This window comes from Populus nigra, chromosome 2 (assembly GCF_951802175.1).
Source record: "Populus nigra chromosome 2, ddPopNigr1.1, whole genome shotgun sequence".
NCBI lineage: Eukaryota > Viridiplantae > Streptophyta > Magnoliopsida > Malpighiales > Salicaceae > Populus > Populus nigra.
Window position 1 is genome coordinate 44,927,204 of NC_084853.1, and position 71,761 is coordinate 44,998,964.

Here is a 71,761-nt window from a genome sequence, read left to right on the forward strand (position 1 = left end):
TTTCCCATAAAGGGATCCTAGAAATGAATGTATTGCATGAATTTCAATGGTTGAGATTTTTTAAAATTGATTTTTTCGACAAAAAAAAGAAGAAATAAAAACAAAAAAGAAAGAGAATTTCCATATACCATTTTAGTCAAACCTAATGAACTTCTTAATGAAATAAGTAATAAATAAATATAAAAAAAAACAATGTCGAGATAGCATCATCGACGTGAATAAAAGTGTAATCACAAGTAACACAATTAAATAGATAATAAAACCCCCCAATCCCCGCCAAATATTACGTGCTGTTATTTTCGAATGATGTGGACGCTCACGTGGAAAGTATGTGGGTTCATCTCGACCATTCGATCAAGATTCAGGTATGTTTTTCAACGGCCTCGAACCCCCATTAACGGCAAAATCAAAGAACAATTTTCGCTTTCAAATTGCAACTGCAAAATCTTTACGAGGAAGAACCGTATCCCCTTGAAGACGGAACCTTGTCACATTGGAAGAAAACGTAGGAAACGTACACAAAACATGGTAGGACCCACTAACAAAACGGGTCCATGATAACGGCCTGGTGGGCCCATCGCACAGAATAACCGTCTCAACTAGCAACCGTCATGATTTATCAAGTTGTCGTTTGATTAAATTCTTACAGTAAAGAGATCCAATAAGAAAAGATTACGAGTCAAATTAAGAAGCCAGGTTAGGTTGACCATTAAGAGATATGACAGTGCTGAGAGTTAATTGAGGTTTCAGTGTTATTTTAAAATTTTCTTAAATGTAGGCAATGTGCTTTTATTAAATTCGCGTTAAAGAATAAAAAATAAATTAAAATATTCAATTGCAAGGAACATTTTCATATAAATGCATCCATTTAGGATTTTTTTTTATAATTTGATTAGATAGATATTTAGTATTAATATGTAAAAACTAGTTCCTAGATTTTTCTATTACAAAAATATGGTAAATGTTTTAACTTTATGTGATACATTAATAGGGTGTTTGGAAGTATAGTAATAGTTGTTTTTTAACATGTTTTTTACTTACAAATACATAAAAATAATTTTTTAATTTTTTTTTAATATTAACATATTAAAATAATTTAAAAATATAAAAAAATATATTTTAACCAACTTTCATTTAAGCCTTTATCTCAAAGGCTAAACCATTAATATAACAAGACAGGCATTTTTTAAAATTCTTTTCATTAAAAATAAAATTAAAAGAAAAGATTAACTAAATAATTTTAAAAACTAAAATTTTAAAATAATTCTCTTCATCCGTCTCATTCCATCTAATGATGTGCAATGGTACTAGAGCTATCTTTAGCATTATTACAAATTTAAGATGTTTTATTAAAAAAACAAAGAAAAGCAAGAAAGGAAATGAAAAGGAAAACTGCCTGCGAAAATAAGCAGAAAGGTCCTTTTAAATTTACATTAATGAAAGATTGAGAAAACTAAACTGAATTAAATTAGAAAACTTGCCCTGTATGGAAATTTAATTAGCACTGTGTCTCTGATAAACAATAAAGTAAATATAATTCATATTGAATATTACGTAATTAACAAACTTGAAAAATGAAACGAATTATTTTTTATAATATCATCAGAAGAAGGAATTAAAGGGCATTATAAGTTAACTCTCTCTTTTTTGTTCATTCTCAAATTTAATTTCAAATAGTCTGCTAGTGCATTGAAACAATTAATTAAGTAAAAACCAGCTAATTAAGCTTAATCCCAAAAAATTGGAAAAATTAAAACCCTTAAATTCAGGTATCATTTTCACAATTTACTCATACTTAGTTTTAGGTGGCATTTGACTCTAACAAGTTTCAAATATGAGGCCCTTTTTCATTGAAAAAGATATTGACCCATGCTGCGTTTTACTATTTTAATCTTTAATTCAAAACACATAGAAATTACTACACACACGACATATTATTTAATTCGTCTTGAATAAACTGATAATTGAAATCTGTCAAGGAAATATATATATATATATATATATATATATATATATATATATATATATATATATATATATCTGTTGTCCAGCTCCAAAACATTAATTAGCTCGATGGTTAAAAATATTTTTTTCTTTTTATTAATTTTATTAACTTAATCTTTAATGTCAACTTTCAAAGAAACATATTTTTCTAAATATATATTATCTATATGTGAGATCTATCTTGAAAATCTAAGATTGTTTCATATATATATATATATATATATATATATATATATATATATATATATATATATATATATATATATATATATATATATATATATATTGTTCCTTCTTAAGAGCGTGCGCTTTACGTATCTTACAATTTGTCTTGTACCTTGAAAAAATGGAACTCAATCTCATTATGCCACGTGCCCACTCATGCTTGTACTCATTTGAAACCATGCAGAGCTCTTTTTCTATAAATACGAGTCTATTTTTCCATTTAGACCCATCATCAAAACAACAACATTGCTATTGATTACAGTAGCAGTTCCTTGATACATCAATAATTCACTATGGCTATAATTTCCTTTCAAAATCCATTCCTTCTCCCCATTATTCTAGCTTTCTTTTTGGCGAACTCCTGCCACTGCTTCCATCCCAAGCTCTTCAATGTCTCAAAGATACAATCTAATTCTGACTGGTCGCCTGCTGGGGCTACTTGGTACGGCAGTCCCACTGGTGCTGGAAGTGATGGTAATTGAAATAGAGACTGAAACATCATGAATTAATGAATCCTTGCTGCCTTTTTTCCAATTTAAAAAGAGAGTCTGTGTTAGGTTCTTCATATTTTGTGTGTGCATGTGTAGGTGGAGCTTGTGGCTATGGGAATGCTGTGGAGCAAGCACCATTCTCTTCATTTATATCAGCTGGAGGCGATTCTATATACAAATCAGGCCAGGGATGTGGAGCTTGTTATCAGGTGAACCATGTTTGCTAATAATAACTTGCTAGTTTAATTTCTATGTATACCAAATACTTTTTAAACAAGTATTTGAATGAAGATTGATTCTTTAATTGTTAGCAATAAATATTATCTTTAATTTGTGCCTTATCTAATATGCTGGTCCAATTTTAATTAATTAGGTGAAATGCACGTCGAGTTCGAATGCTGCATGCTCAGGGAATCCAGTTACTGTGGTTATCACAGATCAGTGTCCTGGAAGTCCCTGTGCCCAGGAATCCTTTCATTTTGATTTAAGTGGCACTGCTTTTGGGGCCATGGCAATATCTGGCAAGGAAGATCAACTTCGTAATGCTGGAGTCTTGCAAATTCAACATCAAAGGTACTATAAATTTGTGAGAGAAATGGGGGAGGAGAAAAGAAGGGGGGGAAATATTTCCTACGCACATTTAGTCAATTTTTATAATTAGTATTGTAACCAAAGTCTTCTGTTTAATTTATTCAAGCATACATCCCGTCAAGCATATTTAACTTGAGTTTTTTATTATCATAATTTGCGGGCATAGACTTTTCATTATGATTACTAATCCCAGATAAATTTAAAAAGATTTTAATTAAAATCTCTATTAGAATATTATCAGAATCGAATCGATTTGTTTTAAGTGTCAAGTGTCAATTTTTGTCTAATAATGCATCGTTATTGGCTTGCAGGGTCCCATGCAACTGGCCTGGTAAGACGGTGACCTTCCATGTTGATTCTGGATCAAACCCTTACTACTTTGCAACTGTAGTTGAATACGAAGACGGAGATGGTGAGCTTAAATCCGTGGAATTAAAACAGGCATTGGATTCAGATTCATGGGTTCCCATGCAAAAATCATGGGGTGCTGTTTGGAAGCTCGACGCAGGCTCGTTGTTACGTGCCCCGCTTTCTATTAAGCTAACATCTCTGGAGTCCGGCAAGACCATTGTAGCTAGCGGTGTAATTCCGGCAGGATGGGCACCCGGACAAACTTATAGATCACTAGTTAATTTTAATTAGTAGTTGCTACATGAAAGCTATAGTTCCATATGGAGCAGATCATATGCATGTGCGTATGTATGTATGTTCCAAGGAACATGGAATCTTATTATAAAGGATGAATGATTAGCTTTACCACGTGGGCATTTCTTTCATCACTTTTTACCTTGTCTTTAAACTGAGAGGTACATAAGTAACTTGTCATCACGTCATGGCACTTCTTACTTTGTCTTTAAACTGAGAGCTATATAAGTAACTTGTCATCACGTCATGGTACCTTTTATTTTGTCCGTTTGTTTGGTAATATGGTATATAATATTTTTAAAAATTATTTTTATTTAAAAATATATTAAAATAATTAATTTTAAATTTTCATTTAATTTTTAACATAAATAAATTAAAATTATTAAAAAATATTAATTTGATTTTTTTTTAAGCTAAACATATTTTTAAAATACATCTAAATATATTTCCAAACACAAAATTAAATAGTTCAGAAAGCTTGTATAACACATTAGACTTTCATGGAGGATAATGTGCATTAAACTCTCTATTTTATGGGCTAATACGTAAGTAAGGTTTGACAATCAGATAACCTTGATTTTATTATGAAGGGTTTGGAAAAGACTATTTTCTATTTATTTTTTCTTAAATAAAGTTTGGGCAGAAACTGGGGTTGCCAGAATATGGGTCGCATCTGAATTTTGAGCCCATGTAATGGTAGGCTGGTCCACGAAGTCGCGGCCTTGTTTTAAGCGGCAAAGCCTGACAAAAAATTCTTCGTCCAGGCAATCACGCCACTGCTTATTCAACCTAGCCCGACCATTTCACAAAAAAAAAAAAAAAAAAAAAAAAATTGTAAATGTGTCGATTCTAAAGGACCCTCTCCCAAATCCAGTCCTTTTCTTCGTGCACATGGGAGAGACGACAGGTAGTTTTCACATGTCAGTTCAATAACACTGTGAGATAATAAGAAACAAGACACTGGATATATCAACTGGATTTTTAGTAGATAATGATATTTTGTCACATCAAGAGTGATTAATAGAATAAAAATATTTATTCAGATGTTTTCGAAAAAGTTTGTATGTTAACTTAAAATTCTTATAATCTATGTAAGATATCCTGAAATATTGGCTGACATGATAAGTTGTCATATTTAATCAAATCAAGAGTAGGTTATGTGGATTTTTTTTTATGTGAATAAATAAAATTTTAATTAGTAATAATCTATTTAAAATCTGATTATAAAACAATTTAACGGTGATAATAAGAAATAGTTCTATCTATAAAATTAGATTTATAATTTACCATACACTTCAAACACTAACAGAATGCAATATTGCACTTTATATATGAATTTTCATTGCATAAGCACTCTAGTGGAAAATAAGTAAAAATAAAGACTCTTTAGTAATATTTTGAGTATGAAAAGAAATAAAAAGTAAAATATATTGATTTAAGAGGCATAAAAATATTAATCATTAATATTTTGAATTAAACTCAATAAAACATTTATTAGAAGAGTTCTTTTATTGTAACTTTTATTTAATATACTACACAATAAAAACTCATATTTATAAACAAGTAGGAGGAAATGTTTTTTTTCAAAATAAAATAAAAAAATTTTTTATTTATAAATTATACTAACAATTCTCGATTAGTTTATAATGAATGTCTTTTTACTTGATAAAATTATATTTATAAAAATATATTTGGCAATTTAAACCATTATGTAACCAAAACCAAGAAAAAGTTGGACTACATTGGGGGGATTAGCTAGCAAAGATGAGGCAAATAATTTTTTTTTAAAAAAAAACATTGGCTAATTCACACTCTTTGGTGTAGTGGTTGGTAGTGCTAGTTCATCACCCAATTTAACTTCTTCAGTGAGAGGTCTCGATCATCTTAGGACTGTAAAGTGGACTGGTTGCTTCAAGGCCTACACTAACCAAGTAAGCTTCTTTACTTATCACTATCACTACTTAAGTAACCCAGTTATGGATGCTTTAAATCGAAGCAAAATTAATTATTGTAATTGATGGGTTAGAGACTAAACTCACTTCACTCATGGAAGCAATTAATAGCTTTGCTTAGCCAACAGTTCATTGACTAATTGAAATTGTCACGGCAACTTTTCTGACTATTTACATACGTTAATCCATGCCCATACATGACGTCTAAATTATTTCAAGTTTCCATTTAACATATGTTTTAATAATCTGTATGCCTGAATTGTCCTTTACAATGGCTCAAATGATCAGCCATTCACCAAAACCCTCGGAGACCATCATCTTTGCCCTTTACAACTCGTCTCTGTTTCTTCTGCAGAGATTACAAACAAAACCAACCATGATTTTTGCTGGATAAAATGAAGAAGAGCAGCAACAACAGCCATTGTGAAAACATCACCAAGAAAAGGTGAACAGATATTTGAATTACAATGTAAAAGAGGATAAGAATCAAAACAATTCAGAAAGTGATAAACACCATTGCATCAATCCCAACAATGACAAGTCTGAGCCTTCCTTCGATTCCAACACGCTAACTTCCCATCAATGTCGTGAAATAGTAAAATTGGTGGTGTTGGTGGCGGGTGAAGGAGATAGAGGGGGGTATGAGTGGTGACCGGATGGAAGAGAAATTGGATTTTTAAGGTTATTATTTATATAGGGTGTTTTCGTCTTTTAACAATTCTATCAACATAAATTAAGAAAACAAATCTGGTTGCTGTGGTAGTCGTTATTTTTTATTTGATTAGGAGGGTAATTATTTATTAACGGGACTATTTATTTGATTTATTTAATTATAAAGGTAATCGTTTTTTTTTATGACTGTTAATTTGATTATATAATTTTAATAAGTGATAGTGAGACAGTGAGGAATGGAAGGTAATATGGAAAGCGAGATCCGGGTATATATATATTATGGGTATTTGTACTACTTGTGCGTATTTTAATTAATTTTTTAAAATTATAAAGTTAATAATTACATAAATTTCTAATGACTCTGAAGTTTATAGCAGTTAAATTGATGATTTCTGGAAAGCAAACTCAGAGATTCATCAATTAAGCTAAATTCAAGAACTATTCTATATTTTTTTTTAGTTAAACATGGGTATCCGGGCCAACTTGCGCGCATCTCGACTAATCCCACAGGCCCTGAAATTAATGACCATGCAAGCCTACAGTGGTCATCATATTAGCAACCACAAGACTCGAACCTGAGATCATAGAGAAAACAATCCTCTTAATCTCAAGTTCTTACTACTGGACCACCACCTAAATGGATAGAACTACTTTATACTTACTCTTATAGGGGTGTTATAAAGTCTGATTTTGGGATTAAAATTCCAACCGAACTGATAAATACAGTTCTCTACAAAAAAAAAAATTAACTCAAAATCAGTTTTTGAAGTTGAAACTGAAAAATATATTACTGGTCTATTTTGAAGAGTGACGAGTGATATCTCTGTAAAAAACAAAAAAGTCAACTTTCTTCTTCTACCCATTTCGAAGCGTTCCATTAAACAACCCGTGGGAGCAGATCACTAATAAGAATTCAAATCATAGCTAAGCTATTGATTTTTTCTTTTATTTTACACAAATGCTAATGACGATTTAATTGTCTGTATCTCTATCAGATAAATAAGATTATTATCTCTATCAGATAACTAGAGAGAATGCAATGGAAGACGGGGAGACAGAGAGATGGCATAGGATGTGTTATGTAAGAACCTCTCAGGTTTCAACAGGAGAGAACATAACGATAAAAACTACTTGGAGAGAAACATAAAAAAATAACCTTAACAAAATAACAAAAAAATAAAAATTAAGTGATTTAATCATACTGAAAAGAATTGAATGATTAATAGATCGCAATTGAGTGTTTTTAAAAAGGGAAAAATCATAATTATAATATTATAGTGAAAGTGAATTATATATGTGTACAGTGAAAACCCCTTCAGCTTTACTTTTTTTTGTTATGACCTAATGGTGACACAAGTGCTTCCAAGTAAGAGGTTAATGACTCGACTGTTAACACAATGATACATTTTTCAATTATTTTCCCTTAAAGTAAATGACATGTCTGCTTGGGGGATGACTTGTCACTTATGTTTAAAAAAGTTAATGACACATCTTTGGTAGGGTTGGCTTGTAGGCTTGTCCGTTATGTTACATTCGTTCAAACTGATTAGATCATCGGTTCAAGTTGGTTTGATAAGGTTTGATCAAACTAATTTCTTAAAAGACCTAAGTTGAGAACCAAACCTGGATCAATTGCATAAACAACTCAATTTGAGAACCAAACCAATTTGGCAATTTAATTTACTGATTCACCGATGAGATATCTTTCATAGTCACAAAGATAACCAGCCTCGTGAAGCAGAAACACCAACCCAAACATATACCAACAAATCACAATATAGCAACAATTTAGCTTAGAGATAACTAGTTTATATGCTAGCATTTTGTTGCGGATCATATAAAAAAATTAATTGAACATAACAAAAAAAAAATATTTACGTCATTGTGAACTATTTGAAATTGTTATAAACTTGGCTCAACGAGTCAATCTTGAAATTTTCAATTCGACTTCTTACCTAACTTGGGTTTAAAATTAAATCATTTGGGAGTTGTCCCGACATGATCCAATCACCCTGGTCAGTTCAAAAACAACCAACCCAACTGGTAAAAAACGATGATGATGAAATTGAAAAAAAAATGATAGAAAAAAATCTCAAAACTTCTTACCTAACCCGAGTTTAAAATTAAACCATGTGGGGGTTGTCTTAATATGATCCAATCAACTTGACCGGTCTAAAAACAACCATGTTGACGGGTGAAAAAAGGTTTGAAGTCATAATTTAGAAAAGAAAATGATGGAATTGAAAGAAAAAAAAACCTCAAACTTGACTCTTTATCTAGCCCGAGTTTAAAATTAAATCATGTTAGAGATGTTATGATATGATCCGGTTGACTTGGTTAATTAGTTCTAGAACAATCCGGATGACTATTAAAAAAATATATGATGATAAAATTGAGAAAATAAAGGATGAAATTGAAATAAAAATGAGGGGAAAGGAAAAAAAAGGTTGAATTGAAAAAAAAAAAAAAAAGAGGTAGAGGAAGAGCCTTATTTCATCAAATTAGATTGTAAAAGGATTTAATCGGAAGAAAAACAGTTTAGAAACTAAAAAACAAAATTGAGTTCATATAGAAAGGGGAGAGTGGAAAAAAAAGAAAATGAAAAGCATAATTTCATCAAATTAGGTTAAATTCGGTTCTGAAGGGTCTAATTGAAAGAGAGAGAGAGTCTACAAAGTAAAAATAAATAAATAAAAAGATTGAGGTGATTTATTATCCATATATAAATAGCGAAGCACCATAATGTTTTCTAAATATTTTAGATGTCTTAGGTAATTATAGCATTACTGTATGAAGCTCCAATATAAACATCGACATGCATAGGAACAACAATGCCCAAATCTTCTGCTGAACCAGTAAAATAGCGCAAAATGATTCTCGATGACTACCCGATTGAATACTATAAATGGATTAATGTGCAAATTCAACCGAGCGAGAGCGAAGTAACGCTGCACAGAAATAATATTTTTTTTCCGTTTTTTGTTTATTGAATTAATCCGTTCGTCAATCTTTTCAATTTATTGCATAAATTAAATGGAGTAATTTTCAAATTCTCTTAATCATCCTTTTCATTCCAAGCTTCAGCGATTTCTGATACGTACAAACGATCGCGTGGGAAAGACGCAAGTTCTTTTAATTTATTTATTTTTCTTTGGAAGGTTTATTTGGGCTAGGCAAAATAAAATAGGAATAGCCCTTCCTTTTCTTCTTTCATGAGATATTTCCGTCTCTAATATGAGTAAAATTTTATCAAAACATTACCTAATATCGCGCTTTTTTTTTCTTTACAATTAGAGGTAGTTTGCTCTCAATTTGAGATAGAGATATCTTTTATGGAAATCTCAAATTTTATAGAAAGAGACATCCCACACACATTATATATATATATATATATATATATATATATATATAATTTGAATTTAAGAAATGTGTGTTTTATGTTTATGAAAAATAACACAACTTTTTAGGGAAAATTTATTTAAATCGTAGAAACGAAGATCACACTGAATTAGCTAGCTTCTCACATAGTACTGCTCTCGGTGGACTAAGATCAAGCAGACCCTAAAACTTATCCAAATTGATCCGCATTGTACTCGGAGATTTCATGAGTTGTTCCGAAACTAAAAAAGTGGAAACAAACACACATATGTTTTTATTAGACAAATGACATAATATTTGTGTGGAAAGGCAGCTTGAACCAACCGACAAACAGGGAGAAGCATGAGTTTTTAGTTTTCTTGGCTTGGAATTGAAGGGATATGAATAGGTATGGCAGTTAGAACCACTACTCTCTTCCCCTTTCACTCCCTCACTCACCACTCTCTCTTTCTCCCACAGACGTACGGACCTAAGCTCCTTTGGTTTGTTTGACCGGTGGCGCCACCACCACAATGTTATAGAAAAAGTCTCTAGCCCTCTTAACCTCCCACCACTTGGCACCATATTCTCAACTATTATTTACTCTTATCTCTCTCTAAACCATGGCTATATCTAGAAGCTAGGTCTGGTTAGCACTCTTAACCATACAACCCTACAGCAAGTTGCGCTACGAGAACAAACTTCGCCCCATTCGATCTCTTACATCATTAGTTAACCTCACTTCATTGATTAATATTCATTAATTCTTTCTCTCTTAGTTTTTCATTTCTTTCGTTTGTTGTTTTTTTTCCCACTTTATATGGCTTTGCTTGTGGATCAACAACCAAACTTCAAGCACTTTTGTAAAATATGCAAGAAAGGATTTATGTGTGGAAGAGCACTAGGAGGGCACATGAGAGCACACGGAATAGGTGATGAGAATGTCAACATGGAAGATGAAGATCCTGCTAGTGACTGGGAAGATAAATTGGGAGCCACCGTGCCCCCTGGAACCAGGCGTATGTATGCGTTAAGAACGAATCCAAATCGATTGAAGAGCTGTCGGGTTTGTGAAAATTGTGGCAAAGAATTCTTGTCATGGAAGTCTTTTCTTGAACATGGAAGATGCACGTCCGAGGAAGCAGATCAATTACTTGTTTCCTCTCCAGGATCGGACGAGGAGGGTGGAACTCCAAGAAGGGGTTGCTATTGGTCTAAAAGAAAACGATCATTGAGAGCTAAAGTTGGCAATTTTAACTCAAGTTGCCCGTCAAGCGAAGAGGAAGATCTTGCTAATTGCCTCATGATGCTATCTAATGCAACAGTTGATCCCTTTGAAACCGAGCCTGAGGAGTCTTGTGCATCTGCTAGTAAAGAAGAAGAGCGAAGAAATCCGTTGAATTTTATGGCTCACGTGGAATACAAGCCACCATTAGACAAGGCCAAGGGGATTGCTAAAGGAATGTTTGAATGCAAAGCATGCAAGAAAGTTTTCAATTCACATCAAGCATTGGGTGGACATAGAGCTAGCCACAAGAAGGTTAAAGGATGTTATGCAGCCCCGCTTGATCAAAGCATGGAAGATAGCCTAGCTGATCATGATGAAGATTTCATCACAAATGATGAATTCTTTTCAACAAAATCGACATCGACTTTGCAATTCGATCATGGTTCAACTCCTCCATTGGCTTCCACTTCGAAAAGGAAATCCAAAGTGCACGAATGTTCCATATGTCATCGTGTATTTTCATCCGGACAAGCATTAGGTGGCCATAAAAGGTGTCATTGGCTCACTTCAAATTCTCCAGACACTTCATCTTTCCCCAAGTTCCATCAATTTCAGGATCACTTGGACCAAATTCAACGACGACCAAAGTTTATCAACAATTCTGAGCCACTAGATCTCACACTTGATCTCAATCTTCCTGCTCATCCACCTGTTGCAAACCCTTCAAATATTGCGGTTTCTACTGAGATTTACTTACAACCTTGGACGAGAGTTGATGCAAAAGTAAAGGATGACAACAATCATCAGCACCAAAATGAAAAGGATCATCGTGACACCAAAGACAACAATAACGATGATATTAATAATTATTATAGTTCAGTCCAGAATGTGAATGATGAAGCAGATAGTAAGGTGAAGTTAGCAAAACTTGGTGAATTAAAAGACATGAGCACTAGTGGAAGTTCATCTCCATGGTTGCAGGTGGGAATTGGTTCAACTACTGATGTGAGAGCTGACCAGTTATAAAATCTTGAGACCCAACACGGGCCGGGTTTCAAGTTTTTCTTTTCTTCTTTTTTCATTTGTCCAATTTTGTATTTAAAAACTGTAATTACAAGAAAATTTTGTAACTATAATTGTTACACCAATCACTGCAATTATGTGTTCATTGGGCTGTAATGCGCGCCCTTCAAATAATTTTTGCCTTTTGTCGGTACATCGATGAATAGATGTGGAAATGAATTAAATTAACAATTTTAATTGTTTTGCCTTTACAAGAATCATTCTTTGCTCCAGTTAATTTCATGGCAGACCCTTTGTATTTCTTAGTTTTCTGTCTTGTATTGATGCTAGCTGCAACTGCCCATAATCTACAATCCAATGAAGAAGGATACATTTCTCTAGTATTATCCAGCAAAGGAGTTGACTTTGCTGAAAATGTACTGATAAACAAGGTATAGTATCCACCATAATCCCACTTCAATTACCTAATATTAAAAAGTTTGTCAAAATCCCATTGATTGGCAAATTACATTTTTAGCGTTGATATTTCTTCTTCGAATGTTGAAACTAGAAACCCGGGTTTTGTCCTTGTTGCTTGAGGTGCTACTGCCAGCCTGAGCATGAAATGGGCTTCCTCTTAGAGCACCTGGTTGATTGTCATTTCAGACAGCCGAGATGCTTTAGTTCAGCTACATATATATGGCACATAAGTTTATTTATTTACGTCTTTTTTCCCATTACATGTGTGTTTTTTTTCTAGTCAACACAAGAACTTGGATTCGGTAAAATATGAAATGGTGAAGAGAAGTTATAGGGGTTTTGACAGAAAAGAAAAGGGTATTTTTAGAATTTTTTATTTGAAAATTACCGTAATAAATTAGAGCATCTTCTTTCATATTTGCTTTACTATTTTTTATTATTTAAATTATATTTGAAGTTCAAATTAATATCTCCAAAAGAATTTTAAACACGGAAATGGGTTCAAACAGCTTATACAAGCAGCAATTGTTATATAGCCACATGCTATAACATTATTTATCATTTGTATGATACTTTTTGATGCCCTCCAGATTTATTTGAAAAAAAAATTAGACAAATGCATGTTAAAAATTATTTTTGTTGTGTGAAAAAAATGATCATATGATTATAAAAAAAAATTAAAGAAAGAAGAAACCTCAATTTAGTCTTAAACTTATATATTTATTTTTTATTGAGTCCAAAACTTATAAATTTTATCAATTAAGTCTTAAATGATTTTTTAAAAAAAAATCAATAAGTCTTTTTATTATTTTTTAAATTTTCTTCAAATAAATATCATTTTAATACATCAACATCGCTTATAAAATAACTAATATAATCCTATTAATTGCTCTCAATTCAATTTAAAGAAATAGAAAGATACAAGTAAGGAAATAAATATTCTAAATAGAGATATTTTTATTATTTTTGTGAGTCATAGATTTTTTTTTTCCTCTCAAACTAGTATGTGTCTCTTTCTTTGAAAAAATAGAAAGATACAAATTGAAAAGATAAATATTAAGTGAAGATATTTTTATTATATTTTATGAATTATAAATTATAAATTATAAATTATATATATTCTCTTTCATATTAATTAGTGTATGTCTTTTTTTAAAGTAGATTTTATAAGGTAATTAATAAGATGTCACTAGTTATTTCATGTGCATCATAATTTTTTAAAAAATATTAACATTCATTAGCTTTTTTATCAAATTTTCTTTAAATCAATGTCATTTTTAGAACATAAAATGTGCACATTAGACAAATTATTTAAAGAATTGGTAAATGCCAGAGTTGATAAATATGGGAAATATTTGAGATTTAATCTATAAAATTTATAAATTTGAGAAAATATATAAATCTAGTACTACACTGAGTTAATTTTCCGAAGCTAAAAGAAATTATCGGAATTAAGTTCATTTCCTTCAAAAGAAACCACCCTATTAATTAGATCTAGCATATTCTTGAGAATTTCATTTCTCACGACCGAATCTAAAGTTCGAAACATAAAAAAAAAAAAAAAAAGTAGCTCTTGTTTAAATTGATTTGTTGCTGGGATCAGAACATGATGGAAGGTATATCAATCTCGAGGGTTGGTGAGTCCTAAATCAAATTAATTTCTTAATCAATTTGTAAGAACTGTCCTATTAAAAATAAAATAAAACTAAAAATAGCAAGAAAGAAGACCTTAATTGCTTATATATATATATATATATATATATAAAAGAAGAAGAAGAAGAAGACCTGCAAATGAACGATGGAATCGTGTATAAAGACACAAATTAATTATTCCACCGCGCAACTTGTCCACCATCATATAATTTGAAGATATGCCGTGCTTAAAAAGTATTAGAATATATGATCATAAAGATTTGCGCAATATATCTTGACATAACAATCAAGATTATTTGCCAAGAATAATAGTGCATGGTATCTCTGACCTGGTAATAAGCTAGCTTAATTGAGGAAAACATGCTAGAACTCACTACGAACAGCCACCACTCCTCCACCTCAGGAGTAATCAGTCTGTTTCCGCCAATGGAATCGAATACTTTGTTGTATAAATGCTCTCTGCTAAGTTGACCGACATTTCAATCGCTTAAGGCTTAAGTTTTTAAAAGTCATCCAGGTATAATTTTTAAAATATATTTTTTAAAATGTATTAAAATAAAATATTTTTTTATTTTTTAAAAAATATTTTTTACATCATAACTTTCAAACAATAAAAAATTTATATAAAAATAAAATTTAAACAAAAATAAAATTCAAAATTTAAGTGTTCCAAACAAATTCTTACATAATGACTCGTGAGTAAGGGTATTCACGATCCGATTTGAACCAAAAAATCTAACTAGACCAGAATATACTATTTATTGAGAATATAACCTGGATCAAACCGAACACCTGTTCAATTTGATCAAAATTATTTTTTTAGAGTAAAATCCGCAACAAACTGGCAATCATGAAAAAATATATTCTCAAAGGACACCCATTTTCAAAGGGTGAATCTTAATGTAAAATCAGGAAAAACTGATTTGAAGTTTAGAACAAATACAAGATTAATGGATTCTTTGTCAACTCGTAGCCCTCCTTATCTTGGAGTTAGAATCTTCCAATAAAGTACATGCCACTAAAAACTTTGGCTATAAATACTCCATTGTGTTTCCAGCACTTGCAACCACGTTTTGGCATGTTGATTGGGCACCCTACCCTAGCTAGCTAGCTCTTCCTTCAACTATGCAGGGATCAGCTATTAAGATGTACCAAATAAAAATAAGGTATTTTTTTACTTAACAATTGATGCTCTTGATAGCAATAAAGTGTAGCCGTTTTGTGAGACTGGGGGAGTAGTGAATGATTCTCGATCTTGCTGTGGTAGGATTTAGCAACATTTTAGAGCTGCTGTATAGTAAGTATTTCCATCAGTTCAAATCACCTTGTAAATTGTAACCACGTATATATTATGTCAATTTATGGTAGGCGTGTTGAAAAAATGAACTTATTTGGAGTCCTTGCCCTCTCGGATACAACTCGACCCATAAAAATTGGACATTTTAGATATAGCATATAATAAAAGGTTAAAAACTCTAAAAAATGGATATCACAAATAAGGTTACGGGTCAATATTTTAGAATTTGTTAGCACGTAAGTCACAACCATGAGGTTGCGGGTTCAATTGCACTAGCACTGTTATTTTTAGATAGACGACTTGTCTTTTCAGTTTTTAACACATCCCCTTGATAAAAATATAAAGCAACGCTGCATGCGAGCGAGCTCGGCCTCCAAGCCTACTACTATTGCTAGGCTAATTGTGAGGCTTGGCCCTTTTCTTTTTCTCCTTTCTTCTTTTTTTTCTTAATTTATTTTGACACTTCAAAAAACATTTATTAGATTCACCTACTTTTTAATTTTGATATTATTCTTGAAAATATTATAATTTTTTATTTAAATTTTATTTTTTTTTCAATTATTTTTTTCTAATATGAAAATAATAATACAAATAATAAATTATTCATGAAGATTAGACTCTAATTATTTTTTATTCTTAAAGTTTTTAAATAGGTTTTGAACATATTTAAAAATTATTTCAATATATTAATATTAAAGATATTATTTTAAAAATAATATATTATTTTAATATATTTTTAAATAAAAAAAAACTTTAAAAAACCATCAATAATAAACTAAAAAACCAGGCTTTAGATCGGTGGACGTCTTGGTCCTCTCACTCCAGCAGAATTCTCAAATATTTGTTGGCCTTCTCATCAAGCGACAGTTGAAATTATGAATGACGCGGAATTCAAAACCGTGGTGCAAGGATACTATTTCCTGTTCAGCGAGGGCCCATCAATCCAATCACAGCCCCAGTCCATCATAACTAGCTTTTAAGCTCTCTAATTGCTTAATTGTTTTTTACACCAAGCTTGAATCAAATCCGATTTGTGGATACATAATTTGATTTAATCCTAGAAGGTTAGTGTGATTACTTAAATTTAAGAATGTATACTCTCTCCTTTGTTATTGAAATTCAAATTTAAAATGTGCAAAGTAGTTTTTTTATAAATTTTAAATCCAATACAACTATAAAATACTATATAGTAGTGTACTTTTTTCTAGACTTTAAAAATAAATTTAAAGTTTGTTCGGGAGTACAGGAAATATTGTATTTGAAAATACTTGTTTATTTGAATGTGTATCAAAATAATATTTTTATTTTATTTTTATAAATTTATTTTTAACATTAAAATATAAAAAAATTTAAAAACTAAAATATTATAAAAACACGATTGAACTACATTAACAAACATGGACTTTAATCTCAATAACGAAGGTAGTTCAACACACCGTTTAATAATAAAACGTCAAGAAAGAAATGGCTGCTTGGTTTAGTATTTTAAAGCAATTAGTTTATTATGTACAAATGATCCAGCTATATAGTCTATATGAATATTATCATATATCATGAAAACGAGCCTTTTGGAAATAAGTTTTGAAAAGTGCTTTCCGTTTCATGGCGGCAAGAGCAAGGCTTGCTTTTCGCAGTTTGCGTACCATTGCCACCGATAAAAAAGAAAAGCAAGAACAAATCCCCGGGCAGAGGTAACTTTACAGCCTTTATCTCATTCAGTCCCTCCACTCTTTAAATTCTCTTAATATGGTTTTTCTAGTTTTATTTTTATTATTTTCATCCCTGTACTTTTGGTCTGTTGAAATGTAGTCCCTCTGTCACTAATAATGTTATCTTACATTAATTCAAGTCAAATCCTCTTATTTTAATCTCGAATTATCTGGAAAGGAAAGGCATTAGATCGAGGTGGAGGGAGCACATGCTCGACGGGCCAAGAGTAGAAGGACATGTTTTAATAGCAGAACAGACGATTTACTCATTGACCCAATCTAATTGTATTTTTGTTTTATCGAATTTACCTGTCGTGGAATAATTTTTCAAGACAATAATCATGAAAGAAGTATTTTTTTTTTTTCGTGGAAGGACCCATGTTTTTTAATGCTTCATGGACTCCTGAAGTCTAATATCATATTAATTAATTTGTTAATTTAATAATATTATAGTTAAACCCTGTTTGGAATCATGGTGGTTGAGCATAATTTTCTTTTTTAAAAAAATAAGGGCCAATTAATAGCAACATGCTTTAGGAGGTTACCTAACCGATCCTCCAAACATATCTTTAGAAGCTTAAATAAATGAGTCTATCCCAAACAGTTGACCACAGGCTCTTCTCTTGAAATTGATCAAAAAACTTTTTGGCATTGGACTAGCGAGCAGACTTTCTTCAGAGTAATTATGAGGCCTTCTATTTAATCATATATGTTTAGATTGACCTAATTAATCCCTCAACAAAAAGAGGGACCTCACATAATCACAGTGAGATTTCGGAGATCTAAAGTTGTTAGTGTGCTACATAAAGTGTTCAAGGTTCCTAACAATGAAGAAAATTATCGTATTTATTTTCTGTTTAGAATTCTCTTTTTTTTTTTGTATCATGTGTTTAATTTTGATCGAATGCCATGGAAACTGGACCCAAAATGGGGTCCGAATATCCATCCCAGGTGATATCGTCAATTATCTATGGTGAAATTGTTCTTTTTTAAATAAAAAATAACATCAAGACCTATAAAAGGTTCAAAATTAGTCTTTTTAACAATTTGTGGTAGCTAAATCGGCTTTAGCAGTTAGGATGGATTCGATAATATTTTTCTCCTAAGAAAATGTAAATTCCATGAAATATTAATTATATGTATACATGCAATTTCAAATAATAAGTCTAGTGGTAAAAAAATAATGTTCATTTTCTTCCTTTCTATATTCAAGTTTTAAATTTATTTTTTTAATTTATTAATCAGAACGAGAACAAAAAATGTTTTAAAATAAAATTTATCATAATTAATATATAAATTGCTATAAAAAACAAGAACTAATATAAAATAGTAGGTATATAAGCATGGTATTGCACACTTACAATTTCACGAGAAAAAAAATCAATTAAATATCTCTTTAATATTTTAATTAATATGTGAATTTGGGTCAGTTTATGTACACATTGATAATCTCTTGAGTTATAAAGTCAATAACTATGTAAATTTTATAAAATTTAAATCAATAATTAAATTTAGAGTATAATTAATTAAATTATACCCTCGTATCCCCGCTTAATTTTTACTCGGTGGTAAATAGCTCCCACAGTCGAAATAATTCGAATGCCCAATCATTTGGAAATCCCGAAAGGTCACCCTGATCTCGACTTATAATCAAATTTAGAGTCTTAACAAGTGATCATAATATGTGATTAGACCAGCTCTTCTTGCTTAACCTTAGCTACTGAGGTGAAGGTTTGATGGGATTATCTCACCAGTTGGTGGGTCCTTCCTCCTTTGAGCACCCACCGTGTCCTTGTTAGATAGATAGAAGCTCGAGTGATAAAATACTGGTTCTGAAAATATTTTTTATCTGGTAAAATATTAAAAATTATAATTTAAAATAAAAAAATAATAATTTTTTTGAAAGATTATCATCTGACCGCATGTACATGGCCAGTTCATGTTGTGCCAAATCAACATGGTTCTATATATATGGTCTCTGCTCAGGTTAAGCCAAATAACCATGATGGATATGTACAACAGATATACATTTTGTACTTGAAAGCTTACTCAATCTGTCTCTACTGCTAACGTGCACTGTGGTGAGCTTCAGTTCACTCCAAATTGAGTGGCTGTGCAAAACAATTGGTACTATACCTTCTTTTTTTTACTGTATTTCCGTCAAACTCTTTTGTTTGGTTCGTAATTTTATGAGAATATATCAATAAAATATAGGGTAATTTAAATTAATTCTTTTATTTTTTCCATTGTTTATTTTATGGAAATTAAGAATGTATTTGTGCTCGAGGGTAGTTGAAAGTTAGGTTTTTAGTGTGTGTTCTCCCTAAAAATAAAATACACAACAGCAAAAACATGATTTCTATTTTTTTTATCTTGCTTTTGCGCACTGTTAAAGTTGTGGAGTTTTGAAATGTTGAGAGAAAAAAAAAACTATTTGGTTGAATATATATATATATATATATATATTTATTTATTTATTTATTTATTTGATGAAAACATTATTTGCTATTTTTTAATTACATACTTCTCGTATATCAGTAAATGTAAAAAGTTAAAATTGTAGGTTGTTAAACGTAAAAATGAAGATTTTCTCCTTTCTATTACGGGGCTAATTTTATGTGCCCCCACGCTAAAATTTTACACAAGTAGAATTCAACGATGGCATTGATGTAAAAGCCCCACATTCTATCCCAAACGTGGTCCCAACATAGTGAAGTCTAATTCTATCCCAATTTTTTTTTGTAATTATAATTACATGATTTATTAAAAAAAAATAACTTGGTTTGGAATTTGAATAATGATAATTAAAAAGAAAGAAAGAATGTGTATCCTTGACCATTAGATCCAACAGGATTCACAAAGTGACTAATGAACAATTATTTCTTGTGATATATTTCACGGAAATCTTTAAAGCACCTGTTGTGCAACACGAGAATTTTATTTTATTTTTTATATTAATTCAAGGTCTTGGTGGAGTTGACTCGGTGTGTTTTAGCATTGCGTGTTATTACAGCTGTCTTTTTGTAATGATAGAATTTGCTCGCTTTTACTATTATTAATAATAATTTTCTCGACCTGGTAAAAAAATTAATCAGGAGCATTGATTTGGTGTTTTCGATTAAAATACGTTATGATTTTATCTGCCAATTAAACCATTCATTGGCCCTATATTATTTATGGTTAATTTTCGGCTTCACAAAGCTGTTACATCATATACATATACAGACCAAAAAAAAAAGCAATCAATCAGCAGTACCTGATCTTTAATTCAGAACAATATATATATATATATAGTTAGTCAGGCGCTAAATTCAAATAATCTGTAAAGTAACCCCCTTGAAATAATTAAAAGATTAATATTGTTTATTATTTTATAAGATTGAATAGTAATATTTTACATCATTGAAAAACTATATCTTATAATCACGAGATATTTTGAGTCAAGTATTGAATTATTCAAATTAATCTATGAAAATCATAGATATTTTCAAATATCTTGATAAATTTATTTGTCTAGTTAACAAGAGTAGTTAATTTTTACATTTCAAAAATATTTTTTATTTTTTTATTTTAAAATGATTTTTTTTGTGTTTTCATATCGTAATATAGTAATGTTAAAAATAAATTTTAAAAAACAAAAAATAATTCAATATATATATTTTTAAATAAAAAAATACACTTTAAAAAACATTCGCTAAACTTTAAACTTGAAGAGCTAGCTTCTTAGTAGACCAACTTGATTTGTTGCATGAACAGTTGATAGGAGACCAAACTGTAAATCTCCAACATTTTTAGGGAATGTTTGATATTGTGTTTGTACCTGCGTTTCGTTAAAATTTAAATTTTTTTTTACTAAAATTGAGTGCGGTTTGTACTTTTTGGATTGTTTTGATGTGCTGATGTCAAAAATAATTTTTAAAAAATAAAAAAACATCGTTGGCATGCATTTCAGCACGAAAAACTATTTGAAAAGCACCCGCAACCACACTGTCAAAGACGCTCTTAGTGTTTCCTAAACAAGAAAAACTTTTTTTTTAGTTTGGACACATGATCCCTCAATATATGGACATTCGACAAGTCAATTTATCAACATCAATGAGTTTGTTTATATATTAATCAACATATTAATTAATATATACACTGATATCATAGTCGTATTAGTGTATCCATATACACAACAAGTAATATATTTATCTATGGTTGTCACTTTAATAAAATTATTAATATGGATATGCTAATATGTCCCGGTCTTGGACTCTCGTAATAATGACATAGTTAAGCATTGAACTGGTATTTCAATTTGTGATTAAATTCATAATTATGTTTTACTGATTAATTAATCCTTCTCTACGGCGTTGAATAAAGTAAAGAATCCTCTCCTCTGTGCCTCCCTGTTAAAATTTCTTGCTGGTTCGACGTGATCTCGAGCAGAAGTAAAAATCGAAGGTACTGACGATGCTCCGATATATAAAAATATATTAATTTTTTTAAAATGGTTAAACTATATTTTTAGTTAGTTTTCAAAAATTAAAACTAGATTTATCGAGTTTAAAAGGATCATTCACATCTCGTGTGATATATTTCTTTCAGTTGCTACTTTTACTACAACAGCTGTAGTTGTGGATTGCATTGTACAGTGCAATCTTCAAGATTTCAATTTGGTCCCTTATGTTTTCAAAATAATTCAATTCAATCACTAAAAGTTTTAGATTTCTTATTTTTCATCATTTTAGTTTTAAACATTTACATTTCGGTCCTGAAGCTACACGAAAGTGCAACCCCTAGAAGTTTAACATGGTCTCTAAAGTCTACGAAAATCAAATTTGGTCTCTGGAATTTTTAAGCTCTATATTTCCATCCTTGTAATTATAGGTATTTATATCGTGGTCCTGAAACTTTATTCTTCATGTTTCATCCGTGGATGTCGAAAAAAGATCAATTGAGTCCTTGAAGTTTTGCAATAATTTAATTTAATTTAATTTCATTCATTTTTTATTTTACATTTTGATTCATGTAATTTAGTGTTCATAATCTGATCTTAATCTTCTTCTTTTTTTAATTTGTTCTTTTTTTTTTATTTTTCCATGATATTTTTTAAAAGTTCAATTTAGTCCCTAAACTTTTAGAATTTTGCATTTTCTTTCCTATGATACTAGGTATTTATGTTTCAGTCGTGAATGTTGAGAGAGTTCAATTTAGTATTTGAAGCTCTCACAAAAGTTCAATTTCATTCCTAAAGTTATATATTTCTATATTTTTCATTCTTGTTGTTTTAGGTTTTAATTTTTTATCACAAAACCTCATTTCTCTGGCGTTTCATACTCTGGTCCTTGAATGTTGACAAAGAAGAGAGGAATTCATCATAGAAATGAAGGGGAAAGTTCTTTGTTCATCGCATTTCAACAATAAAAAAGGCTGACATTGATACCAATTGGTTCATCTTGTACATGAGACTTAGTAAATGTGGCTTTGTCTTCCAACCATGTTAAAAAAAGAAGATGAAGGATTGTAAAGTAATTTTTTTTCTATTTTTAATTTTTAGACTGATTAAATATCATTTTTTGGGTTATAAATGAGGTTTTTCAAAAAAAATTGGAATTCTTTTTTTGTTAAAACAAGTTGAAATTTAGGTTTTGGGCATTAAAAAAATCATGTTGTTAGCAAAAAATAAGAAAAAGAAAAAAAGGATATTCTGTCAAAATTGAAAAAAAATGCATAAATGAAAAGAAATGAAGATTTTGACTAAATAAATACATCTTTTCCATAATTTTAATGTTTCAATCTCTTTGGAATATTTATTTTAATCGCTATAGAATTAAATAAATATAGGATTTGAAAGTGGTCCCGCTCCTTTCTGTATTTCAAAGTTAATTTATTATACATATATTATCATTAATTAGCATGACTTTTTATAACCAAAATTTATAAAATAAGTACATACACATCTACCGTTTGTTTCTTGATAAAAAGATCAACTTCAAGCTTTAGCCTTTAATTACTATTCATAATTCATGATTTATCAAATTAAATGTTTTTGAATTTATTTTATTAGGTGCATGCTTCGTCTTTTCATTCATTAAATAATTAATTTTATGATATCAAAAAATGCTTTTATAATATCAACATCTTCTTTTTCCACGCTAGAAATTAACTTTGAATCCCAATAGCAGAGCTGCATGCATGCAATAACAACTGTTCAAAGATTGTTTGTCTCCGGGTCCAACCGCACTTTTCACAAGGTTTGAATTTTACTTGTTTTAAATTATTTTATATCAATATGTTAATTTTAAAAATTAAAAAAATTCTATTTTAATATAATTTAAAATTAAAAAAAATATTTTTTTAAAAAAGATCACTGCACTGAGCAATCACCGCCTCAATGTACTATACGAAGAGACACCTTTTTCTCATACAAAAAGAACGTATAAATTGGAAGGAATCCACATGGACCGCGTTTTGTTAGAATAAACGGGCGGTACCAAGGGTTAGAAGGACTGGGTCTACCATCCCCTAACAAAACGGCATTTACTGCTCTCCCATGGAAAACTCCTTTCTCAAAGGAAGCGACGACGTATTTTTTTCCCATCAAGACGTTTCAACAAAAGATCCAAATTTAAAGGAAACTTTCCTAAGAAAAGCTAAAACCCGATTTTAATCAATACACATGTATATTACCCATTTAATTAATTTACTTCAGGAAAATCAATTCAAGAAAATAATAACAATAACAACAATAATAATAGGAGGAGGGAGCTCATTAATAAGGTATGAAACGTAATTTCCAATTCAGTATTTAATTACCAAAATCGGTGATAAATAATAACTCCACTATTTGGATTATTAAATATGAGATTTGATTGGATCTTATTTGCCTGTTACATCCTAAATATCACAGCTCGAGGGTGTTAAGAGAGTGGAGTCGTATAGCATGTCTCATCGTTACAACAAACCCATCAGTTTTCTTGACTGGTACAAGTAAGCAACCGGTTTATTTTGGTAACCTTCTTCTTCTTTTTTTAATCCTAAATTGCCTTTATTTTTTACTAAATTAAATCACGGGATTTCATTTCTCACACTTGAAAGTAACATGATTAAAATCAAATACATGAATTCTTAAACAATACAAATGTTCCGGACAATTTTTTTTCACGTTGAATTTTAAATTCTTAAATAATTCATTAAAATAAATTATTTTTCATGATATTCTGGACAAACTATATATACTCTGCTTTTTATATCCCTAAAACCCACATTGAAATATTTAAAATCTTAAATCTTAAACCATGTCAATGAAAATGCGAAGATGTTGTAGCTTCGTGCTTGGGAAATACTTTATGAAAATATATTTTTTTTCGTTCATTTCCATTGTAGGTTGTAGCATACTGTTTTTTTTTTTTTTTTAATTTTGAATATCACTAGGTAGAAAGGGCAAGTTGGGAAACAAAAGAGAGGTAAAGGTTGAAAGAAGAATGGCTGGGAATAAATTCAGAAACGGGCAAGCCTCGCATGTTACATGTCCCTCTTTCTCCCTTCATGCAAGAGCTTTAATTAAATTTTATTTAATGTTTTAATATATACCGTTTTAAGGAAAATCAATTAATCCTCTCAAAAAATCAAAATCAAAGCTATTTTTTTAAAAAAAATATTTATTTATTTATTTTGTATCCTTGTATACATCTCTCTTGGTGGAGGAATGCTTGTCACCTACTCCTTTTAGTTTCCACTCTTTTCCTCAACTTCTTCACAACTCTTTCCAGTTTCCCCTATAGAAAAAGAAAAATCCACAAGTCACAATCTTTTTTCACAAAGAAGGAAAAATCCCTCTGTTTCTTTTGCTCTGTTTTCAAGTTAATGGAGAAGCACAAGTGCAAATTGTGCTTCAAAAGCTTCTCTAACGGTAGAGCTTTGGGCGGCCACATGAGGTCTCATTTGTTGAAGCTTCCAGTTCCTCCAAAACTAGAAGATCAATCCCCACATATTGAAGTTAGTGAAGACACTGAATCAATTTCATCTTCAGAAGAAGAAGCAGAAGAAGGACAAGGTGAGGAAGAAGAGGAGGAGGAGGAAGAGGAAGAAGAAAAGGGTGTTCTTTATGGGCTCAGAGAGAACCCCAAAAGAAGTGTTCGATTGGTTGATCCTGAGTTCTGTTTTGCTGCGGCTGATGCTGGTTCTGTTGTTCTTCAAGATAGAGAAAGTGAGACCGAGTCATCAAAGAACCTAACAAGAAGACGATCCAAGAGAACTTACAGATTGTTAGAGAATCATCACCATCAATATCATCAGCAAAGACCAACGCAAGAGCAAGAGAACAACAACATAGTAAAGAAGCTTGAACTCAAGAAAATGGGTACTTTTAAGGCAGCAGCTGAGTCATCATCGGGTCAAGAACCTGAACCGGTGAGTTCAATTTCTGACACTACAACAGAAGAAGATGTCGCTTTCTGTCTTATGATGCTTTCAAGAGACAGATGGAAGAGAAAAGAACAAGAGAATCAAGAAGAAGATCGGGAACTTGAAGAGGAAGTAGAAACTGAAACAGATGATTCTGGTGAGTTCAAATCTTGCAAGACAAAAGTAAGAGGGAAGTACAAATGTGAAACATGCAACAAAGTGTTTAAATCTTATCAAGCTTTAGGTGGGCATAGAGCAAGTCACAAGAAACTCAAAGTTTATACACCAAGTAAAGAACCAAACTTGGAGCCAACAGAAAATGCAGGTGCTTCTACTTCTCTGCCAGAGAAGAAAATCCATGGATGTCCATTTTGTTTTAGAGTATTTTCATCTGGGCAAGCTCTTGGTGGCCACAAAAGATCTCATGTAATTGGTGTAGCAGCTTCTTCAAGTACTCCTGCAAGAAGTTCCACAAAGTTTGGAGACAATAACTTGGGTTTGATAGATCTTAATCTTCCTGCTCCAGTTGATGATGATGATATTAGCCAAGCTGATAAGCTCTCTGCTGTGTCTGATGCAGAATTTGTTAGCTACATCAAACGGTGAATATTTTGCTTAATTTTAGTATGCTCTACACGAGTAACGGGTTTGATCCATAAAGTAAGAAATTTTCGACTACTTTTGCGTTTTTGCAGGATCTGAAACTATGCAAATTTGTTTTGGTCAACTGAGTTACATGCTTCTTATTTATCTCATCACTATTTCCTAGTTCAAAATTTCGAACTGCAATTCATTTCTTTTAGTACTGTTTCCTGTTCTGTTTATGTAACAAACTGATGATGAGTTAGATCAGCATCCATGAATGGAGGAAACTGAATAATTTTTACTTCAATTATTCTTTTTTTACATATATCTTAGCGCTATAAATTCTGGGTTTTGTTTATTTTTAGTGATTAATTTTTGTTGATAAAGTGGTAAGCATTGCTGTAACTACTAATGGCTGTTTCTGTTCAAAGTTCCAGTTGTCCCACGGGTCATTTTCTTAAAAATAGTTATTTTGTAGTTAAGTTTGATCAAAGACCTGTTAATCTTCTTCTCCTTTTATTAATGGAAAAGTAACTTCCACCAACTGTCAATGCTGCCATTGAACAGTTCACGAGAGAGGGAGAAGCTTAGCCTGAGCCCTGATGGAAGCCAACTAGGCTTAAATTCTGCCTCATGGAACTGTTTCATTTCATGATAAATTGATAATATAGTATCTTGTTCCTTTCTTTTCTCTCTTTCTCTCAGCATTTTCTTGCCGCTTCTCTGTCTCTGTCTGTCTGAAACAGTTTCAACCTTTTTCACTTAACAGATCTGCTAAGCTATTCCAGAGAGGGTGGGACTGAGGAGGGAGATAGCACTTAGTTAATGACTTGAATAGCCTTGAACCTGCATCTGATTTACATTTAATAACTCTCCTAATGTTGGTCCTTGGAAATCTGAAAAGCTGATTGAGAAAAAAAAAAAAAGTTAAAAAATCCCTCTGTTTTTTTTTTCTTTTTCTTACGCAAGGAATAAATAACTTGTTTTGTTTAGGGTCGGCCTGGCCACAGTGTCGAGCCGGCTCACGAATTTCTTTTATTACAAATTCATTGAATTTGTAATAAATGAAAAATTAAGTATAATATTTATTCTTTTTAGTTTTTTTTTCCTGCCAGTTATCATAAGTTATTTTTTACTGTTAGGTTGTCCCAGTGGGTTTTAGGGAGATCACCTGTCTCCAAACCAGTACATTAAAAAAGAAGAAGAAGAAGGAATTATTTAAGAATCCATTTTAGATTTAAATTAAAAAAGATAAAATTCGGAGAACAAAACCAAACTTGACCCATCTAGTTAGGGTCAAAAAGTTGAAAGGAGAAGAGATGATTTTTTTTTTTGGGGGGGGGGGGGGATATATATTTTTCAACTTGCAAAAAATAGGTGACGTAATTAAGCTCATGGAGCATGAAAATAGGTGTTTAGCCTTGAATGGCTAAATAACCAACCAGCCTTCGGAAGTGGCAGGGGGGCATTCAGAATGAGTCCATGACCATGAGACAGGGTGGTGTTCTGACAAGGGACTGCTAAACCAGGGGTCATAAATCCTGCCAAAAAGCATGCACTCGGGCCCGATCACTTGACACATACGAAGTGAATGGCTGTACTTTCCTTGTAAGTTACATAATCCATGATGCAGTTCAGTAGGCGCTGTCGTTTCTTCTGGATGCTAAACTAAACTATCATCTTGTCTAAGGGTTGGTATGAGATTTCAGTTAAAACCGAGTTTGGTTAAAAATAAAAATTTATAATCTTTTTTCATTTTTTTTATAGTTTTGTTATACAAAATATTATTTTCATTTATTTTTTAATAAAAAATATTTTAAACCCATTTTTAAAATGATTTATTTTCCTTTTTAAGGAAGATTGCTTTTCCTTATCGATATTAATGGAGAGGATCACATTGATTTGCCAATTTACGATGATTCAATGAATAACATGATGTTGGGGACAATGCGGACTTGGAGTTAAAAGCTAAGTCGTTTATGTTTAATATGGTGTTAGAAATTGTTTTTTTAATATATTAAAATATTTTTTTTAAATTTTTTACACCAATATATCAAAACTATAAAAAAACATTAAGTATTGATTTGATATTTTTTTAAATGAAATATTTTTAAAAAACATACTTTAAAATAAAAGCTATAATACTCCTAAACACTCACTATTAATTTTTTTAACATGATACTCTTTTTTTAAATTAAAGGAATTAGTGCATGGTAATTTTTTTCAGCAGGTTATCAAGAATTGGTAGATGAGAAGTTTTTGTCCTTGTAAACTTTCCATGACAATACACACACGCATATGCCCACAACCCAAGATTAGGTCTAATGTTTTATTTCTTCGACGGGAAGGGCCAAGATTGGCTAAGCAGACATGTTGGTTATATGGCTAATCACTCTGACTTGTTTAATTTAATTTTAAATGCTATTATCATTTCAAGTTACTCATCATAATTAATATTTTGTTTTCAAGCGATTTGATTTCCTAGCTGGGCAAGCAAGCCCCGATCCCAAGGAAAACCATGCGGGAGTGTATTTTAGAATTCCATCGCATGGCTTCATATGCACGGGTCCTACTCAGCCATCGAAGTCGAGAGCTTGGGTGGAGTGTAGAATGTCGTCGCTAAAATTTAGATATTGGTCAAATGGCTATAAGTATCTAGATAATGTTTGATTAATATTTTGTAACAGAACAAACAAAAATAATTGAAATAGAGATAGATATTTATATACATATATTTTATGTAAATATATTTTATATCTTTATTTTTATCTCAAGAACTAAAAACATACATACCACTTTCATATTTATTTATTATGTTTTAGGGACAATAATCAAATATAATTTAATATTTTAGTACTGCCCTCGAAATGCTGTGTTGGTGATATGTCAAATTTTTCTTTTTAATTTCATAAAATTTACAGTGGTTATTATATATATATATATATATATATATATATATATATAAATAAACTCTAGTTTGTATAGCAGTTTTTAATGTTTTATGATGAAGTAAAACTGAATGTAACCCGTGTCTTTCAGTCTCCCATTCAAACTTGTCTCAAACAAAATTATTTATAATTAAACTACACCTTACAATCTTAACAAGAATTAGCTTTCTTTTTTTATATATATATATAAATAATTTCTTATATTTTTTTTATTAACATGGATGTCCAGATCAGCTTGCACGCACCTCGACTAATCCTATAAATATTTAAATTAACGATTATATAAATCTCCAATAACTATTATATTAGTAACTATAAAATTTAAACTTAAAACTATAATAAAAATAACCTCTTTAATTTCAAACTTTGTACTTAAATAACATTATTTTAGATTCTTGTTAGGACACGTTGATGTACTTGCTCATCCAAAAAGAAAAAAAAGTTGATGTGCTTGATTTTTAGAGACCGGGGGTATTACTATTATTTCTTAAAAGTTATTAAAACAAATTTCACACCCTGTCAAGCACTAATAGCACGATTAGAGTTCATTTTATTTCCGTACTTTGTATGTTGATGCATTTATTTATTATTTAGCCACCACCGATCACGTTACAAATCCCTGGTCAAATATGTCTAATATCATTAATTACCCTCATCAAAAAAAAAAATCATCACCAAAAAAACTGTATGTTCATGTGAATGAATTAGTCACTTCGACAAAGGACGAGTTTAAGGAGGGCCCGGGATCCCCCCCTTCTTAAAAATGTTCAAAATCTCCCCTAATTTTGCAAGAGTTTTTAAATTAACTATACGAAATGACCCCTTCTAGATTAATAAATAAATAAATACCACATCTTGGTTTCGTGCCTAACCATCGTATGGTAAACATGAGTTTTGGACAAGAAACAGGGTGCGTGGAATCAGTGGCCTGAAAATAGGCTCTCATTGTGGAGTGCGTGCACATAGGAATTTTATCATGTATCACATGTCGTTGTGTATTATTTACTTCTAATTAAAAAAAAATAAACGTAAAAACATAATGGTGCTTGTCTGGGAATGAACTGGGTATATACTGTTGCGTACATCTTGCAAGGCATGTATTCTGCTTCTTTGTATCTCCACGGTTTAGCTAGGAATTTTTGGTGATTAGGTCAACATTATCAGACTGATATCCTTGGTATGACGCTTTAAAAATATTCCCGTATATATACCTTTATCATAGTCCTCCCACTTCCCAAAAAGGAAAAAGAAAAAAAAAAGTATGCTCTTAATAATTAATTAACATCGTGAGAAAAAGGCCCTTGGCCTATAATTCAACTGATATTCTTCTTCTTCTTCTTTTAAGAAAAAAGGGGATGAATTAGGTAAATTGAATGGATGGATAGGGGGAGAATGCATGATTTACTATCATTCTACTAGTTAATTGACTAAGCAAGAAGAAGAAGGATGAGAATCAATCCATCCAAATTGAAAACATTAAAAAATTATGAAGAAAAGGTAGGATATGAGACAATCCACGGGTTGAAATGATAAATGAGAAGTATTGGAGGGATCTCTCCAATCTTTCATTGAATCCTCATTCAATCAAAACATGTAGCAAGAAGAATAAGGATTCAATGAGGGATTGAAGGGATCCCTCCAATGTGTAGCAAGAAGAACAAAAAATATTTTATCAAATCCCTTCGTTGAATCCTTATTTTTCTTTCAAGAGATAGAGGGATATGAGTCGATATCCACTCAGTTTTGTGTACAAATATAAACATATTTTTTTAATTACCCCTCATGTTTATACAACAATTTCTTTCAAAACTTATCTCTAGTTCCATCAAAACGATTTCGGTGTAGAGAAATACGAGAGAGAATAAACAAATATTTGTGTTTCTTAGGTTTAAATTAACCGTAATTTTCCCCCCAATTTTTATCTTTAAATATTTGTTTGCAGAGAAACATGGGAGAGAATTACTTAGAGATAGATATATCTAGTTATTTCACTTGTGTTTTGTCGCGAGTTGAATAATTATTTTTGGTAAAAAAAATAATTATACAAACTTTTTAAATGTGTGTTTTTAATCTAATTATAAATCAAAAAGTCTATACATGCATTTAATTAACTACATAAAAAATTATTTTTGTCAATAAATGCACAAAACAAAGTGTTCACGTGTCTATTCAACTTGTCTCGCTGCAAATTGAATAATTATTTTTTTAACATAAAAAAATTAATGTATAAGTGTTATTAATGTATTTTTTTTGACTTCGAGTAAAAAATATAACCGTGAATAAAAATTTGATAATATAACTGTGAATAAAAAAGTCAAAGCTTGCATATAATAAAATATAGTAAAGATCATATGTGTTAATAAAAACATGTAAAATCTCAAGTTAATTTTTAACATAGTAGAAAAATAAAATGATATTACAATTTCTACAATGAAACACTATTTTCTCAGTATTTAAATAATAATTTCTCATAAAAAAAGTACAAAGAAAATTTTTTATAAAAAATAAAGATAAAAACAAAAAAAATGGTATAAATAGGCTAGTGATAAATATTCAAAATATAAAAAATAATATTTTTTCTCTAAAAAAAGAGTAAAGAAAAAAAGAAAAATTTATTAAAAAATAAAGATAAAAAAATAATAAATAGATCAAGTGTAAAATGATAAAAATTATCAAGTATAAAAAAATATAATAAAAACTTTTTTTCTATAAAAAAAATTATAATTTTGTTATCGTGAAAAAATCAGCAAAATTTATAATTATATAATTTTTACATGAAAACATTATTTACTTTTATTATATGTATATATATATATATAAATATTTTTTAAATTCTTTTAATTCTCTCTTTCATGTTTTTCTCTACTCTATATATATATGTAAGTGTCTTTATTCAAAATAAGCTTATTAAATAAATATTGATATTTACTAATTGATTATTTTAAAATCTGAAGTTCAAGTAACCTTGAACCCCCCACCTATTAGGATATGTCCACTTCAAGTGTAACTTTTCACCAGGGCTTTCCATAGCCATTCTTGGGAAAAGGAACGAGTTCCCATGTCGCATGACGTACCTTTCTTCTTCATTTCACTATTTCACGATGCTTCTTATCTCTAATGCTGATCTCATTAGCCAAACTATTTCAGAACTGTAGGCATTACAATGGCCAAGATAGATTGGGTTGGTTGGCTGGCTAGCTTTTATTATTGAGAAAATGAGAATTGGCCATATGAGTGATTGGGTCAGTCATTTTGGTTCCATCTGAATAAATAAATAAAAAAAGGAACCAAAAAGGCTAGCAGAAGAAAGTAAAAAGGGTGAAGATTATATGAATGAGTGCCACTTTATATTAACTTCCACTCTCTTTTTTAGTGGTGGGGATTGTAGACGTTTGAGCGATGGGATAGAGAAGAAAAACAAACAAGATCCCCTTAATTTGCCGGCTTATGGCCTCCAAAAAGGACGAGTCAACATTGTGATTTTTTTTCCATTTTTCTTTATTTCTTCGAACTTACAACAAGCACCACACCATCATCCTCGTCATCATTCACATTGTTGAAAAAGGACTCTCCCCTCCAACTCAATTCACTTTATAGTAATTACAGTGAGTAATTTCTTGCTGTGTGTTAATGGCAGAAAGCTAGTCCATTTGACGCGGCATGGTGGAACAGTCTAACTTCCAAGCCACTAGCTAGATAAAGCATTTGTGATAGGACTTGGCAGGACTTTCTCCTTGTGCATCTGTTGGTATTCTAGGGTGTACCCACATTTGACATTCCACCATGTTGTGAAGCTTGCTTAAGTATACCATGTGCTATTTTTCTAGGCTATGGCATTTATTGATGTAGTAGCCAGTGGATGTTCTTTTTACCGAACTATTTTACAGATAGAAATTGTACGAGAAGGAATAAGATGCAATCCCGGTTAATGCAATATTTGGAATAAATTAAGCATAGTTAATGTAGCAAAATACCAAAAATCAAAATTCTCGAAATACATATGTCAATTTTATACCTCTAATTACGATAGTGTTTAATTATTATATATCTTGAGATGAAAGCAACAAAATAAAATGTATATGACTCGTTTTTATCTTTGTTTCTTCAATTAAAGTTTTTTTTATTTTATATTCACAATTTTTATTTCTTATTGCGTTGTCAAACAGTAACTAAACACTGCCTTAACAGCAATGATTTTTTTTGTTTTTAGTTTTCTACAATGCCATACATCAAAACGAACATTGTTCAGGAAAAATACATAAAACAAACTGAGAAGATAAAAAGATTAAATCAAAGGTAGTAATTCCTTGGTAACGTGTAGCAATAATTAACAATATTTAGCTTGACAAACAAGTAGCGCAAAATCTAGGAATGATCATGCTGTCCAATTCCTGGCCACTACCAAAGTGCACGACAAGGCAAGAAAAAAGTCAAACAGGTTTCACTTACATTTGTGGTGGTGTATGCTACTTCATACCCTAAGAAGCACTTAATTACAACCTAATTGCCAATAAGCCGATCGAAAGACCTTGCATGAATTTATGACACCATGATTTCCATTACCTAACATGTGGTTGAGCAAGTCCCCAACTGCCGAGCCTTAGAAAATTGACACAACCTTGCAACCTCGGCTTGGATTTATCCAAGGTTGAGTGACATAAGAGGACAATGTCCATAAACATATGACAAGAAGAGGTATCTAAATTTTCACCTATATTCCTTGTTTAATTATCAGCAAGCAAACAAAGGATTCTAACTTAAAGACTAGGTTAGTGTTTAATCATAAAAACGACTCTTTAACCACCTGTGAAATTATTGAAGGTATAGCTACGACGTTATAAATCCTTTCCTTTTGGGTTGCGTTGTTTCTTCCACGCATTTCCTTTAGCCCCTTTCCTTCTTTCTGGGCTCTTTGTCTGTGAACTTTAACTCTCTCTCTTTTTTTTTTTGGCAGAGGCATCGTTCTTTATGCATGCTCTATGTAACATTGCCTTTGATTCACGCCACAAACACCATGAACTTTTTTTTTATTGCATTAGCATCCTTCTTTATGCATGCTCTGTGTAGGTATGTAACATTGCCTTTGGTTCACGCCACAAACACCATGATTCCATGCCCCTCCCTCAAGTCATACACACAAATGCCTCCCACACTACCAAGTACTGCTGTTGTGTCTCACATCTTTGTAAACCATGGCGACGGCAACAACCGGCCATGTAGCTACCGGTAAATGGCCCTATATAATTAATTACATCAGTTTTTAATGTATTTTTAATAGAACAACTCATGCACCTTCAATATCGTTTTTATATAACCATTGGAATTTTAAGAATAAATATTTTTTTATTTTAATATAATTATTTTCTTGTGTAGTTTTATGGGTATTTTCTGAATAAAAATATAATCATGTCAAATTGGATGAAAGAGCTTGATAAAAGAATGTATTGCAAAATTGAACATATATATCCTTTAACTAAAATGGATATAAGTGAGTTTGATTAATTTGACATTAATTACTATCTCAATTAGTTAAAGAAACTTATGATCCGCTTTCGATGTAAATGGTCCCTTATAATTTTAGGATTTCTAACTGGTTTCACTACTTCACTCTTCCATTTCCGCGAAAACACAGGAGGGAAAATTCTCAACTCTTAATTATTTTCCTTTGGTTTTCTTCATGGCAAATCATTTGATATTTTGTAAGAAACAAAATTTATGGTAAAAACAATGGTTTTAGTTCACATGTCATATGATATCAATCCTCAATAGTTAACTTCTAATGATGTCAACGAACGAACCTGATCCGAAGGATTGATATTAAATGAAATTATATTAACAGAGAAAAAAATTAATAAAGATTTTCTATTATCAGAGAATCAATTATATCTAAAGCCAATTTATGGCAACACAGTACTTTTATATATGAATATCTTAAATTCTGGTTTAGTACAAATTTAGTTTTATTGTGTGGAAATTAACAGTTGATTCGAAATACCCAGATCAATATATGTGAGGCAACGAGAGATTTCCCTTTCTTCTCTTATACTTAGCTTGGTATATAAATTATAATCCACCACTATTCCTCTCACTCTAACGAGATGATGTTTGAAATTATCTGGTTGTGGTTGTTTTTTATTTTTTATTTAAAAATATATTAAAATAATATTTTTTATTTTTTAAAAGTGTATCAAAATAATATAAAAATATATAAAAATATTAATTTAAAATAAAAATAAAAAAAATTTAAAATATTTTTAAAATACAAAAATAAATACCGCTTAATCTAGCACAAGAATTGTGAAATTTATGACGATAGTAGTTTGGTGCTGTTTTATAGACCTTGTTAAATTCCTTGGGATCTGGTCTCAACTTCTATTGTTAATTAGTCAGTGTTTGTGATAATACAGTACTCATTGTTTATTAAAGTACTTTTATTTGTAAATTTATTAAAAATATTTTTTTTTATTTTTTAAAATTTATATTTAATATTAATACATCAAAATATTTAAAAACATTAAAAAAAATTTATATAAAAAAATTAAAATTTATAGAAAACGCGATTAGACACAAACCTTCTTTCCATTAATGCACTCAAAAACAAAACCTTGGCCAGTGGACCTGTCCTTGTTCTTTTCGATATACTGTGATAAATAAAGTAACAATAGTTTTTGTTTTTCAAAAAAAATAAGTAAATTTTAGTCAAGTAATAGTAAAATGGTGGCAGTGTGCTTTAAAACAGCGTATTATAGAAGACGGGGCTGTTTAAAAAGTAAATTTCTTAAAATATTTTTTTATTTGAAAATATATTAAAATAATATTTTTTAAAAAAATTAATTTTTGACATTAAAATATTAAAAAGATAAAAAATAATAATTTAAATCAACAAAAAAAATTCAAATGTTTTTAAAAATATAATTATACCATAGTTTTTTAAAATGTTTTTTATTTGAAAGTTATTAAAATAATATATTTTTTATTTTTTAAAATTTATTTTTTACTTCAAAACAATTTAAATGATAAAAAAACTAATTTGAATCAATAAAAAAAATTAAATTTTTTAAAAATATAATTAAATCACAATATAATATTAAACATGTGCTACGATAAAGTTAAGTATGCTTGGGAGCTTAGGATTATTGGCTGAGTGAGCTTTTAGAAATGTGATTATATTCGTATTTTTAAAAAGTTTAAATTTTTTGATTTTGTTAAAAAATAATTTTTTTATATATATATTGATTTTGTTAAAAAATAAATTTTTTATATATATATTAGATTGTTTTGATGTACTGATCTTAAAAATAATTTTAAAAAAATATTATTTTAATACAAAAAATATTTTAAAAAACAATCAAAACAACACAATCAAACACACCTGCTCACAAACCATCTTTCTACCTGCAGGACGCGTAGTCAATTGGTTCGAATTGATACACAGAATAATTAATATTTTTCAATTAAATGGAATAGAACAAATCGATTTATATGATTGTAACCGCACCGAACCATTTATTTATAGACATGATAAACCGTGTTTCACAAAGGAAAGACCTAAATCCTTGATAGAGGAAGTATGGAATGCCTATGCTTTGAACATTGTAATGTGAAAGTTTTTTTTTTTTTTAATTATTGAATTTAAATAAAATAGCAAACCAATAAATTTGTGTAACACGTTAATATTAAAATATAAATATTGATACAGCTCTATATAGAGATATACAGATTCTAAATTAAAAATATAGAAATAAATCTAGAAATTAACAACAAAACACCAAATAATGGATTCATGGTATTACTCATACTGTTAAAGTTAAAATGATCATTCTATTACGTAATTTATAATTATTATAATTCTGAATTCGATTTTTGATGAGGACACCATAACTTAAATGCGAGCAAGTTTGCTAAATGATAATTACTTCAGCATACCAAAAAATAAAATAAAAAATGGTCAGATGACCACGCATAATATTATATTACCAAGATTTTCTTAAATAAAATAATTAATGCACTCCTCTCTCCCTCTCCCTTGAAATATAGAATTCATAAATTATTTTTAAAATAATTTTTATATTTTTATGAGATAACATAGTATATATCTAATAATTTTTCGGTTACTTTAATTCCTTGTTGGGATGTCGGCCGCAGCTACCAAGAGTCATGCTCTTTCAAATGGATTGGACATTTGACTTCTTGTTCAAAATGATCATACTAAGAAGAAGAAAAACTCATTGGCAGGTGACTTTCCTTGCTGCTACTCATTGGCAAGTAAATTATGTCTTAGCTTTGGATTTTTACCCTCTTACAACTTAGTCCTTCATGTTTAAAAATTTATAGCTTGAATTACAAACTCTTGTTGGTCAATGTCTTATCAAAACATTTTATTTTTTTTAATTCCAAGCCTGTCCTTTGGCGATCTAAATTCACATCTAATGATCAGCATAATGGGTTTCAGGAAAAAAAAATTGTTTTAATAACACAATAATCAACAAGAATTAAGAAATTAAGTTATAGATTTTCAAATATGAAGGATTAAGCAATAACCAAAATTTAAAACCCAGTGATTAACTAAAAAGCTATTCCGTTTCTTTTGTTTGTGAGAGTGCACGTTTATGGTTATACTAATACTTGAGAATGGATCCGCGGAATTCTTCGCCCGTGGATGAGTCACACCCCGTTTTTTTTTTTTAAATAATGTTTACCTCTCGTCTTGATTTTCATGATTATGGACACTTATTTTTAACATGAAAAGACTTTTAATTAGGGTTGAGTAAAAAATTAAAAAAATAAATAAATTGAAAAAATCAGAAAAAAAATAATTGGAAAAATCAAACCGTGAAAAGAAATTATTATAATTTTTAAAAAACTGACTGGTTTGGTTTTGCCTTTATAAGCCTGAAATTGAAAAAACCGAACCGAATCCAAACCAAAAACAACCCGAGCTAAACCCAAAAAACCTTGTCAAACCCGAAAAAAACTCGAACCAAACCGAAAAACCAGTTTTTGTTCTAAAATAACCAAACTGAAACCGATCAATTTGAACGGATTTTATTTTTTTTATAAAAATAAAGTATATATTTGTTATTGTAATGGTTAAACTCAGTTGATCCAGTAAATTAACACAGGAATATGTCAATTCAAACTTGGTTTAAGCTAGTTTTTTTCTTTAAATTTAAACATTGACCCAATAAATTTAAATATATTGAATGGTTAATCTATACCTAACAAGTTAATTTATAACCGAGTTAACTTAATCGATCAACTCCAATAAATTTTTTTAAAAAATCTTGTCCAAAACTATATTATTATTATTTTTAAAAATAATATTATTTTTATTTTTAAAAAATTTATTAAAGCAACATCGTTTTAGAATTGATCTACTAACTGAGCTTAGTCAATAGGTTATGAGAATTATATTTGCTTTTATAGGTTTATAAATAAAGTTGTCACTAGATTCCAAGAGTTTCAATATTAATGTTACTCTTAAATAACTAATAAAATTCAATGGAAATTTCATCCTTTTTTTTTATCATGTTCTTTATATTTTCTTGATTTTATCATCGTTTTCTCTTAAATTCAGCATGTGATCATGTGTACATGAATCTGAAATTTTTTAAAAAATAAATAAATAGAAGAAAGACCTCGCCTTTTGGAAGAATTTTAATAATCTAATGCTAAGGATTTGAGTCGAAATGCGAGAAAAATTAGGGCAATATAATCAACCCAAAATTTGCAAGATTGAAAAGAATGTGCTCATCAAATATCAATAATGTACATTTACTTTCGTTCAAGTTTCATTCAGTTAATCTTCAACATGGAAATTCTCGGTCCAACGTAATCTCCTCCTCCATTGATTTATATTATTGTATTAGCACAGAGAAAGTTACAGAAACAAGATTAAAACTCCATTGTATCTTCAAGATTCCACGATAATTCAAAGTATATCGTCTCTAACAATGAACAGTTATGGACTACTTTTGTTACAATTAATGATTTTTGAATCAGAAATGGTCAATTGGGTCGGCATTGCTCAACATTGTAGTTAAAGGTGCATTGCACAGTTTCAGTGCTTAAGTTTTTATCTCCCCTCAACTTTACAAGAGCATGCCGTGAAGAAAGGGGTGAAGATTCCAAGATAAACATCTATCTTTATGCACGATTGGTCGTGAAGTTAGGCGAACTTGCCTGAAATTATCATAAGTTCTCTCCTATGTTAGTGCCACTAATTTGCTCCCCCGTCAAAATTTCAACTAGTCAATTGACCATAAATGTACAAGGCACCGCTCATTGTGTTTAACTAATGATTAAAGATTTTGAGGAATGTTTATGAACTTTCTTAGATAACAGTACTACTTGAGCACTGATAATTCTATAATACTTTGGCGGGGTCTAATTTGCAATTCTCCTGTAAAGAAGGATTTCCCAACGCCACCGGACTTGCCTTTTTGGTGCTGTGTTTTTCAAACTGTGTTTGGAAGTCTGTTAAAAATGTATTATATGTCTTAATCCAATGGTGAAACTAGGGTTTGGCTAGGGTAGGGCCCCCCAAAGTTCAAGAAGGTCCCTAAGTTTAATAATGTTTTAAGTTTTGTTAATTTTTAATATAAAATGACCCTTCAAAATGAATTTTTAATACGTATGAATGACCTCTTCATCCTGGTAGATTGATCCCACCTCCACCATGAAATCCCTAACTCTTCCACTGATCCAGATCTTTAGGTCAAGCGAAACACGCTAAATTTAATATATTTTTATTCTGGAGATGGTGGTGTTTATGATTTTAATTTTACAATTCCAGATAACAGCAGCAAAGGGCAAAATAAAGAGTTAAGTGTATAGTGTATGTTGTCAATATCTAAGAATCTAAATATATGTATAATTGAAGCTTTTTTTTTTTTTGTCTTGTTGGGAAAAAGTTATGGGTGCTTGATTACAATTCCCTAACAGTGTAATTGATTCAGAGCGACAAATGTATGGCAATCAAAGAAATTTAGTCGACAACACCCGTGCAGAATCTATGCCTCAAGAACATGGCTAGCTTCAATGCACGCTGGAATAGATCAATCGCCAATATTTTACCTTGATCTTTGAATATTGTTATTGGCTTCAACTTAGCAAGCATGTATCCTTTATCCAGAGAATTTTGTAAACTCCTGAAATGCAACCAGCTGTTTCATTTGTTTTTTCCTCGAGAAAGCATGCGAGGCTGCCATTATTTGTCAACAACTGTTTAAGTTTTAGTGGCATTTTCTGCTGAATTTTCAAACGTCTTGGTTTGGGATTTTGCTCAAGGACTTTATACTCAATTCCCAATCCTGCTTCCAGATGGAGTTGGGAGAAGGGCAACGGGCATTGAATTTGAAGAGGACTTGCCTCCAAATTTCCAGTGTCTTTAAGTCTTGTATGGTTGTCAGTTTGTAGACTTTAATTAAAGTGAAACCATAAGTAGGGATGTCACTTGCTAGGCAGACACTGGACCAAGAAGTGACATCCCCGAGCAAGAAAAGCAAAGAAAGAGGACAAATTTGTGAAAACTTCAGATATCGGGCCTCCTACGGAATTTCTCGCTTAGTAAATGGTGAGCCTGCAAGGGGTTTGTTCATGGGCTTAAACCCTGGCCTATCCATCGAGGCACATGCAATAAAAATATGTTGGAAATTATGTTACCGGTAGTGGATCAAAATATTTTTCATGTAAAAATATATTAAAATTATTATTTTTATTTTTTAAAATTATTTTTAATATCAACATATTAAAATAATTTAAAATCATAAAAAAACATTATTTTTAATAAAAAAATTAATTTTAAAAAATATCATTTACATCGTGTTTCTAAACACATCCTATGAAATTCCAGCAATCCGCGTTGAAGCCACCTTGGCCGAAGGGGGACTTTGCTGTTTCTGACAGGCTTCTTAATTTTCGTAGTTTCATGATACTAAATTTCTTCTACACGAGTAGTATTTGATTATTCATTTATTTTTGGAGGAGGGAGGTGGGTTGTTTTCCTTCTTTAGATTTTACTTTGAATTTGAATTAGGGTGAGAGGGGATGATTTCGCTTGTATTTGTTGGAAGAATTAATTGCGGCCCACTTGAGCAGAAAGGGAGGCCCATCAACCCAGTCTTGAGGATAGATAAGGCATAGATATGCTCCATATACCGATACTTGGGCTCAAAGGCTCAGATACTCACCGAATTGGTAAGTTTTTGGGTATGGAAACATGGACCTACACCGCGGCCCATATTTTGTTAGCCTAACGGGCTACAGGGTATAGCTAGTGGCTTTTGCCGTGGGTGTCCATGAAAACATTTTGATGCGAAACCAGCAGCCTCGGCTTAGAGTTTAGGACCATGGTAGGTGGTGCCCACCTAAAGCTCAAAAGTCGACGCTATAAAGATTTTATTTTTAGAGTAAAATGAATCAGACTATCAAACAAACATACAGTATAAAAACTTAAAAAGTCAATCATCTAGATGGTGATGAATAATAAAAGTTTAGTATTAAAAGATTTATTCTTTTTATGATTTCAGATTCAAACTCTATGGTTGTTCATACGATGACCACTAGAGGCTTATATGGTTGTTAACTTTATGGCCCATGGAATTAGTCGAGGTGCGCGCAAACTGACCCGGACACCCACATTAAACTAAAAAAACTTAAAAAGTCTTTATATTTATATCGCATCATGTTTTATTTAAAAGGATTTTCATCGTCTTTATGTCAGGAACAAAACTTAAAAGTCTCTTTAAGGAAAGCTATTATCAGTGTCACTTGCTTGCACCTACGTGGTATGTGAGATTCAAATTCTCAAACTTGTGGAGATAGTTTTTTTTAAGGGTTCGTCGTTGTCAAAACAATTAAACGCTCTTCGAATAAAAAGTAAATTAGGTTGAAATATTTGTCCAGTTATTTATAGCTCAGGTGACATATGATCCCATCTTTTTTTTTTTGGGAGAATTATATAAAAAGAAGGAACAAGGGCCCAGCTTTGTGGGCCTTACTTTAGCCCACACACTTTGGTTGTTTTATAATAGTGCCGTGGCTTATCTTAATTGGGCATTTTTTTTTCTATATATATATATATAATATTTTTGATGTATTTTTTCGAATTGAAATGTGGGTTTTTATTTTTTTATTTTTATCATTTATTATTTCTAGTTTTTCTTTAATGTCATGCACATGAATTTATTTAACTGGTCCTGCATTTTTTTTCTAAATTTTATTCTATAATATTAAGTTTTTATTAAGTGTTTTTTTATCTAAAACTAGAGCGATGATAAATCAATTTTTATGTTTTTTTATCATTTAATAAAAAAAAATTATTTTTTTATTTTATCATTTAATATAAATTTTTATTTATTTTAATTTTTAGTGTTGGATTATTTTTTTTTCTTTGACATGCCCAATGAATAAGCTTATATCAAAGTAATTTTTATTTGATTTAATTTAAAACCAAGCTAAAAAAATAGCCGGGATCATAATTTTTATAATTTGAACCTTTATACTAAAATTCATAACAATGCAAAAAAGTTTTTATGGTTCAAATATTTTTTTTTAGGTTCTAAAAAATTTAGATCCCACCACAGTGAAAATGCTAGCGATAAAACAGCACACTAATACATGAAATTTCAAACCCAGTTCTTTAAATTTTTTATAAACACAAGCATGGTTCAAGTTTATGCTAATCCTGATTCATCTAAATCAATTAATAAATATAGAGAAGAGTTTAAATTAAACCTCCACGTGGCTGTAACATGACAGACCAATCACTGGAATGAAAAAGAATTGAATGCAATTCGTGTAGTTCAATAAGTCTTGTCATCGTGAACTTAGCTAGCGAGTTAATAATTTTGTAGGTTGATGGATAGAATAAATAAAAACTTTTGATCTCGACAGACCATCCTCAAACGTCAAAGATTCTTATCTTATCTGCCCCCCCACCCTCCCAAAAAAAAAAAAGAGATTTAAATAAATAAAAAAATTATTAGATTAATTTACGTGCTTGCCCATCACTTTTTATTATTTATTAGAGATGATTATTTTCGATTTGATTAGATTTTTATAAAAAATAATAACTAAACAGAATTAAAAAGTCAAAACCGGTTCAAACTGACCGGTTTCGGTTCAGTTTGTTTTTAAAATAAAAACTGGTTCAAACTAGGTTGACTCGGTTTGACTCGGATTTTTCAAGTTTTTTTTCGGTTTAGGTTAGGTTTTTTCGATTTCAAGCTTATAAAACCAAACTGGTCAGTTTTTTCAAAATTTTAATCAGTTTAATTAGTCTTTTTACAATTTGATTTTTCTCTTATTTTTTTTAAATTTTTTAAATTTAATTGATTTTTTCATTTTTTTCTCACTCCTATTATTTATGCTCTTTTGTAAACTGTTATATTAATTTACATCCTTGCCCATCACTATTTGTTATCTATGCTCTTTTGTAACGTGGTTCATTTCGTGTTTTTTAAGTGTTTTACTGCTTAAAAAATATTTTTTATATGTTTTTAATAATTTAAATATACTAATGTTTTAAAAAAATTATTTTAATTAAAACTAAAAAATTATCTAACACACATTTATAAGCTTAGCCCGAGTGGTACACATCATGTTAATTTAATATTGAATATCAGAGTAGAGTTGTTTTTTAAATATATATTTTTTAAAATAATATTTTATTATTATTTTAAAATAATTTATTTTCAATATCAATTCATCAAAATAATAAAAAAATTAATTTAAAAAATTTAAATATTATAAAAAACACAGCTGAACCACAAAAACAAACCATAACTAAATATATCATGACAGTGATTGAGTTTCTAATTAAATTAGATTTTTAACGAATCAATCAAACTCACTAATTCCATCCAAATTGAACCCGAGAATAAAAAAAAGAACAAAATGTCGATATTTAAATAAAAACAATTTACATGAATTAATTTAATAATCCGGGAGTTGAAGCGAAATAATCCCCTCATCAAGAGTGACAACTATGATGTTATACACAGTCAATTACTCAGACAAGCACCAACAATTTCTCCACGAGCCAATCGCGTAGAAGGATGTTAGGCCTTGGAAGGTAGATTTTGGCGCTTATCACTCACTTGTCATGCTTCTTTTTCAAACTTCTCTCCACAATCCACATCATCTCCTTCTCCCTTCCTCTTCTCCCTCCCTCCCTCCCATATTCATGCTCCTTGATCCCTGCAACAAAAATGTCCGTACCAAACCCCAATAATAATTTTTCAAAGCACCAAAATATCCCTAACGCGCTCATGACTCAGAACCACCTTATCGGCTCACTCACTTCTCACATCTCTCTCTACCACTCCCAATCCAACCCCCCCTCCTCTCCAAACCCTAACCCTAGATCGTCAATCTTAAAATGGTTTAAATCTCTCTCCGTTCATCAACGCCAATCCCACTTAACTACCGTTGATTTCAAATTCACTCAAATCCTCCTTCAAATGCTAGCCAAATTACACTCTCACGGTCACTGCCGTTTCATTATCCTCCCCGATCTCCTCTCACGCGACCTCCCTAGCCTCTGCTTTAAGAAATCACGTGGGCTGCTGTCCAGAGTCGCTGAGTCTAACGAGTCGGAACGACTGATTTTTGAGTCGACTCGGTTGTTTAGTTCTAGAGAAGGGGAGAAAGTGGACGATTGTAGGAGTGGAGCTGAGTGTCTGGATTCGGTTACGGTTAGCGAGGATTTAATTGAAAATGTTGAAAAGTTTGTCGAGTTGATGGATGACATTTCGAATGGGGGGTTTTTGAGAGGGGAAGAGAGCGAGTTAGGGACGGATTGGGTGGAATTGGAGTGGTTAAAAGCGAGAGGTTATTATTGTATCGAGGCGTTTTTAGCGAACAAGCTAGAAGTGGCGTTGAGGCTGGCGTGGTTGAATTGTGGGAATGGGAAGAAAAGAGGGGTGAAGTTGAAAGAGAAATTGAGTGCCGCAGGTGTGGCAGCTAACGTGTTTTGGAGGAGGAAAGGGTGTGTTGATTGGTGGAGGAATTTGGATGCGGAAGTAAGGAGGAAGGTTTTAAATTTTGCGCTTGGGAAGGCGGCAAAATCATTGGTACGTTTACTCTTGCAAATTTTATTGTTTTGTTTCATTGTCAAAATATACTAGTGGTATTTAATTCTTTGAATTTGATTGACAAAGTAGTGACTGTTTCAAGTGAGTGACTGATTATGCTCCTGTACATTATTGTTCAATGCTGTAGTAAATTGCATAACGTAGTTATATGGGACATAGGGATTTGCCCATTGTGTACTGCTTTTACTCAATATGTGAATCCCATTAATAAAAAGCTTGCCTTGGAAACTTTGTTAGTTGCTATAACTCTCCAAGATTGTGGAAATGCAATGTTTGAGAATGAAATTAATGTTTTGATGACATTTTGCCTTTTGAGCTCTTTCCATAAAATAATATATATTGTGGCCTAATTTTTGGTCGTTACAAGTTCTCAGACTCGTGAAATTCTGAAGGATGTGAGTGGTGTATCGGGGGATGAGCTGTCACTGTTTAGAGCAGGAGTGCAGCGACCTTGGAGGGACTTGCATGCTGAATCACGGCAAAGGATTTTCCTAAAACTTCCAGCTGATGCGGAAATTGGTTTGGCCCCAAAGCCTTCTTTTTCTGGGAAAGATGCTTCTTTTGCAAATATATTTAATAGTTTATTCGTGCTTCAGGATATTGTTAGTTTGGTGTTGCCAGATCAGGGTAGTGAGTATGATACATCACATATATTTTTTAGCATGCTGGGTTCTCTTGGCACCCTTTCTGATTGTATATTAAGAAAACTACGAGGACTTGTGATGGTTATTTCACTTGATTGCACAAGGCTTGAACTTCTCGAAGAGGGAACATCAAACTCTTCAGCCAATAAACCTAGCGAAAAGCTCGGTGCAGGTAGTCGTAGAAAAAAGGGGAAGACTCACAATATGAAAAAGCTGATGAACCCCACACCAGTGAAAAGTGTTGACGAGTCTTCCTTTAAGAAACTTGCCGAGGTATCATTTCCCCTACTGTTAAGTTTCTAGAAGTACTTTTGCTTTTAAACATGTGTTAAGATCAGTTAGTTATGAATGGTACGGATATTTCTTAGGATATCAAATGTGCGCCAGCCTGTATTAAGAAGACAGAGTTGATGGAGTCCAATGAGATGCCTGGCATTCCTCGTGAGAATGAAAATCACAGAGACATATCATCTCCAACAGTTGAAATGGTTACATATCTTTTCATTTGGATAATCTTTCTATTTCATCATTTGAATGGTTTATAACTGGTGGCCTATCCTCAGGAACACACACAAGGATTGGTTCACGAAAAAAAACGAACTGCTGGAAGGAAGAACAGGAAAGGAAGAAACAAAAAGAAAAAATCTAGCTTTAGCAATCCAGTTGAAGTAAGAAAACCTGAAATTGCCGTTTCAGAGGCTCCCTCCTTCTCTGTTTGCTCATCAGATGAGGAAGCAAAGCTTTGTAGGTTATCTGATAATTTGACTACACAGAAAGCATCAAATGATAGTTTAATTGATCCTTCAATTAATGAGCCCACCAGTAAGGAGATAGATGCCCTTGGCATTCCAGAGGATCATGCTGTTGGTTGCACTGAAGGCATCTCTGATGCAGGTCTGGAGCATTACCGATCTTCAAATGGTTTTGTTGACAATAAAAGTATGCCATCCAGAAGAGAGACACGTTGTGGGGTAGGCCAGAATATAATATATCAAGTTGCAACCACAAAGGAGCTAGTAACTGTTTCTAGCAATGAAGGCACCAGCTTTTTGAACAAAAAAACTGAGGTTAAATTAGATGTTGGCAACAAATTAGTCAGAACCCTTGAAGTGAAAGAGGTACCCATCTTAAATCGGGGAGAAGAGAGTGAAAATTTTCATGAAAGTGGATCTAAAGGCCTTTCAGATTGCCTTTCATATGAGTGGCCTAGTTTAGGCCCCGTCTACTTTCCATCTATAAATTCACATCTTCCACCTGCTACATATAGATTGCATCTGGATGTTGGTCACAACTGGCATAATCACATTCATCAACCTTTTTTACCTACGGTGCATCAGGCTAGAAATTCTCCTATTGAAGGTGGATCCAATAGGATGTTGTCTCAACCATTGCCAATGAGTTTAGATTGGCCTCCAATGGTTAGGAGCAACTGTGGATTAGCTCCGACTATGACATGCAATTATGATTCAGGATTTATCTCGAGGCGGCAATCTACTTTTCAGAAAAGTTACACCGCTAAGAACATGCAGTACATCTCAAAAACCTTTGAAGACGAGAGGAGGTGTTCTGGGGATGCAATTGACTTTACTGAAGCAACAAGTTCACAGGAACTAATGGATGAATACGAAAACCATTGGATATCAGAGGAAGAATATGAGGTGCATGCAGTTTCTGGGATAGACTATAATCAGCACTTCGGTGGCGGTGTGATGTACTGGGATCCTTCTGATCATCCAGGTACTGGTTTCTCTCGACCACCTTCCCTTAGTTCTGATGATAGTGGATGGCCTTGGCATGAAGCAGAGCTGAATAGGGCAGTTGATGATATGGTTGCCTTCTCGTCTTCTTATAGTACAACTGGATTGACTTCCCCAACTGCTGCTTCATTCTGTTCTGCTTTTGATCCTTTGGTCCCTGGACACCAGGCACTTGGTTATGTTATGTCAGGAAATGAAGTACCTGGTAAAGCTATGCTTTCATCAACCGTGACAGATGCTGCTGCAGAGGAGGATGTCTCTGGATCTTTGGCCAGTTTATCTAGTGATGTTGAAGGCAAGGCAGGAGATTCACTTCCTTACCCAATTTTGCGGCCTATTATCATTCCAAATATGTCAAGGGAAAGATCAAGATCTGATTTCAAGCGTAGTCTTGATCACAAAAGCCCTTGTGTTCCTCCTACTAGACGGGAACATCCCCGGATAAAGCGGCCACCATCACCTGTAGTGCTTTGTGTTCCACGGGCTCCCCGTCCTCCACCACCCTCTCCTGTGAGTGACTCTAGAAAGCACAGGGGTTTTCCAACTGTTAGGTCTGGTAGCTCCAGCCCAAGACAGTGGGGTGTGAGAGGTTGGTACCATGATGGAACTAATTTGGAGGAAGCTTGTGGACGTATGGATGGTGCTGAAGTTGTTTGGCCTTCTTGGAGAAATAAAAAACTTTCAACCCATCCAATGGTGCAGCCACTCCCTGGGGCTTTGCTGCAAGATCGTCTAATTGCAATGTCCCACCTAGCCCGTGATCAGGATCATGTGAGTGTGCTTCTGTACTGTGCTATTGTAAGTGTATCACTAGATGTGTTTTGAGTTGATTATTTGATACAATTTTGATGCAGCCAGATGTTTTGTTTCCTCTTCAACGAGCTGAGATACAGAATTGCCCTACACGAAAGGCTTCTCTTTGCTTAGTACAGAGCCTTCTTCATGATGAAATTGACTCTTTTTGTAAGCAGGTATCAGGCTTAAATTTGTTCATGTTTTTCCTGGAATTACCTTAACTTTTTCATAGAATTTTGTAGTATCATGTTTTGAGCTTTTATTTCCTTTCATTAATGGTATGCCCCTGTCATTGATTACTTGTTTGACATGATGGTACCCAAGGTTGCTGCAGCAAATATGGCTAGGAAACCTTTCATTAATTGGGCTGTCAAGCGGGTTACTAGGTCTCTCCAAGTTCTATGGCCTAGGTCCAGGATAAATATCTTTGGATCAAGTGCAACTGGTTTAGCCCTTCCAACAAGTGATGTGGATCTTGTGGTTTGCCTCCCTCCAGTGAGGAACTTGGTAATAACTTTCTTTATGTTTTTATTTTATCACTTAGACTTGTTATGCTTGTACTTTTAAGAGGAGAAACTTATTGCAGAGCTTTTTCTAGGAACCTATCAAGGAAGCTGGGATTTTAGAGGGTCGTAATGGTATTAAAGAAACTTGTCTTCAGGTATGTTGATGGCCTTCTAAATTGATACTTCAGTAGATGAGGCAATTGTGTTATGGATTGATGGTGATATTTGCATCTCTAAATTTTACTTTGATTCCCAAAAAAATCTTGATCTCTGGTTAGGCTTTTTTGTTGAGATGGAACTTGGGAATACGCTTTTTTTATTTTTTTATTTTGAAGCTTTTAACTAATCATTAGACAAAACTTTTAACTTTTATCTTTCCCATAGCCTTTTGTAGAATTAAATTCTCCATTAATTTTCCAGCATGCAGCTCGGTATCTTGCCAATCAGGAGTGGGTAAAAAATGATTCATTGAAGACTGTGGAGAATACAGCTGTAATGTCTTGTATCTTAGAACTGTTTGAGCTTTCCTTGCCTTTTTATCTTATTCTTTTTCTTCTATGTTTCCTCTCATACCGTACCTCCTTTTCTTGCAGATACCTGTTATTATGCTTGTAGTGGAGGTTCCCACTGATCTGATCACCTCTGCTGCTTCTAATGTACAATCACCAAAGGAGGAGCCAATTCATTTGACTGGTGAACATGACATCCAAGTCCAGTCCAATATGGTTGTTTTAGAGGACTCAATTTCACCTAAGTGCACACAACTTAATTGTGATAGCAAAAGGGATGTGAAATCAATTCGTCTTGATATCAGTTTCAAGTCTCCATCTCATACAGGGCTCCAAACAACTCAACTGGTATACTTCGTTAAGAACGTATTGCTTCATAAATTCAAATTTTAATGATGGCTATAAATTATATGTGATTTTCCTCAAAATTCTGTCAAAAGAGTTTAACTAGTCTAGGCATATTTGGAGGCTATTATCTCTTACTGCCTGTTCCATTTAGCAATGGTAGCATGATGGAGGCTTCTCAGATTTCTACATCATTTTTTATTCCAAACTTTAGCCTCTTTCTTGACAGGGTGAAGGGCAATTTAGGTAGATTATTACACAAATTGAATTCTTTGTTTGTGCATCTTGGATTGGGAATTTATGAGAGGCATGTTACAAGTATAATTTTTTTAACCCTAGGTGAATGTTGCTAAGATAGATTAAGCATTCGATACTGGAGATCAATGAAAGGTTGATATTCTGCTTAAATGCTTAGATGCATACTGGTTTTTGATCTTGGATATCAGATTATCAGCACGCTAAAACTTAAGTGCACCCTGACATTTGTGCTTTCCACAAGGAAATTTGATGTTCTACTCAAATCTGTGTGTCAACACATCTTGTGTCCTGGTTATTAGATCATCTTTGTCAAAATTGAATGGCATGTTTGGTGAAACATAATGCAATGCAATGGAAAGAAGAAATGAATCATTTTCCTTTTCTGTTATTTTAAATTCTGTTACAGTCGACTGAATGTATTGTGAATGAAGCCCATGCTTCCTCATAAATTTTCTCAGAACTCTTAGATGATGGACGAAACCAAAAACTTTATTGAACCCTAAATTTGTTATGGCTTGTCCTTCAAAACTGTATAATTCTCAACTAGTTTCTGAGCATGGGAGGTCTATTAGTGATTTTTCCTATTGAGGCTAATTCTACTACATTAGAAATTGAGTCTTATTTGTGATTCATTTGTTTTGAATTTTGATACAATTTTTCTTTTTAAGTTTTTATGATGGTTTTTAACTACATTTACATTGAAACTCATGGTGATATTATTCTCTTGTCTATAAATAATCTTTGTGCAGGTTAAAGATCTCACGGAACAATTTCCAGCTGCAACACCTCTTGCTTTGGTACTGAAGCAGTTCTTGGCAGATCGTAGCCTTGACCAGTCCTATTCTGGAGGTTTAAGTTCCTATTGCTTGGTAATTTATACTGCATGCCCTTCTAATATCTTTACCACTTTTCAAGTACACGTGAGACTCAATTGCTGTGTAGTTAGTGTTTCCTTCGTATTCTTATTGAGCTAATAGGTGATGCTATTATCAGACTGAACTCATACATGCGTGCTTGCATGTGCATATACACACTTTGCAAACTAAAAGAGGGCAACGTAAATTCTCACCCTCTCGTGTTTTTTTTGCTAATGATTGCAATGCAATCTTGGATCATGCTAGAGGCTTTGCCCAGGTTTTATGTTGTTTATTCGTTTAATAATCTTTTAAGTTTTCTGTCTATTCAAAATGCTGAACCGTCGTTATCCCTTGTTTTTCTTTTATAGTCATATTGTTTAAATCTTGTATTTTCTTTCATCATACCTTGTAAATTGAAATGCACATTGGAAGTCAACTGATCTCATCTGTTGGACTACAAAGATTCTCTCTTTGCTTTAGCAGGGCTGGATATCCAAGTACTTGTTCAGAATTTGTGGTTGGGTGAAAATGGATGCTTTCTTGTGGTTGTTCTTGACTTGATGTGAGTGGATATCTTCACTTCTGCATTTCTTACCTTGCTGTCCGCTCCTTTGCAGGTGTTGCTAATTATACGTTTTCTACAGCATGAGCATCATCTTGGCCGGCCTATCAATCAAGTAATGTGTTTTGTACTCTAGATGGGACATTTTACATGTTTTGTATGATGTCTGTCTCCCCATAGACACACACAGACATAAGTCTCTTCATTCTTTGTTTAGTAGTACTACTAAAGTGGCAGTTATATCAGTGGCCTGTGTTAAGTCATTTGATGGCTACTAGAAGTAGTATATTCTTGATTCATCTTCTTTTTTTAAATTGACTTATGGCGTATTAGTAGATATTTTTTATGGCTTAGAGTTGACCATTCACTTAAATTGCTATTTTAGTAACTGGCTTTAAACTTCAAATTAATTTGATAGTGCTCATTGCTCAAGACCTCTGATGTTTTGGTAAAATTTACCTAAGGCATGCACATGCAAAGTGCAACCACCATTTGTGAACTTTGGCTTTTTGTGGATTTTATTGCCTTTTATGGTGTTTCATGTGTTCCTTTGCTCATGAATGCCACTTATGCTTATTAAGAATTTATAGTAACTGTGAACTGATTACAAGTTAGGCCTAAGTGTCTTAACAGCTTCTCTCTCTCCACTTCTTGGCTAGCTTGCAAGCCTCGAATTACAACCCAGCCTTTATTAGAGTAGTAGAGAAACAAAGTTATGTATACGTATTTCACAAAATATATCTTAGTTTGATGCTGTAAGATGTGTGCAGAATTTGATTTTCAAATTCCTGTCTTTTCAACCATTCTCTGTTGGAATTTTATACACGAGTGCTTTTACCTGACTTGCAATTTTGGGTGTCCTTTCAGAATGTCGGAAGCCTTCTAATGGATTTTCTTTACTTCTTCGGGTGAGTTAAATATTGTTTTTCTTTCATTTCATGGTTGAATTGTTTATCCTTGCTGACTTAGTGTTGTAATTATAAATTGATTTATTCACATTTAATGTACTTTCACTAATTTCTTGTCTTGTGAATACAGGAATGTGTTTGATCCTCGCCAAATGCGTATCTCAGTGCAGGGAAGTGGAGTATATATAAATAGGGAAAGAGGTTATAGGTAAGCACTGCACTAGCTCTATTGTTGTTTTTTCACAAATGACAGGGCATTGTTCATTCTTTCTTTTCTATCGTGTATTGATTGATCTACCACTTGATGCTGTAGTATTGATCCAATACACATTGATGACCCTCTTTTCCCAACAAATAATGTGGGGAGAAATTGCTTTCGAATACATCAATGCATCAAGGTCAGCCTCCACATAATCTTTGTTGCATTTACTATTATGATAACACGACACTCAATTATATGCAAGTATATAGATTTTTCTCAATATTCAAGCAGATATTTTAGGCTTACCTTTTTGTTGAGGATGTGAAACTTGCAACATTTTACCTTTCTTATCTTACAAAATATTCTTCAACAAGAGAAATGTAAAATTGGTGGGTCCTGCCAGTTAATGACTGATGCTTCGTGTGCTATGTTTGTGACAGATTTTTCTTTTATTTTTTATTTTTGCTCTAAACAGCACCGCTATTGTGAATTGAGAAACTAAAGTCCTGTGTTTGCAATCACCTTCTTGCATTAGTCTTTGCTTCAGTCCACTGGTTGTCACAACAGTGGACCCAATTAAACTGCTGTGATTAAGGGCATAGCTCCTTGAACTGGAATGTTGCTGGTTTTATTTTAAACCCAAGAAAATGGAGAAATGGGTAATTAAAGCTACAAATGCTCACCTAGTTAAGCCTTTTAACTGAGATGTATAATAACAGCTCACTAAAAATCTTTGAACAGAATGATTTGAGATTCCACTTGGCGTTTTTTGAGGCTGATCTTATCTTTTTGAGAACTGTTAATACCTGTGGTTCTTATATACACAAAATGTTATCTGTTGCAGGCTTTTTCAGAAGCTTATTCTGTTTTGGAGAAGGAGCTGGCATGCCTTCCTGATGAAGGTGATACATGTTCAAGGCCAGCACACAGATTACTTCCAAAAATTATCCCAAGTATTGATATTACGGGGAGTTTAATTATCTGAAGAATTTATATTCTTCGAAGGTATTCATATACCACTTGTAATATTGCTCACAAATATGTTAGCATGCTAAATTCTGGCTCAAAGAAAGCTTGTTGCTCCCTACATCCCAAAGCTAATGGCCACTACAAATTACAGGGAAAATTTTTAATTTATTTCTAATTGATTTTCAGATTAGGAAATAAAAGGAAAATAATGGTCAGCTTGTAGAAGATTAAAAAAATCAATAATTTGAATAAAGAGTATCGTAGTTTGTAATTTCATAAAATGAATTAGGAAATAATGAAACCTTACCATAAAATCTTAGTGGCATTTATGTTTGGTAAAAGGGATTATTAATTTTAGTTTAAGTTGAACTGTTCTGTCTCTGGTTGTGGAAGGTTTTCTTTATAGCATAAAATAGCTTACTCTTTTTTGTGATCATGCTTTAGTCAGCTATCGAGAGGGAGATTACTTGAAGAGAAATCTATCGAGTTTTATGTTTTGATTGAATGCTCTCTATAGACTCTGCCTTTTCTTAGCTGATCTCCTTCTTTCTTCTCAAGGGTGATGAGCTATTATATTTGTTTTCGCTCTCTATAGACCATGCATAAAATGTTGGCTTGATTTTTTTTTAATTTTCTGTTTAAATCTGCTGTCATTGAAGTCCTGCCTGCAGTTTTGGCAATGCCATGTTGATTCTGGATTAAGACAGTGTAAAGATTTGAGCTGGCTGCTTTGTTGATTCCAGTTTCACTCTTTCATACTCTTGGGAAAAGCTTGGACGTTGTCATAATTCTTTCATTAAGGAATTTGCATCTATGATTTGTTTCTCGAATAAAATCTTGTTGAATTAAATGAAAAGAAATCCAGTTTTGATGCAAGTTAAATTTCACTTAGTTCTACATAAGAAATTAATCACGTGAAAAATGTGAAGAAACTAATTCATTTTCTTTTCTTGGGAAATTATTTCCAGGGACTGTTTCCATGACGTTGATTTCCAGATCAGATGTGGAAGATACCTGTCAATGGCTGGTGCTTCCATATTTCTGTTTGGCCTGTCAGACTTGGGGTGTCCTGCATTTTCCAGGAAGTTCAGCTAGAGTTGACATGTCATCTGGTAATTTAAATTTAGCCAATTAACACTTCTCCCTTTTCTAAATGCAAATACTTGTGCCAGCAGATGAACTTCGTTGTATTATTGCTTCCTTAAATTCCCAAGCCCAATGCTTTGTTATTTTTTTCCTGCAATTTGTTTTACATACTGAATGACATGGTAGCTGCCTGTCTAGAGCATTCTGGTCACTCCTTTGAAATTCTGAATGAACTATTCTACAATAGGTAGATAGCAATTCGTGTCTGCATGTCTTTGTGTTGACATATGTGTTATATTGTATTATTGTCTGTAATCTTTAATTTCATGTTTTGTCCAATATTGGGACACCTTCCTGTTTTTTCTATTATAGAAAAGCTAGTTGTTTGGCCAATTTCAGGTTGGTTACTTTCATATCATATTGATTTCAGGTTTCACTCAGTAATGTGTCTGACAATGGAATTTATTGCACACGTTTTCTTAGTCGTAATTGTTTTGATTTGGAGTGTTTTGTTTGTTTCTTAGCTAGTTTATTTAGAATTTTAGAACTTTTGTATTCATGATGTTTTTCAGGTGTTTGACTACTGAATTGGGTTGAAAATGAGATCATGTGAAGAGGCAGAGGGAGACTATGGGCTGAGTTTAGAGTTCAAATCTCAGTTGGTCTGTTCTAATCAAGCCAGGATGCTGATTGGTTTTCGGGTTATAACTGGAAATATAAAACTTGGTTTCATGTGCTCTTTACCTTTTTGAGAAGGTGAGACATATTCTATGATAGCGTAGAACCCAGTTTTCCTGTTTTCAAGCCCAAAAAGTGAGTTGAAATACAGTCTGAATCAATCCAGAGTCTGCAGCTGACAGTGTCTCGGTTTTCAGCCCATATCTGAAGTTGTAAAAGTCAGGAAAATGCAAGACCAGATGCGTTGGAAAGATGATTTGAAGGGGATACGATTGTTCTAGAAATGGAAAATTTGTAATTCACACGTGCTTCCTCAAAATCAGCCCGCAACCTAAGCAAAAATATCTGGCAGACAAGGAAAACGAGTTCCCTGTCATGGGAGGATACGACCAAGATATAAATCCGCTTCATAACAACTGCTGGGGATGGAGAACAGAGGGACACGCTAGACACAATACAATAGAGAGGAGGCAGCATTTGGAGGAAAAAAGAAGACCAGGATGATTGACGCAAGATACGGCTATCCTTCAAGAAGTCAATTTCTTCAAGTCTAGAGATGTTTATCATCGTATCACATATAATTTCTTTAATTTGACTATGGAATAATTTCTTTATTCTGGGATTTTCGATATAGCCTAACTATGATTATGGGAATATCTTTTTTGATTGAATCAATTCAGGATTTGTGGAGTATTTTATTATGAACTTAATGCTTGTATATGTTTGAACATTATTTGCATGATTTGGGATTATTCAAATTGTTTTGGTCTTTAGTGGAAATAATATAAGAAATCTATAGGATAGATATCTATAAACTTGTGTGATCTATAGAGGTTTTATTGTTTTAAAAGAATTTTGACAAGTTAGTTAAAATAATTTATTGATGCTTGAGAGAGAAATTGATAATTAAATTAGTAGGACTTGATTATTAACAATAATTTTTTTCTATAGGATTAATTCAATTAAGATGTCGATTTTGTTTAATTTTGATTTCAATTACTTCTTTAATTGTTTGTTTTATTTAACTTGGAAAATTTTCATATCATATTTGATTTGTCAAATAGATCTTGATTCAATAAATTTTAGTATTTATTGATAATTTTTCAATTTGACAATACTTTTTACTTACTTATTTTGTTACTGGTTTTACTTGTTTTGATTCGCGCTTCGACCAACAGTTTTCGATTCTGTTTGAGTCTAAGATTGCTGCACCTGTCCTATCTGTTCTAGAAAACTTATGTCTATGGAATGTATTCTGTCAATTTGATTTTTCTGCCTGGCCTGCTCTTGTAAGAAGTTGGATTGTCATCTGATAGGAATGTCATCTGCCAATTTAAGATAGATAATGTTCTTCAAGCAAAACTTGGTGTACCCACTGCGGTGGAATTTGATTCTGAAGTTGTTTTTCTCCGCATCACGCTTTCTTGGGGCATGAAGTGAACCTAGCAGCGGTGGCCGTATTCCAGTCAAGCATGACTCTGCTGAATTGGCCCACGGACGACTGCTCATGCTTTCGGATGCAAAAGATGATATTGGTGTAGGGGTCTCAACCCCTTCGTGCGACCCGTTAGATTGCTCTATGTTCTATAAGAACGGCTTTTGCACTCATTCGGCCCCTCGTATGAGCAATGATAAGATTTTGTATCAGGTTCTTACATGTTAATTTCTTGTCTGCTTGCCGGTGAACAGAACAAGCTAGAACTTTTCTTGCAAGATGTCGAAATTTTGGAATTAAATTTTTTGGTATTGTAAAAGGCTATTAGAGTTCTGTGATTTTGAACAACATCATTGAGAAAATAGTTTATTGCAATGTTCAGAGCTCTACTTTCTATGGAGCTTTCGTCACATCTATTATATCATAAAATTATTTGCCTTGTTTGTTAGCATTAGATTGACCAACACTGCAATTATGATTCATTCTTGGATTTCACTGCACTGAATTTCTCAAGCTTCTGTTTTTAGGACAGTGAATCACACAGCAGTAATTTTCAGCTGAAATCATATCCCAATTTCTTTGCTCCCTTTGGACTTGAGCTGATTATAGTACTGCTCTAGCTAGCACTGCCTAAGTGAGGGCATGTAGCTCTTCTCTCTCTCCAGGGTTTCAGACCCATGATAGAAGAGAGAGGAAAGAGAATGAGCAGGTGCAGAAAACCAGGTCCAGCCAAATGTGAAATGCAAGTTTAGTTGCTGCATCTTGCACTCTTGCACGTCTTTGTAGTTGCTACTGAGGTACTGTATCCTGCACTATCAGATTTTAGTGTATTTTCGCTCATAATCTTGCCTCACCGATCTTTATATTCATGTATTTAGTTACAGGATAGCTACTATAATCAGAGATGGACGGGTTGAGCATAGATCATTGAGGGTGTTAGGCTTTTTGTCAATGCGCGTGCAATTGTATTGATGGAAGAACAAGTTGGATATGAAGTTGGATCGACCACTGGAAGCTTTAGTTTAGGAGTTTAACGTGGCATTGACTTCAAATTCCCTCATGCTCAGGATGAGCTGGAAAACAGCGTTTCCTGATTTGCACATTTTCCTGGAGAGGATTAGGATGCAGGAATATGAGCAGGAAAAAGGCAATCTAGGATTCTGGTACTGCAAGGAGAAATGCACCCGGCATTGGTAAATGTTCTGCCAAGTTCCTCCCTTTATCTGTCAGCTCATCCAAGGAGAAATGCATGATTAGCATGATACAAGTCTTCTGGTGTTCGATCGTGGTTGTCTGGTATAAGAGATACTAACTAGATCATGAGATAGCTAAATATTGTTGTTGTGTTGAAGTTAAGCCTTAACAATTATTATGTTCATTGTTTCCAGACTATCTTCATTCTTTAAATCAGGTTCCAGATAGCTTTGGTATTCTTTATTAGTTATCTTTTTTCTTCTTTTTATTTATTTTTCTCTCTTCTTTTTCAACTGCCGGAGAGGGACTGCAGTGCAGAGGTTTCGGTTGAATGTAAATTCCAAGTGATTTTATAGTTATATTCTTGTTTTGGTTTGGTGTATTCAGGCAATTTATTAAAATTTTTTTACATGATTAGAAATCCAAATAATCTATGTTAAATATCTCTTTTCATGATAAACTTACCTAACTTTTAAAAACTTCATCTCTGATATCCTTTTTACCGAGAATCAACTTAGAAAATACTTTTCAAAAGTGATTTTTATGTTAAAATATATTAAAATAATAATTTTTAAAAAAATATCATTTTTGATATAAGCACATCAAAACAATTCAAAACATATAAAAAAATAATTTTTAATAAAAACAAAATTTTAAATTTTTTGGGAACGCGGTGCAAACCGTGTTCCCAAACGGTGCTACAGTATGACTATTTTTTTCAAAAAAAATATTTATTAAAATAATTAAAAATATATATTAAATGATATTTTTTTTTTTGCAAATGAATAGCTAAAACAGAAAGTAGATATTCATAACAATAAGTAAAAAATAACTTATAAAAATACAAATTTATTACATTAATTGTCTTTTTTATTTAATATATTTTCTTGTATTTATCATCAAGATTTAGTTTGATTGTTAAGTATAGATGATTCTCCGTATTATACATGCATAATAAAAACATGAGTAGTTTATTTAAAATTTCATAAGAAAAAAATTAAAAATTAAAAGATAAATTATAATAATTTGTTCCTGGTATTATAAAATTGTAAAAATCCTTTTTAAAAGACTGATTCCTGAAAAAATAATAATTAAACAAAACAATTTCAAAGAAATGAGGGAGAAGATATTGGTTAAAAAAATAAAATAAAAGATTAAACCAAAAAAACAAATGGCATTGTGGTTCTAGAACGCACCTAGCCTAAGAGAGAAAACGCCCAAGGCCCAAGGCCCAAGGCCACTTGCTTGGTTTTGCTTTTATGTTCTTTTATGTTGCCTACCCGGATCTCTTTGGGTTTTTTTTTTCGTTTATATAGATAGAGACTTGTCGTCTACCATTACTGTTTTCAATCACCATAAAAAAAAAAAAACAAAAAAAAAGTGAGGTTCGAGTTTTGAGTCACTTGATTTTTAACACTAAAAAGCCTTAAAATGACTTCAAAAATTAAATTAAATAAAAAATATTTATGCGCTTTAATTTACTTTTTAATGTATAAACATCATCTATATTAAATTTTTATCGTAAAGAAGAATTTATTTATATCAAAATTATTTATTTATAGTCAAAATATAGTCTCTCAAATATTTTCTCTCCTGTCTCCGTTCCATGATGATTTTCTCTGGCATCTATGAAAATTCAAGGATTGAATTGCAATAAAAATAAAATTTAAAATTAAAATATAAATAAATAAAAGAACAAGGTCTGAGAAAGCAAAAAAGTAAAATCTTATTTCATTACATTTTTTACATGCCAAGTAAATTCCTCGTAATCAACATCTTCTCAAATCTTCCTCTTCAAACACACAAAGATTTCTTTAAAAGAAGAAAAAAACAGAGAGGGTGGGGAGGAGAACAGCCAGAAATAGTCCCAAACAAGTATTTTCCTCTGACAATTACTGTATCTAAATTCTGAGGACTAGTGAGCTAGACACGTGGCTGATTTAGTTCCTCCTCGTGTCTCCTCACACGTGGAAATAGCCTGGTAAACATGTCTAGTACCTTATTGGTGGTTAACTGGCTTAAAATGTTGGACAAGTCTCGGCTTGATTCATAGGCGACTCCGATAAATAAACAGGCCCATACGACGGAAATAACGCACCCCAGAATTGGAGCCAGAATAGCTAGAAGCAATATCGCAGCAAGGGCACTGGCAAAGAGTCGGAGATTGCCAACCAGTGTGTAGTAAGTTGATTCTCGAGCTCGGAGCATAACTTCGGCCACCGATGCCGTGGCATATATAAACAGAGCAACAAGGAAAACTGACATAATAACGTCGTGGCTGTCGAATGGAGAGCCTTTAATTGACTGGTACTTCACTTGGATTTGATTGTTTAGCGTCCCAACCAGGAGGGCAAATATTCCATGTTGCATAATAATGCTGTTATCACATCAACAATTAAAATCGCTAAGTACGCAAAAATTAAGGACAATTTCAGAGGCTAATTCCTTGCCTGGAAAAATAGAGATTAAAGTGAAGGAAGCATTAATACAAGAAAGAGAAAGTGACGGGCTTATAAAAACATAAAGGAAACAAAGCAAAAGAAATTTAATTTAGACTAACCTTTCTTTTTCGAAAGCAGGATTTTCCCTGGGGTTTACAGCCATTCTGCTCTGCTCTATTTCTCTTCTCTACACAGATACTGTCTTTGTACTTGAGGAGGCTTAAATGGGTTTTCAAGTGTTTATGCTGGATTTGCTGCTAGATGAAGGGGCATTTTATATAAGTTGAGGGGCGAAGATTGCAGGCTGGTATTTTTTGATTGGTGGAACTTTGTGTGGGGCCTTTCTGGGAAGCTTGGATAACCAATAAAATGTCGGAAGTCAAAATACGTCTTCAATTTTGTACAGAGACGCAATTTCAGAACCCTGTGTCTCACTAGAAGATCCATATCAGTCCCTGGAGTAAGAAAACTTGCAATCATTCATCGAAATATCAGCAGGCCAATCAAAGTCTTCTACCACAGAATTACAAGAACAATACGAAAGTTCGTATCAAGAAATGTGTTTATGTAAACAGTCAGCTTGTGACATGTTTTGGTTATAATACTTTGAAGGCCTCCTTTTTTCAAGTAAAAAGAAAAACTGAGAGAAAAACTAAAATTAATTTCTACTCAGCTTGCGATCAAAACCATACAATTATATGATTTTAATGTAGATTCTTCTTCTATTATATGTTCAAACACCGTTTCTCCTTCTTTCTTCTTTCTGTTTTTTCCTTCATTTTTCAATGCAATAAGCCCACAATCTCTCTAAAAAACCAATATGTAAGAAGATCGGGCAGGGAAATACAAGAGTTTTGCAATTGTGTTGTTGCAAGAAAAAATAAGGGTGAAATTTCTGGTACAAATATAATTGGGTTGTTTGAAAATTATATTATTTTTGATTGAGAATGAGACTTTATATTATTTTTTTCGATTTGTTTTCTATAAAATTATCTAGGTCCCCTTATCTAGGTTTGACAGTTCAACCTGAGTTAATTTAGATCATTGTTTTTGTTTTTTTTTATTTGATTTTATTTTCAATTTAATCCTTTAACATTAGATTTATTAAGAATTGAGATTCATAATTTGTTTTTTATTTTTTTTATGGGGTTATCACGGTCTTATAACCCGTGTTGCGGGTTAAGTTGGTTAACCTAGGTTTTTTTTGGTTCATTTTTAATTGATTTTATTTTTAATCTCATCCTTCAATATTGAATTAATTAAGAATTAGACTTCATAATTTGTTTTAGTTTGTGTTTTATAAAGTTATCATGGTTTCATGACTTGGATCCCGAGTTTATTCGGTTGACTTAGGTGTTTTTTATGTTATTTTTTTAATTAATTTATTTTAACTTCATCCTTTAATTTTGGGTTGATTGTAAATTGAGTTTCATAATTTGTTTTAATTTGCTTTTTATAGAGTTGTCCCGGTCTAATGACCTACTCAACTTATTTTTTTAGTTGAATTTCGTTTTCAATTTTATTTTTCAACACTAGGTTGATTGAGATTCGGGTTTAATATATATTTTTTATTTATTTTCTATAGGGTTATTAGAGTCTCATGTCTTGAGTAGTAAATTTACAGTTTAATCCAAGTTAATCCGAATCAATCTAATGAGTTATTGTTTCTATACTTGAAAAAAGATGTTATTTTGATTTTTTTTCGAGTTAAACTATATTTTTATTAGTTATTTAAGTTTTTTTTATATGTGTTAAGTCAACGAAGTCACATCTAATTAATTTCTATATATTTTTTTATTAAAATTATATTAAAAATATCTAAATATTTTTTATATTTTAAAAAATAATAATTTAACCCGCAACATTGCTTTGGCGACTATATTATTATGATTATTTATATAGGCCATTTAGCAATCATCACTTGGCGTATAACCAGCCTCGCAAGTGAAAATGTAGTCAAAAGGATTTGGTGCTGCCCTCTGCTTATCACTAAGTCGACGTGTCTTTTTTATTTGGAAAAATAAAGGGGGAAAGAGAGAAGTGGTGAAGTATGATATCTCTCTAGTTAGTCTCTAGAAAATTATAAAGAAATCGTTTAACATTTTTTTTTCAATCATCCTATTTTATACAACAGCTCTGAATGAGCCTTTCAACTAGCATCTTATGTGAATAAGTTGTCTTGTTAAGCAAAAGGCTAACTAATTTTCTTGGATTAAATATGCTAGTTTAATTGAAAAATCAATTATTAAACCAGATTGATATTTGAATTAGATTGTGTATGAATATGAATCAATAAGAACCAGTTACTCTAATTAATTTAAAGTGGATTATCAAAAGGTCACATATCACTTTTTAAAAAAAAAAAAAAAAACAAGAAAAGAAGCAGCAGCAGGAGATAGAGTTCAAAGGAGTGAGAACACCAATTCTCCTTTATTATGAAAAACAAACTCTAGCCTTCTAATGTGGATATCTTTCTATGTCTAAACAGTAAGCATGGCACCAAGGTGGGATTCTTGGTCCACCAGGAGGTCCATGCCCCATGCACTCAGTCTAAATTATATTGTTCACGGGCTGAGCCTGAGGTTCATTTAAAAGTTTGTTTAAATCAAAATATAAGCCCGGCCCATAAGTAGAGCATCTCTCTCACGCAACCACTAAAGGATAGAAACCTCCAGGACTCCAAGTCTTGCCATTTGCTAACGTTGCATTTTGAAGGACGAGGAACGTTTTAGGTTGGGGCTCCAGCACACACTTCGTAAGTAGCTCCTCTCTACAAGCTTGCTGACCATCAAAGCTTTTGGTAGTGATTAGCAGGTTAACCATGGCTAATAAATCTAGCTAAGAGAACTTTGATAGACCCATATGTGCAAAAAGAATACACCGGTCACAGAAAAAGTGACCTCTTCTCTATTCAATTCTCTTGTACAGCAACAAATACAACGTATCTTGACAATCTAAGAATACATGTGAAGAGAATGGGTGGGCGGAAGCAAGTGAATCGAAGGCAATCATTTAATACAATGCCACACTTTCTGCTGACTTGCTTGGGTCCTCTTTACGGCTCCTCTCACCTTCAAATAGCTTTTCCAGCATGTCAGTACATGCTCGGCTTAGCAATTGGTAGAATTCTTGACACAAATAAACAAATCCACGGAACAGAAATGATACACTACCCCCAAGCTGGGATAAGAAGCACCAGAAGGAAAACTGTAGCAAGGGCGCTGGCAAAGAGGCGGATGTTGCCGGCAAGCCTCTGGTAAACTGATTCCTGGCTCCGCGGTATGGCCTCGGCCACCGATGCTGTCGCGTATACAAATAGAGCCGCCAAAAATGCTGACATGACCCACTTGTTAGTATCGTATGGAGAAGTGGGCATGGATTGGTATTTCACTTGGATCTGTTTATTTAATGTGTCCACGAGCAGAGCGAAGACTCCATGATGCACAGCGATGCTGTCACCATTAACAAAATTAAAATTGCTGCAGCAAGATCATATTACAAAACAGTGTGTATATATATAACTTTTCTTCTGTTGTCGAGGAAGTTAATGGGTAAGAAAAGGAAATTCGTACTAACTTGATTAAATAATTAAGTAAAAGAAAAGAAGATGAAGAAGAAAGCAAAGAGATTTAAAAGAACCTGTCTCTCTCGAAACCAAGATTTGGCCTGTGGTTTGCAGCCATTTTCTTCTGCTTTCCTTTTCTACGGAGATGTCTTCAAAATTGAGCTGGTTCCCCGGATAGTCGAAGAGGAGCAGGGCCTCGTCCTTTTTATAGGCGAAAAGCTGGAGCTTCCTAGTGGAGGAAAATAAAAGTCAATTCGAGTGTGGGTCTTCGAGACGTCTTTACTCCTTAGGACGTTTTTTCGAAACCCGGCGTCTTGAGCTAAATAAAAATTAAAGAATCCTAGCGTTCGCTAAAATATTATCTTCGTCTACTTGTTAAAAAAAAATGGGCACTCGTCACCAAACTTGACAGGACTACAAGAATGATTAGAAATTCACTCGGGTTTTAATTTTTCAAGCGAGATCCGGTAGTTTTCAAAACCAATTAATATTTAATTTCACAGTGATTAAATTTTTTATCAACACCATAGAGGTGTCTTTGTATTGGTCTCCTGGTGGAGGGGGGAAAGAGGAGCTAGAAAAACGCTTGGGACGTCCTCTTGGATATGAAGCGTCCAGACGTATTGCACTGTTTATAGTCAAAGACGAATACTCCTCCACTTCACACCAGCTCGTTTCAAAGTCCATGCTCTGTAGACATTATCCACGCATGAGAGAAAGGTGGGCATCAATGGCTTGGTGACTGCCACGTGGACCCGGTAAGATTTTCAAAGCACAGGCTCTCTGCTGCCTAATAGCGATCGAAACCTCGTGAGAGAATGGGCCGCAAGTTGCACCTCCCCATTTTGGATAAGACATCCACAAAATGTCTTGGTCCCTGAAAGCCCATCGTGAACCGAAGATCCACCATCGGTCGACTCGTGGAATTGCTTTCGGAAAGATTACAGGCTAAAGTTATCAAACTCGTTTGGTTCAGTAGTTTGATTTGGATAATGTTTCGAGTTAGGTTTATTTTTAAATTAAACCTGTAGTTGATGACGAGGCCAAATACAATTATGTGAATTTATAATCTAATTGATTTGATTAAGTCCAAGTAAATCTTGTTTGGGTTAGTTTTAATGATTTCTTTATGCAAAATATATCGATTAAGTGAACTAAAACATTGTTATTTTATAATTCATCTGATAGATCTATGAACCAAGATTTCAATCATATTTGATAACTCTGATCTAAATAGATAAAGGTGATTAATAAAATTAAATGATAGAAAAGAGAGATTGGGCGGGGAGGTCAAAAAAGGGTTTTTGTTTTGTTCGATTATAAATTCAAATAATATTTTTTAAAAAAATCATATTGAAACTGTTATATACAAGAAAAGAAGTAGACGAAGTTGATTTGGTAATTGCCAAGCACAATTCTACTCTGTTTTAATTATCTGCGTGAGCGTGACTTATCCATTAAAAAAATTATTAATAATAACTAAAAATATAATTAGAAAAATTAAAAGATAAAAATAATTTAAAATATTTGATTTCACAACATAAATTATCGACCGGGTTATATTTAATAACTATATTTATTAAAATCAATTTTCTCTTTAATAAAATAATAGTAAAAATAAACACACATGAAATTGATTGAATAAAATCAAAGATGAAAAAATATCAAGCAATATTGCCCTTATTAAAAATATTATTAAAAAATAAAATATTTTTTATTTTTAAAAATAAATTTTATTTATATAAAACATAAAAGATATTATAGATGAATTATAATAAACTCTTCATAAATTAAATATGTATGGCAACCATTATTTAAAAATAGCAAGATAAAAAGATAGAAGGGGTGTTAAATTAAATAAAAATAAAAATTTATTTTTAAAAATACATATAAAAAAGCATCATTTTTTAAAAGCTAAGTTAGGAGAAAAAAACAAAACAAAACAAAAGTGGCAAAGCATTGTTTGGCATGGAAAGTTAGGCCAGCGCAAGCCCTTTAAAAAAAAAATTAATGAGGCAAACGACATTCACCCCAAATATTGTTGAAGAATAAAGTCTGATAATACATGCGTTTACTTTTCTCTATATTCCAGCCAATGTAATTAGTAAAAAATTAATGTTCATGATTTTTTAACATATAAGTTCATTTTAACTCAAAATATCTAGAGAAAATTCTAAACACCTTGATAAAAATCATCATGACCTTAAATAATCTAAAATACTACATAAAAATCTCAAATCAAACCGAAAACTAAATAGCTTCTTGAACTTAAATTTGGTTTTCAAATAATTTTAAGGTAAAAAATCATTTAAGTAGAAAACACTTAAGAACTCGTTAACACCAAAATCGATTATTTTAAAGCATGTTTGAGATTGTGGATTATTTTTTAAAGTGATTTTTACTTGAAAATACATCAATATAATTTTTTTTATTTTTAAAAAATTATTTTTAACATCAGCACATCAAAATGATCTAAAAACACCAAAAAAATTAATTTTAAGCAAAAATAATAATAATTTTTTTCAAAAAATTTTAAAACGCAAAAACAAACAAAGTAACATAATCAATGTCAACGTTAATTTTTTTTTATTGCCAAAATCCAATGAGATTTTTTTTCTTATCTCAAACTAAGAACTAAAAAATAATAAAAATATTTTTTTTATAGCAAAATTATTTTGAAAAAAGAAGAAGAAGAAGAAGAAGAAGAAGAACCATGTAAATATAATTTGAAAAATATAAGAACCAAATTGAAATTTTTACAAGATCTCGACGACCACCAACTAAATCTAGCTCAGATAACTTTAGTCTCATTCCTCATACAAACAAAAAGAAGAAAAGGCCCATAAAAAGTATCAATACTTCAATTTCCATATGCCAAGGAAGGACATCCTATCCTTTATCTAGTTCTCTTCTGCGTTAGAAAAACAATATATCTTCACAATATAAATTACAAAAAGCGGACAGGAGCAACAAGTCAATGATTTAACACTATCCTAATCTGTCTCCGGACTTGTTATGACCTACACATTCGGCTGGTTTGGTTTCTCTTTGGGGCTCCTCACAATTGCAATTAGCTTTTTCAACATGCCCAGCACCTCATTAGTGGTTTGGCTTAGCAATTGGCAGAGATCCTGACATGATTCATATGTTAACTTCACAAATAAACAGGTCCACACGACAGAAATGACGCAGGACACAATCAGGGAAAGAGTCACTAGAAGCAGAATTGTAGCAAGGGCGCCAGTAAAGAGGCGAATATTGCCGACAAGTCTCTGGTGGAATGATTTCTGCGTCCGGAGTATAACCTCGGCCACTGATGTCGTGCGTATATAAACAGAGCAACAAAAAAATGCTAGCATGACCCTCTTGTGGGTGTCAAATGGAGAAACTGGCATTGACTGGTATTTCACTTGGATGTGATTGCTTAACGTGTCCATGAGCAGGGCAAAAATGGCATGCTGCGCTACGATACTGTCATCATAACAAAATTAAAATTACTTAAACACAAGAATTGAAAACGGTGAAATAAAGGGCAAAGGGAATTTAATTTGAATCCCTGTGAACTTGATGAAAAAAATATTAAAGGCAAGAGGGTCTGTTGTCACCTGTCTCCTTTGAAACCAAGACTAGGCGAGTGGTTTTCTGCCATTTTCTGCAGCTTTCCTTTGCTAGAGAGATGTTGTCTTTGGGATTTGGAGCTCTCAGCTCTAGACAAAGGGGGCTTTTTATAGGAGAGGGAAAAGGTTAAAATCTCGGATCATAGTTGACCCCGCAAATGGGCGGGGTCTTCACAAGACGTCTTTCGTTTTGTCAATTTTGTCAAAGACGTATTTTTCAAAAGCCGGCGTCCTGGGATTGCTAGAAATTAATTAATCCTAGCTTCTCGCTAAAATATCAACTTCGTAGCAATAGCTAATTTGAAAAGAGAAAAAAAATCATTGCAATGGTCACGAAATATATATATATATACTAGTTATATATCCCGCGCGATGCTGCATGTTATTTTTTTTTGTATAAATTTTTTAAAAAATTAAAAAAAACTAAAATTTAAAAGTTTTGGGTTTTTCTGCAAAGCTATACACAAGAGTCTTGAATTTGACTGCAACGCCTAACCCAAGAGTAATATTTATAATATTAATAATAGCATTGAACTTGCATGACTCAAGTTTAAGTGAGTCTGACTGCAACACCAGACCCAAGAATATTGGATGTGAGTCTGGCTATAAGATCGTGTCATAAAAGTATAATAATTAAATAGATTAATTAAAAAGAAAAAAATAAATAAAAAAATCAACAGGAAGAAAAAAAATAATGAAGAAAAAAAAATATGAATTAATTAGATCAATTCTTCAAATCAGGTTAACCCGTAAAACCTGGGATTCGCGTCATGAAAGTTTGATAACTAAATAGAAAAAAAATTGACGGGTTTACCCAGAATTAAATGGGTTAACCTATCAAACCAAGTTAACATGTCAAACCCAGGATACGTGTCATGAAAGTCTGATAATCAAATATAAAGAAATTTAACATTAATAAACTAAACTAAACGAAAAAAATTAATTAAAAGAAAAAAAATTCGGCTTAGCTCGTCAAATCAGGTTAACCCATCAAATCCGAGATCCGTATCATGAAAAGTTGATAATTAAATAAAAAAAAAATTAATATTAACAAACTAAATCAAACAAAAAAAATTTCATTAAAAAAACCAAAATAAATAAAAACAAAAAAAAATGACAATTCTATAATATAATATAATATAATATTAATAAGTGAAAGGCATGGGGAAGCTACAGTGCTTTCCCCATGCCTTTTAGAGTATTATTTAATATACTAGTTTCATGAAATGTGCAATATTGCGGATTAATTTTTTTTTACATAAAAAAATATTAAAAAAAGCTAAAATTTAAAAGTATTAGATTTTTCTGTAAAATTATATCTAAGAATCTTGGGTTTAGCTACAACGCCTAACCCAATAATAATATTTATCATATTAATAATAATATTAAACTTACTTGACCCAAATTTAAGTGGGTCTGGTTGCAATACCATACCCAATAACCTTAGATGTGAGTCTGACTCCAATACCAGACCCAATAGCTCTGGATATAGGTTTGCCTGCAATACCAGACCCAATAACCTTGGATATGGGTCTAGCTGCAAGGTTGTGTCATAAAAGTATGATAATTAAATAAATTAATTAAAAAGAAAAAATTTGAATTAACTGGGCTAGCCTATCAAACCAGGTTAAATCGTCAAACCCGGGATCCGTGTCATGAAAGTTTGATAACTAAATAGAAAAAAAATTAACATTAATAAACTAAATTAAATGAAAGAAATTAATTAAAAAGAAAAAAAAAGCAATCAAAAGGCACTTGTCTTTTCACTATACAGTCCTAAGTCAAAGGTATAAAAAAGACAAAAAAGGAAAAAGGAAAAAAAGGAAAAACTAAAGGTATTAGCCGATAAATAAATAGAAAAAAATTAAATATTAGTGAACTAAATTAAATAAAAAATATTAATTAAAAAGAAAAAAAACCTATAAGAAGAAAAAAACTAATGAAGAAAAAAAATCTAAATTAATTGGGTTAATCTGTCAAACCTGAGATCCATGTCAGAAAAATTTGATAACTAAATAGAAAAATTTTTAATATAAACACACTAAATAAAAAAATTTAATAAAAGAAAAAAAGCATCAGCCTTTTCACCGTGGACTGCACTGCGCAGTCCATAATGAAAGGCAAAAAAAAAAAAAAAAAAAAAAAAACTAAAGGCGTCAACCTTTTCACTATAGAATGCATATAATATTAAAAGATGAAATTGAAAAAAAAACTAATAAGAAAAAAGAAAAAAAATTGAATCAACTGGTTAACCCGTCAAACCTGAGATTCGTGTCATGAAAGTGTGATAACTAAATAGAAAAAAAAATTATTATTAATGAACTAAATTAATAAAAGAGATTAATTAAAAAGGAAAAAAGAAAAGAGAAAAAAACCTATAGGAAGAAAAAAACTAATGAAGAAAAAAAAATTTGAATCAACTGGGCTAACTCGGAAAACCAGGTTAACCCGTCAAACTTGGAATCCGTGTCATAAAAGTCTGATAATTAAATAAAAAATAAATATTAAGAAAAAAATTAAAAAAATAATTAAAAAACAAAGAAACAAAGAAAAAAACCAATAAAAGAAACTAAAAGCATCAACATTTTCACAGTGTACTGTAAAATTGAATCAACTAGTTTAACCCGCCAAACCAGGTTAATCAATTAAACTTGGGATCTATGTCATGAGATTCTGATAACTAAATGGAAAAAAAATTAATATTAACAAACTCAATTTACAAAAAAAACATTAATTAAAAAAATCAAAGAAAAAAGCAACAAAAAAAACCTATAACTAAAAGGTTGATCTCTTTTGGTTATGCTTACAATATTAAAAGATGAAATTAGAAGAAAAAACACTAACAAAGAAAAAGAAAAAAAAATCTGAATCAAGTGGGTTAACCCGCTGAATCAAGCCAAATCAGAGTGCGATAACTAAATAAAAAATTTTTTAATATTAATGAACTAAATTAAACAAAAAAAATAATTAAAAAGAAAAAAAAACACACAGAAAAAAGCCTATAGGAAGAAAAAAATTAATGAAGAAAAAGGAAAAAAAAAATCTAAATTAACTGGACAAACCTGAGATCCGTGTCATGGAAGTCTCATAACTAAATAAAAAAAAATTAATATCAACAAACTAAATTAAATAAAAAAATTATTGAAATAAAAAAAAACATAAAACAATTGAAGGGTCAACCCATAATTAACTGGGTTCACCCGTGAAACCAGGTTAACCCGTCAAACCTGGGATATGTGTGATGAAAGTCTGATAATTAAATAGAAAGAAATTTAACATTAACAAACTAAAGTAAACGAAAAAAATTAATTAAAAATAAAAAAAAGCAAAAAAAAAATTCCGGGTTAACTCGTCAAACCAAGTTAATTTGTTAAACCCGGGATCCATGTCATGAAAGTCTGACAACTAAATAAAAAAATTTTAACATTAACAAACTAAATTAAATAAAAATTATTAAAAGAAAAAAAAAGCAAAAAAAACTCAAAAAGCATAAAAAAAACAAAAAAAAACAGCTCAAAACAAAAAATTAAAGCGTTATAATATGTAAGTACAACAAAAATAAAAGGCATGGAAAAAGCTACACGCCTATTAGAGTATTGATTGATTAATAATAATTCATCTCTTGCAAACTTAACAAAAATAAAAGGCATGGAGAAAATTAATAATATTTTTTTTGTTCATCTAGATAAGAGAGTTGTTGCTACCATTACTGATTTCAATCATCTTTGATAATAAAAAAGAAGAAGCAAGGTTCAAGTTTTGGATCCCTTAATTCCTAACAAAAAAACACTTTAAAATCACTAAAAAAAATAAAAATCAAACTAAATAAAAAATATTCATGTTCTATGATCTACTTTTTAATGCATAAACACTATATATAATAAACTTTATTATAGGAGAGGAACTTATTGATATCAAAATCATTATTTTTTTATAATCAAAATATGGTTAACCAAATATTTTCATCTACCGTCTTTGTTACATGATGACTTTCTCTCACATGTATAAAAGTTCAAGGGTCGAAATTTAGTAAAAATATAGTTTAGAGCCTAGATATAAATAACTAAAAGAACAAAGATTAAAATTGCAAAAAGCAAAACTTGGAG

The 71,761-nt window shown here is 31.7% G+C and overlaps 6 protein-coding genes and 1 long non-coding RNA gene across 11 annotated transcripts; 5 read left to right on the forward strand and 2 right to left on the reverse strand.

The window, feature by feature from the left end:
• The first annotated feature begins 2,476 nt into the window (after positions 1-2,476).
• LOC133681535 (putative expansin-B2) lies at positions 2,477-4,087 on the forward strand. The gene is made up of 4 exons (XM_062104600.1): positions 2,477-2,703; positions 2,817-2,929; positions 3,094-3,293; positions 3,623-4,087. The coding sequence occupies exons 1-4, from the start codon at positions 2,523-2,525 to the stop codon at positions 3,951-3,953; spliced, it is 825 nt and encodes a 274-aa protein (XP_061960584.1). The 5' UTR covers positions 2,477-2,522; the 3' UTR covers positions 3,954-4,087.
• Positions 4,088-10,364: 6,277 nt separating this feature from the next.
• On the forward strand, positions 10,365-12,425 carry LOC133682293 (zinc finger protein ZAT9-like). The gene has a single exon (XM_062105576.1). The coding sequence runs from the start codon at positions 10,758-10,760 to the stop codon at positions 12,189-12,191; it is 1,434 nt and encodes a 477-aa protein (XP_061961560.1). The 5' UTR covers positions 10,365-10,757; the 3' UTR covers positions 12,192-12,425.
• A 2,954-nt stretch (positions 12,426-15,379) lies between these two features.
• LOC133681449 (uncharacterized) lies at positions 15,380-17,666 on the forward strand. Its single transcript, XR_009836519.1, has 2 exons — positions 15,380-15,466; positions 17,211-17,666. It is a non-coding gene; the product is annotated as an uncharacterized LOC133681449 (long non-coding RNA).
• A 7,319-nt stretch (positions 17,667-24,985) lies between these two features.
• Positions 24,986-27,387, forward strand: LOC133682144 (zinc finger protein ZAT9-like). The gene is made up of 2 exons (XM_062105408.1): positions 24,986-26,299; positions 27,052-27,387. The coding sequence occupies exons 1-2, from the start codon at positions 25,158-25,160 to the stop codon at positions 27,083-27,085; spliced, it is 1,176 nt and encodes a 391-aa protein (XP_061961392.1). The 5' UTR covers positions 24,986-25,157; the 3' UTR covers positions 27,086-27,387.
• Positions 27,388-44,244: 16,857 nt separating this feature from the next.
• On the forward strand, positions 44,245-56,108 carry LOC133682035 (uncharacterized). Of its 5 annotated transcripts, XM_062105272.1 has the most exons (18): positions 44,250-45,306; positions 45,702-46,244; positions 46,340-46,459; positions 46,535-48,499; positions 48,583-48,699; positions 48,848-49,030; positions 49,122-49,184; positions 49,450-49,521; positions 49,623-49,886; positions 50,891-51,010; positions 51,616-51,675; positions 52,428-52,468; positions 52,599-52,676; positions 52,782-52,866; positions 53,515-53,675; positions 54,608-54,751; positions 55,298-55,481; positions 55,601-56,108. In XM_062105272.1, exons 1-15 carry the CDS (start codon positions 44,443-44,445, stop codon positions 53,653-53,655), a joined length of 4,716 nt encoding a protein of 1,571 aa, XP_061961256.1. In that variant the 5' UTR covers positions 44,250-44,442; the 3' UTR covers positions 53,656-53,675; positions 54,608-54,751; positions 55,298-55,481; positions 55,601-56,108. The 5 variants fall into 5 exon arrangements, with proteins under 5 accessions (XP_061961257.1, XP_061961256.1, XP_061961255.1 ...); XM_062105271.1 differs by having other exon boundaries at positions 55,298-56,108; XM_062105275.1 differs by lacking the exon at positions 44,250-45,306 and having other exon boundaries at positions 45,706-45,846; positions 46,076-46,244; positions 55,298-56,108.
• Positions 56,109-59,955: 3,847 nt separating this feature from the next.
• Positions 59,956-60,694, reverse strand: LOC133683016 (uncharacterized). Its single transcript, XM_062106534.1, has 2 exons — positions 60,593-60,694; positions 59,956-60,409 (listed from the first exon to the last, which is right to left on the reverse strand). Exons 1-2 carry the CDS (start codon positions 60,634-60,636, stop codon positions 59,956-59,958), a joined length of 498 nt encoding a protein of 165 aa, XP_061962518.1. The 5' UTR covers positions 60,637-60,694.
• Positions 60,695-63,338: 2,644 nt separating this feature from the next.
• LOC133681500 (uncharacterized) lies at positions 63,339-64,254 on the reverse strand. Its single transcript, XM_062104550.1, has 2 exons — positions 64,113-64,254; positions 63,339-63,925 (listed from the first exon to the last, which is right to left on the reverse strand). Exons 1-2 carry the CDS (start codon positions 64,154-64,156, stop codon positions 63,643-63,645), a joined length of 327 nt encoding a protein of 108 aa, XP_061960534.1. The 5' UTR covers positions 64,157-64,254; the 3' UTR covers positions 63,339-63,642.
• Positions 64,255-71,761: the final 7,507 nt, after the last annotated feature.

What these genes read in the sequence shown, in the direction of transcription:
- LOC133681535 (XM_062104600.1), top strand. Translation starts at nt 2,523, where the DNA reads ATGGCTATAATTTCCTTTCAAAATCCATTCCTTCTCCCCATTATTCTA. An exon ending in GATGTGGAGCTTGTTATCAG is followed by an intron (nt 2,930 to 3,093) that starts GTGAACCATGTT and finishes TTAATTAATTAG; the next exon opens with GTGAAATGCACGTCGAGTTC. An exon ending in TTGCAAATTCAACATCAAAG is followed by an intron (nt 3,294 to 3,622) that starts GTACTATAAATT and finishes ATTGGCTTGCAG; the next exon opens with GGTCCCATGCAACTGGCCTG.
- LOC133682293 (XM_062105576.1), top strand. Translation starts at nt 10,758, where the DNA reads ATGGCTTTGCTTGTGGATCAACAACCAAACTTCAAGCACTTTTGTAAA.
- LOC133682144 (XM_062105408.1), top strand. Translation starts at nt 25,158, where the DNA reads ATGGAGAAGCACAAGTGCAAATTGTGCTTCAAAAGCTTCTCTAACGGT. An exon ending in TTTGTTAGCTACATCAAACG is followed by an intron (nt 26,300 to 27,051) that starts GTGAATATTTTG and finishes TTCACTTAACAG; the next exon opens with ATCTGCTAAGCTATTCCAGA.
- LOC133682035 (XM_062105271.1), top strand. Translation starts at nt 44,443, where the DNA reads ATGTCCGTACCAAACCCCAATAATAATTTTTCAAAGCACCAAAATATC. An exon ending in AGACTGTGGAGAATACAGCT is followed by an intron (nt 49,522 to 49,622) that starts GTAATGTCTTGT and finishes CTTTTCTTGCAG; the next exon opens with ATACCTGTTATTATGCTTGT. An exon ending in GTTTAAGTTCCTATTGCTTG is followed by an intron (nt 51,011 to 51,615) that starts GTAATTTATACT and finishes GCTCCTTTGCAG; the next exon opens with GTGTTGCTAATTATACGTTT.
- LOC133683016 (XM_062106534.1), bottom strand. Translation starts at nt 60,636, where the DNA reads ATGGCTGTAAACCCCAGGGAAAATCCTGCTTTCGAAAAAGAAAG. An exon ending in CCTGCTTTCGAAAAAGAAAG is followed by an intron (nt 60,410 to 60,592) that starts GTTAGTCTAAAT and finishes ATGTGATAACAG; the next exon opens with CATTATTATGCAACATGGAA.
- LOC133681500 (XM_062104550.1), bottom strand. Translation starts at nt 64,156, where the DNA reads ATGGCTGCAAACCACAGGCCAAATCTTGGTTTCGAGAGAGACAG. An exon ending in CTTGGTTTCGAGAGAGACAG is followed by an intron (nt 63,926 to 64,112) that starts GTTCTTTTAAAT and finishes TAATGGTGACAG; the next exon opens with CATCGCTGTGCATCATGGAG.